This window comes from Cinclus cinclus, chromosome 6 (assembly GCF_963662255.1).
Source record: "Cinclus cinclus chromosome 6, bCinCin1.1, whole genome shotgun sequence".
Lineage (NCBI taxonomy): Eukaryota > Metazoa > Chordata > Aves > Passeriformes > Cinclidae > Cinclus > Cinclus cinclus.
The window spans coordinates 35,609,927-35,672,491 of NC_085051.1; the positions used below are offsets into that span (position 1 = coordinate 35,609,927).

The 62,565-nt window shown below is 36.9% G+C and overlaps 2 protein-coding genes across 2 annotated transcripts; one reads left to right on the forward strand and one right to left on the reverse strand.

The window, feature by feature from the left end:
• Positions 1 to 41,401: 41,401 nt before the first annotated feature.
• LOC134045561 (basic proline-rich protein-like) lies at positions 41,402 to 43,401 on the reverse strand. Its single transcript, XM_062495382.1, has 2 exons — positions 43,340 to 43,401; positions 41,402 to 42,164 (listed from the first exon to the last, which is right to left on the reverse strand). The coding sequence occupies exons 1-2, from the start codon at positions 43,399 to 43,401 to the stop codon at positions 41,402 to 41,404; spliced, it is 825 nt and encodes a 274-aa protein (XP_062351366.1).
• G2E3 (G2/M-phase specific E3 ubiquitin protein ligase) lies at positions 41,602 to 60,445 on the forward strand. Its single transcript, XM_062494961.1, has 15 exons — positions 41,602 to 41,629; positions 44,336 to 44,391; positions 45,900 to 45,997; positions 47,959 to 48,060; positions 49,644 to 49,768; positions 50,842 to 51,007; positions 51,673 to 51,779; positions 52,846 to 52,962; positions 53,771 to 53,895; positions 54,003 to 54,135; positions 55,935 to 56,245; positions 56,884 to 57,065; positions 57,228 to 57,400; positions 59,155 to 59,354; positions 59,834 to 60,445. The coding sequence occupies exons 2-15, from the start codon at positions 44,355 to 44,357 to the stop codon at positions 60,064 to 60,066; spliced, it is 2,109 nt and encodes a 702-aa protein (XP_062350945.1). The 5' UTR covers positions 41,602 to 41,629; positions 44,336 to 44,354; the 3' UTR covers positions 60,067 to 60,445.
• Positions 60,446 to 62,565: the final 2,120 nt, after the last annotated feature.

Below are 62,565 nucleotides of genomic sequence, written 5' to 3' on the forward strand. Positions count from 1 at the left end.
AGAGTCAGGTGAAATAATTTGAATAAGTCAAAGTCATTACATCTGTAAGTTCTTGGCTGTAAAAATCAAGATTGAATGTATGAATGGTAAGATTGTACCTTTGGGCTGGTTTCTGACAGTGGCAAATGAGCACTATTTTATGCTTAGTGAAATCTGTTTACACTGGATAGACTCACCTACATATAGGGAAGCAATAAAGTAATAGTCCTGACTATTATTATTATTATTACTATAGTCCTGAAAAATCTAAATTCAAGGTTTGATTTTACACTTTAAATTTGAAGTAATCGAAATATATAAATTTGAAGGAATTGTTGGAATGGAGATAATAAACGCTGAATGTAAGGAATCTTCAAGCAGGATGACATCTTCATTATCTAAATGAAGAATGTATAGGATTACATCATAATCAAGACTTTATGTGTTCAGCTGAAATGTGTGAACCTACAAGGGCAAAAATATATATATTTTTGCATTAAACTGATGGAAACTCTCAAATTTACCATCCATAATTTTTGCTTTACAAATACCTATCTGTCAAGCTCATGATTACTAAATGCAGTTCTGTCACATTAAAAAAAATGTATCTGTGACAAAGATGAGATGACTGTGAACAAGGCCAATGACACAGAGCTACAGCAGGACAGAATAAAGCAGAAGGTTTGATAATGAGAGATTACACTTTCCAGCTATTCTTGAGGACCAGAGGGAGGGAGTTATTTGTCTTGTGCTGGCAGCAATTTCCCTAAACCATGTGAGATGGCATACCTCAAGCTGTTGCAAATGTAGGCAGAACAACCACAGGCCATGGCTCTTGGTTGGATCTAGGTTTCCCAGGGTACAAAATATATTGAAAAGGCTCCTAAATAGGGGCTGAACACTTAATTTGACTGTTTAAATGTAAGTCCCTATATTTTTCAATCACTAAGTCTTGATCACATCTCTCTTGAAGCTTAATAATCAATTCTGATTTTTTTTTTTAAATTAGATTAGCTGTTCATGGTTACAGTTTTACAACTGTAACATATCAGATGTGTTAAGCAGAACTTATGCACGGTCTCCTTTTTTAAGTTTTGTAAAGCTGCAATGGACAAAGGTTATTAAGCTCCTGCTGTGTTTAAGTCTCCTGCAGGTTAGTTTTAATAAAATGTTTGTTTCTTAAAAAATGGGGCCACATTAATCCCCAGCCCTTGAAAACTTACAAGTTAGGCCAAGGTTTCCCAAAGGACATTTGAAAATACAAATATATTAGTATTTATTTAGAGATATTTTATCAGCCCATGATTCATCAGTTTTCTGTAAGGAAATTGAGGTTAATTGCAATGGTTAAAGATTGTGTTGTCCATGTTTCTGAGTTGTTAATATTCAGAGTTTTTGTCCTTTATAATATCACTGCAAGGAAAAAAAAATCATTCAAAATTTTCAGTTTTAGTGCATAAGAAACATCTTTATCAAAATACAAAACCCATCTATTCTTACACAAATTCATGTCAGGCATCTAAAAGAATCCTTTTGTCATTCTTCTACAGGACCTGATTGATTCATATTACTAGTTTAAAATATACATACAAATCAGAGCACTAAGGGTTTTTTTATATCAGATAGTGTAAACTTTATTATAAAATACTTCACTACTACATGTATTTTATTGCAATTCAAACCCAGTCAAGTGTTCTGTAAGAATAATGTGCCTTAGACTGAAGTAAGGCATTATGCTAAAAAGTACTGATTTTATCTACCTCATTCAGTGAAGATAGATAAGAATGTAAATGTATGTGTCTGCTTGTGTGTATCATGCAGACCAGTCATAAATTGTTATAAAGATTAGTCACCTAATTAGTTGCTACTATATATTATTTTTTTAAAGATCCAGATAGAAGATACATTGGCAAATGTTCAGACCATCTTTATGTTATTACATCTAATTGTAAACATCAACATGCTTAATTATCATGCAGTCCTGAACAATTATGCCATTACTTTGCAAACATACATGAAAGGTTATTCATCACTGTCATAAAATATGAGTAATATCATGAAAGACAACCATACCAAACTTCTTCCCCATCTTTGGTTTACTCATTATTTGAGAAAGTCACAATAATGTGGCTAGTAACATGGAAGACTGTCTTTTTCTGATGGAGAATGTGCAGCTGTTCTATCTGAAACATTGAGATTTATCTGTATTATTTTCCAGTTAATTTCTCATTGAAATTACTTATACAAGTTTATACATCCTTGACAATATTTAGTCATATACTTCTCACCACACTAAAGAGAAGCAAACATCCATTTCCCTTCTGAAGAGACCTTTAAAAACCTGAATTATACATGTTTCAAGGTATGGGGGAGAAAACAGTACAGGATCATTGAAGCCATAATGTGCTTTTTAGATTCTTTGAAAACAGTAGGCTAACAAAAAATGAACAGTTTCATAGTACCATTTTTACACATGCTCCTACACATAAAATACACTAATTTTTGATAATATCCAGACTTAAGGTTGTCTAATACTTTACTATTTTAGTATTCAAATCTGACTTGCATTTCAATTTCATATAATTTCAAACTCTGGACTGAAAGTGTCATTTCAGATGTTGGTTGCTGAATATTTTTCAAATATTTTCTCGTACTATAAAAGCCTTTCATAAGGAGTTCTCAGCCTATGTCTGCTTTGAAGCAAAACCTTGGTGTTGTCCAGCCAAATACGGCCATGTTTTGAACTTTTAGATACTATAGCTCATCTTGTAGTATGGAATCACATTAGATCTTAGTAAGATGTTTTTAGAATTGAGCAACATAATTTCCTGAACAATAAGTATTCTTAACTCAATAATGCATTGCTTTGTGCACTAGACATGCTTCAACTCTACCCAGCAGCCAACATGCCCATACAATCCAAGGTAATCCAATTTAAATAGTCCAGAAATGGTTTAAGTATGTCAGCTACAAACTGCATCCATTCTAATACATAAATTCTAAAACACTTAGCCTGTGCTAAAACCACAGGCTCATTAGTTCCAGGGCTTCAATCTGCCAACATAACTATACTATTTCCAGCTTAATTGCTCCAGAATTTTTTTGTTGTGAGAAAAATACCTGTGAAGCATGCTGGGAATATGTCTGTCACATCAGCTTAAAAACAACAGCCTATTACTTGCAAGCTATTTTTCCGGATAGGCTACTAAAGTTCTGTGCTGTTGATGATATGCAAGATGCAACATGGTTTCTTTACAGCTAATCTCTGCTATTTAATTTCTTGCAGTAAAAAAAATAAAACAAACAGGAACTATATGTATGGATTAATTTTCTACATTCAAAACTTAGGAAACCCAAGAATTCAGGTTGATTCAGCAATGTTAATTCAGACCTTTCACGTATGCTTTAGGTGGTAGATCCTTATATATTTCTTCTTCAAAGAAGATTTTCATATTTTGCCTAATTGAATAGACTACACTCCGCTCTGGAAACATATCAAGGATAAACTGCAATGGAGAATAAAGATCGAATGAAAACTGATTCATCCATCATGTAACTAAGAAAGTCTGTAGGACCAGAGTGTGTCTGGAAATGGCAAGTGAAGGATAATGGATTTGAATTGTGACAGTGAGAACTGAATCTACCACAAAGTTCTAATGTGATGGTAATTGAGACACTTAAATTAAAATTTTCATATGGCTGATAATGGCTGCTAAAAATGGCCACATTTTCAAGGTACCTATCTGAGTCATCCTTGGCAGATCCATGCAAGTGCCAAGTAATCACAGCTGTGACTGAAATGAATTGGATCTATGCTTGTTTTTTTTAAATACTCTGAAAATTCGGGCTGAAATGAATTCAATTAGCAAAATATTAGTGAAAACTTGATCATTTTAACCTCTTTCAACTCTTCAATTTATTGCAGAGATTCCTAAATACTGGCAGTGTTACTTCAAATGTTTTAATCATCATATGATTTTAAAACACATTTTTTGTTGTTCTGATGTAGTTTACATAGGCAGACTGGAATGTTCAGATTCAAATGACCTATAACCCACCAAAATACCTGTGCCTAGTGTCAAATTCAGAAATTACATCAATGCTTGCAATACTGTTTTCACTTGCAGAAAGCCAGTTGAGCCTCTGAATGAATTTAGCACTGTAATGTTAGACTGACTGTAAACCTTAGCTGGTTAAATGAAGTTTCAGATGGGCATAGAGATGCTATTTCTATTTCATTATCCAGGAAGTTCACTTTCTTGCTTGTTTTTATTGTTCCTACACCCACTGGAAATGTGGAGTGTCTTCACCATTTTCAGAAACTTACAGACAGCATCATGCAAGGACATATGTTGAAGACTGAGATAATCGAGCATACATCAAAGATTTCAGTTTCTGACCTCTGGGCTGCTTCCAAGCTAGCTTTCATCTGAGATGTGTTTTTATTTTTTTAATTAATTAAATTAACTGACAGTTTATTTCCTGGTGGTAACAAGATCATATTTATAAACAAGATATATTCTGTATATCTTACTTTGCAGCAACATAGTTTTAGTAGAAAAATGTGGCTCTTTCTAGATAATGAAAGAAATAAGCCTGGGAAGATCACACAATCACAGAATGGTTGAGGCTGACAGGTCATTACCCCCATGCCTTACTCAGGCAGGTTGCTCAGGACCATGTCCAGCCAGGTGTTAAGATTATTTCCAGAGATGAAATCTTCACAAACTCACCATACTAACATACTTGTATTCAAGTTAGCCTATATTTGCTTCTGGGTCTTGTTTTCCCCTTCATAAATTGCTTAAAGTCCTCCCTACTAAATGGTTATACCGTTAAAACATATTAGGGTTGAATATTCATCAGATGTTTTCATCAACGTCTAACCTACATCTAGGAAAACTACTTTATTAAAACCAGTGCAAATTAAACACAGTACCTCCCAAGTCTGATAACCAGAAGCAGATTGAAACCTTATAGAATTAAAGATACAGTGATTTTGACTGAATTTAATTTTGTATTTGGAGATTTTTATTCACTGTACAAATTTAAATTATATAGGCTTCATTTTCTACTCAGGTGCCGGGGCTGTAAAGGTGTAATGCATGCTTAAATTTAATGGATTTTATCTCCATTGAATCCCAAAGCATTAAAGTGTTTTCCATGTTGCAATGTTTCCATGTTTCACATGGTTGCTTTGTCATAGTAGAAGAGCTGGCATTTGTGGCCTGAGAAACAATGTTTTGAAGAGTTTTACTGAATAACATCTGTTCTTCCTGAAAACTGACTTTTGAGAACTTACAGTTATGACCATTTATAAATTGATAGTAGTATTCTTACTGTGCTGGGTTGCCACTTCTTTCTAAAGAAAGAAGTTAGACTTCTTTCTAAAGTCTAACATATTTTCCAGGTTATTGCTAGATAATTGTTAGGCATTCCTCTGCCATCATTGCTCTAGGTAGGTTTTCTGAATTGTTTTGTGGCTGCTTACTATCTTTTGGTAACAAAATATTGACATATGGTACTAAAGTGTGTGTTCTTTTTCTTATAAAACTGATAATTATTGGTTCTGATTAAATATTGTGAAAGATACTGTAGTAGTTCAACAGACTATCCTCTTGGGGAGAATGAAGAGGTAGAAAAGTATGTTTGTAGTTAACACAGGCAATCTTCCTGCATGCAAAATTCATCACTGCCTTTAAAACTATATGCTCAGACTCTTCAGTCAGCAAGTGGTAGTGTGGAATGCGATATGCATATGTGAGGTTTAGAGCTATAGTGAGGTTTGGGGTTTATTATAAAGCAAAGTGAGTTTTCAATCAAATGAAAGGCCTTGGTCTTGAAAGAGAATATTAAAAAAGGAAAGAGAAAAGAGTTATACTCTAAGCCTCAAAGTGTCAGATGGAAGTTTCGGTGTTGATGTGTTAGTCCTGAGTGTAAAATGATCAAACAGGAAGAAGAGAAATCATAACATGAAATGGGATAACATTTTTGAACGCAGAGCTTAATTTCTCTTGGAGACCTTAATAATGAACAAAAATGGCTCAATTATGTTGTCAAAACTCAGAGTAAGAAAAAACTGTAAAATAAATTACATACAAAATTGATGGTGTGCATGTTGACGTAAGAGGACAAGACTTGAGCTAGATGTGAATGAACGAATTTGAGACTGAAGACAGGGAAGAGGTGACACAGTGATGAAAAGTTATCCAACCTGTCCTTACTACAAGGTGTCCCAGTTTTCTATTCTAGCACTGGAAGTAAATGAAGAGTGCTCCCTTTTTTTCTTTTTCTTTTTCTTTTTTTTTTTTTTCTGAATCCTGGCCAAATTCCCTATTCCCTGTGCCAGAATGTTTCCCTGAGAACCCCTGAACACAACACCCCAGTTTTTCACTTTAAAAATATGATCAGTCTGCAAGAAGATAGAACGAATCTGCAGATTGCTACTGACTTACCAGTTAGTTTGGCATCATTTTCCACATGACCTATCTCAGGAGATACTTTAGCTCATATTTTGAGTGACGCTTCCAAATGGAAACCTCGATGTTTAATGGTTGATTTTGCAGCACCAGATAGTCTCATAATCTTGATCTGAGTAACATCTTGGTCTGATGCTTTTCATATTTGCTACCTTTGCTTCCAGCTACACCAGTGTAATTGTACTCGTATTGTTGAGTCTCAGTCTACTGACACAAAATTTATTCTGAATACTGTATCATGAAGGACAATAGAGGTTCAAAGTACACAACAAGTTTCTAGAATGAGGTTAGTCTTTTGGTCATCATCTGCTTTCATTACCTGAATGAATACTTATTATATCTATCTGACAGATAACTACTGATTTTCAGGAAAAATTATTCAAAATATTGGTCATCACAACTAGAAATCTAAAATCTCACCAAAAGTCTCTGCATGTAAATGTAGATTTGATGCTTTAAGGATAGAAGCAGATGGTCAGAAAGGGAAATAAAACCATTGATCTTTGACAGAAAATATAAAATATATTCTGACTTCCTCATCCCTCGTTACCTAGGAATGACTTGGAAATTCCTTTTGAACATAAGTCTAGTGGGAAGGAAAAAAATACAGTCTACATCCTCTTGGATCCTCAAACCTTTGCCATCCTACCAAGATGATGGTGTTTCTCACTGTTTGGGCAACAGAGGAAAAGGAAAAGAAGTTTCTTCATCTGTTTCTGTCAGACAATATATTCCACTACCATTTGAAATACAGTTTTCCTCCATAATGAGTAAGCCATAGTATCACGCTTCCTAAAACAGCCTCTGGATGGAAGTGCAATGTGTTCCAATACAGTTTGCTTTCATATGTGCAATTTGTTTGTGACTCATGAATCCCCATCAATATGCCTTCTGTAGAAGATGTTATAAATGCCATCAATCCTTTATTTGTATTTGAATCACATGCATAAGGCACCGAGACTTCATAAGATACCAAGCAGATTTTGAGAGGACAGCAGTTTTCAGCTTCAGAACAAAAAAAAAAAAAAAAAAAAAAAAAAAAAAAAAAAAAAAAAAAAAAAAAACACACGGATGTGCAATATTTCAGTGAAAAGTCAATATGCAAGAGCAACAGAAATTCCTGACAAAGCCTCCTCTCCTTGAATCCCTCCCACTGCTTCTCCGTTGTCATCCTTAAGTATCACCTCTCCTTTCCATCAGGACTGGCACTCAAGAATAACAGATGGCAGCCTCAAGATTGTAGCACCCTTTAATGTCTGCCCTTTACTGTCTGGCAAAAGTGTTGACATTTCTGCCTTGAATGAGAACTGAAAACATGTAAAAATATATTCAACATGAACAGTCAGTGTCTAAGAGGTTGTTTACACACTGCTAATGGGCTTTGACTTTAATAGAATGATCCTTAGGTCTTCAGAACCCACAGTCAGGTGTGAACTGGATATTTTCTTCTGTTATTTCCCTTCCATTAGAGAAATAACCAGTCTCGCTGCCCATGGACTCAAGAGCAGTCCCTACTATTTTCATCAGCAAATATGAATGCCCTGTTGTGGGTTTTCTTGCAAGCATCAACCAACCTACAATCTTCTAGAATTACCCCCAGGAAGCTCTGCCTCCTCCTCCAGTAAGAGTTGATAAATTGGTAGAAAGATATTAAATAGGAAGCTCAGGTGCTATTAAACATTGGAGTCTGAAGTAGTTGCATAATTTTGATTTTCACCATCACATGTTTTTGTCTTTAGCAGTGTACTGACGCTCAGAAAGTAAATTGTACAAGTGCCTCTTCCTTGCTGAAAGCGAAGTTTATTTCTTTGTTTGCTGAACTGAACACAGAAGTAATGCAGTGAATTGTTAATTTCTAGTAGTAAGCTTCAGAGAAATCTCTGGAATTCTTTTTTTCTGAAGTACTCAAAATAGGTACCCGAATCCATAAGACCAGTATTGTACATAAAACATGAAATAGTCTCAATGTGCAGCATTGAGCAGAGTTATGTCATGGTATAGGGCACTGGCTAGATGCACCCCTGGCACTTTTGAGGCAAGCACTTCAACTCCTGCAACTCATTTATAGCACTGATTTATTTCTGATGGACATTAAAAATCCCTTCTTTCCTTCTCATCATAAACTCTTAGATAGCTCTTTCTATAATGTTTTTGAGACAGCATTTCATGTTTTATATATTTGCAGAGTTTTGTTTTTTGTTATTATTTGTCTTTTAATTGTTCCCTGTTGTTATGAGGCAGAATATTCCAATTAACAAAATATATGGTTCTTTAATCTTCAAATATGTGGAGCAATTCAAGTGAAACAGGTGACAAAATACAGGACCATTTACGAACAAATCACTTAGATTAATGTATACTGCTTAAAGATTTAGCACAGAAGGACTACATATGTCTGGGAAATGAGTAGTACTTTCTACTTGCAAACCCTGTATTTTGACAGGCCATATTGTCTTGAGATAGAATGTCAGAAAAAGAATGAATAATTTAATTAGAAATAAATGAGACAAATTGTATAATGGACACTACATGGATTTCCTTCTTGAAAGCTGAAGTCTACCCATGCTTCACATGACTGGACAACCATTCACAATAAATCAGAAGCAGGTTTCTTCCTGCTAGTTTTTAAACCAAATAAATAAAACATTCAGATTGCTGGCAGCTGCAGGGAGATGTTAAGGAAGCACAAAGCTTTTAACATCCTTAATGAAGTTTGTAAGGTGATTTTAAAATTAAACCTATTATCCAGCTGATTTGAAAAACATTTAAAAGTTCTTTAAATTAAAAAAATGAAAAGAATAGGTTTTAATTATATAAAAATATCACAATATTTACATTTTTTATACAAGCCTTTTTCTGAAATAATACTCCATACAATTTGCTATCTGAAAAAATTTAATACCTCTGCACTTCATTAGATATCTCCCTTTTCTTTCTCGGCAACATGAAAAGCTGTGGCACAGGATTATTTTTAGATAGAGTGAACAGCGTGAGAAAATGTCTTATTTTGGGAAAAAAATACATATATTAAGAATTAAATGTGAATGGTCTCTTTTGATCAAAAGAGTTGGAATAAGCATGTCGGGCACAAATGCCGGATGTCGAGGCATGCTGTTCCTGAATTTCCTCACTGTTCTTTCATATTTCAAACGCTGTTTTATTTCATCTTCACATTAGAACATACTGAGTGATAGGGTTAGAGAGACCTGGTGGTTTTAAATTTGCACGTCCAAGTCCTGTTTATTGGTATTTTGCTGACATCTAGTGGTGACAAAGCTGACAAAGTCAGATTTCTGTCCTGCGCTGTTGCAGCAGGATCATTGCGTTATGAAGAAAAAATGCTTGTAACTGTGGGTTTAAAGGTGGCATTTCATAAGATGGAAAAAGAAAACTCTCAGCAACCATTCTCTTCTTTCACTGCCTAGTAATAGGGAATGGTGAACTTCTGGTACTTTTAAATACAAAGGAACTGTTACTCTTACAGATTATTCTAGAATTTCAAAGTCAGCTTCCACTAGCATTGTCAAAAGCAGTAGCAAAATAGAAAACTAGGACCGGGGTTAGATGATGCCGTGGTGAAATCTTGATAGCCAGCCTGTTCTTCAGTCTCCACCCACTGCCAACAAGTTAAAAATATTGTGTGCAAATTGGAAGTGTTTGCCTGCAATAAATAAATACCTGGTGCTGACAGAGTGGCATGGTGGTTTGGGATGTGTCTAAATCAAAGAGAACAAATCTCAGCTGCCTTAGTTGTGCATACCAAACCAGTTGCATATATTAGATGGCTGCCTTTGTTGGAATTCACATCCATATCTGCAAAATCAGTCTCAGGCCCAATGTATGCAATAAAATAAAAAAAGGAATCAAGCTGTGAGAATTCTCTTTTCTCTCCCTCAGAGAATTAGTGTTGAATAGACATACTTTGGTTGAACAGCACTATTTTCTACAACACAAACGTTTTATTTTTAATAAATATTTATGAGGAGTTGGCAGGGGAGAAAGAGGTTATATTTTGATGATTAGAAAAAACAGTGATTCAATAAATGACATTAAGCTACTGGCTTTTCTGCTTTTGTTTCAAAACTATGAATATGTAGTGAGAGAGCTTGTGAGTGTGTATGTGTGTGTGTGTGGTTGAAAGAGAGTGTGTGAGACAGGTGGCAGCAGGGTTGCTATAGCAATTACTTGTCACTAATGATAGGAGGGTAATTACTGCAGCAAATTCCCACATAGCTATTCAGCACACAAGTTAGACTATTTCCCATCCTAAAATATTCTTTCTGTATGTGCAAGATTACCTTTTTCACCAGATGGCTACCAGCTACATTTCTAAAATTTACAACAGTGTAAAACCAGAAGTTCATTAATTATGGTCTGAATGGAATCAGAATTCAGCCACCACCACCAATTTTGAAAGATGAGGTGTGTTTTGGGGCATACTTTGCTCTAGATGCAATACAAAATTTTCTTTGCCAGAATGCGTTTTGTAAGTTCAATGTCAAAAACATATTGAGGTCACCTTCAATGCTGCATTCAAGAAATCAAGATTGGTATGTGATTGAGGCTGACTCATCATTTAATTGCACAAGATGTAAATCAGGTTTTTCTGCAGTGAACTAATAAAATTAAACTATTAATAACTGTACAAACAACTACAATTCAGGGCATGTTTGAAGGAAAATAGACTCAGGCATTGAGAAAATCATTGAGATAGTTTCTTTGCAGCATCTTCATCAGTATATTTTTCCTCTCTTTCCATTATCTGTAGTTTAAGAGTGGCCTATCATCTCCTGCAAATAAGAAAACAATCTACATTTCATCTTTAGGCTGCTTCATTCTGCAGTGTTTGAAACATTTCTAAATTAATAAACCAGAATCAACTTCTTTCCTAATATATATATAATAAAAAAATTTATTTTGTGTAATCAGCAGTAATAAAATGGTCTCAAAGGTGTCTATCTGATTTACACAAAAACATGATGTTATCTCAGCTACGGTATTCCTTAATGATTCTCTTCTCTTTCTAGATTCTCTTTATCCTTTTTATTGCCTTTGAAATGAAAGTATGAATTATGGACATTACCTCTTAATTAACTGATAGCAAATATGTAGAATTTCAAGCTACTTTAGAGGGTTCCTTTTTTTGCCCCTTGGCTGGCTGGACTGTGATGATTTGAGAAAATGCGTAGTATTTTCTCACTTTCCAAGAAGTAATGAATTTCAGAACTAGGAGCTGAAAAGACAGCATTTGGGCTTCCTAGGAGGATTAGATAGTCCACTATGCCATAATTAACAACTGTTTGATACTTTCTTAAAGTGTATTTCTTTCTGATTCACTTGTTATGAAAAACTGTGCATCTCTGGTTATTCACATTAAAAACAGCGCAAGTCTGCTTACCTGGGCTTTGCCCATTTTCCATCCTTCAGACAAAGTATTGATATTTTGTATGTCCAACAGTTTGTTTTATTAATATAGGAAAAAGATAACTTTCATTTGGTGTATTAATATTGCAAGAAGAAACCCTTATAAAATGCAACTGTTTTAAGATAGTATTTAGTACAATTGAGTTATTTCAATTCCTGTATAAAAGTAGGTGAATATGCTAAAAGTTAAAATCCATTTGTACAGTATGTAAAATAATACTTGCTGTTACAACATGAATAATTGTAGAAATAGGTTTTGTTTAAAAAAGGACTATCACAACTTTGTTTCTTTTGTTTTTGCCACAGGTGAAGGTTGATTTATAATCTGCTTCTGATGTGTAAATCAGTAAATCTTATGAATCATTTTATTCTCAAAGACAGCACTTGAATTCCAACAATTTAATGAAAAGCACTTCCCATTTTTCTCACTAAAAATATATAGCTCGGTGCCAATTAAAATTCAGTGCACAGTGTATCCACTAACCCTGATAATCAGTAAAAACATGTCAGAGCAAAATGGTTTGTGCAACTGAATAGAAATTTCATTGAGCAGTTAAACTACAATAAGAAGAAATTCTGGAATACCTTGCTGCTTTACAGCAGTTGAAATCTGATTCAAGAAATAAAGACATGAACTATATAAAATCCTGGCAAAAGTGGCAGAGAGGACAACACATATTTTAGCTTGTACCAATACTTACTTTGGCTCAGAACAGAAACAGAAAATATTGATCAGACTGCTACATGTTAGATCAGTGTACAAGAATGACAATTTCTTCCCCAAAACCGTTTTTATTGTTTTGGCTCTTTGACTCTTCCTGGCTTGAATTCAAGTCCCAAATGGACTTCTGATCAGCAGGGTAGCTGATTTCAGAGTACAGAGAGACAGAGAAATGTGTAAAGTTTGTGAAGTACTCCACAAGCTCCAGCTTGCAAACCTCACAGAGATTGCAGCCCATCCAGCTCACAAGCTCTCACCTAATACAACAGGCTGTAAGTTGTGAAGAAATGTGTTTAAGTATAAATAGTCTCTACTGGCTTCAGGAAGTAAAACTATTCCCTTAGTTTAGTCAAGTATTTCTTGCTGGGGAGACTGAGAGGTCAATGTCCTAGGCTCACCAGTGATTTCCCACTGTAAAATGGAAGTTAGCAATAATTGTGTGTATAATATTGTCTATTAGGTGGTGCATAAGGGCTTGCATTGTATGTACATACTGTAATTGTATAGAAAACATTACAGAGTGAGCCTGCTTTTAGCTTGATGCCTCATACAGTGGTAATTAAGGAGAACAGTCTTTTGATTTGCTACTATTTGCAGTTCTGCAGGAAAACTAGGCTTAGGCTATCTTGTGCTGTGTATTGTTGCCATATTTAATCTTCTGATTCTCTAGGAACAATTATATGCGACACCTATGGGGAATTTAATTCCTCTGCTCCTGCCTCTATGGCAATTGTAATTATGGTGCAGTACTATTTGGAGGAGGGGGGAAGGGGGAAAAATAAAGTGTTTTTTAGAATATGAATAATACCAAGGTTAGATTTATACAACAACATAGCTCCAAGAATTAGCTTCCAGAATTAACCCTTTTTTTTCTTTTCATGAGAGGCCAGACAAAATAAAAGCATTGGTTATTGCAAATATTCTCGTGTAAAGCTTTCCATTCAAGCCTATCAAATGTGTGTATCCTCCCAATATATGTGGGAGTTATCACAGCTTCTTTTTTCCCCCTCCCTCTCCAGCTGAGGAAACTAAGGAACAAAAATGTCCTGCCTGATTTGTCTTTATGAAAAATCCAAAGGAGAGCAAATTAGTATGTGAGAAATTTTGAATTTCTAGCATTTCCAACCTACTTTTCCTTTTATTGGATGCAGCTTTGAAGGAAACATAATGGGCAGAACACACAGCTTTTTAAGCTATAAGACCTTAAAAAAGTCCGTGAAATGAAACATAATAAATTAATAAATGTTGCTTTGCATTATTCTGTGGATAAATCTTGTTGAGCAGAACTGAAGACGTCGTTGTCTGAATCACACTGTATGATCCCAACCAAAGGAAGTCATAGACAGGGTAACATTCTGAAGGAAATTTTAAAAAGAATCCAAAGAGCAAAAGTGTGTAAGAACTTCTTTTGTTCCTTATAAAAAAATAAAAAAAAATCTCTGCTTCATTTGCACTAAGGCCTTTTGATTTCTTTTATCGTTGTGATGATTTTCAGAACTGATCTTGATGGCGATTCAGTTCAAAAATTAAACTGTCATCAAGAAGTCCTCCAGTGTCTTCACAGGTTAACACACTTGGAGAAGTGGTGTACAGATTAAATCACGACAAATGCTCCACCGAATAGAGCCCATTCCAGCTGAAGAACTCATTTAATAATAATGCAGAAGCTTATTTGTCGTAAATAAACACTAATCATGCAAAATGAAATGCACTCATAATTCTCCATGAGCTATTTCTTCATATTCAGCACTTGCAATAGTCCCCTTTAAATGAAACACAGCATGGCCAAACATGACCTATAGATAGCAAAAAGCTATCCCATGCCTTTGGTATAATTATACTGTACAAGAAATATAGGTTTACGGTAACTATTAGCTTTTTCTCTTTGCAGTCTATCCAACACAAGTTTAGTCATGCTAGAGAAAGTATAATGCTATAATTTCCTGTATGAATCTTGGTAGACAATGTGCTGCAGAAGTGAAGGTGCACAGTACATACCCTTGCGGGTCTGCTGCTCTGATTAACCTGAGAAATTTCCATTAAAAATAAAGTAGCTAAATGTGTTTTCTTCAGATAATTATCAACTTCTTTTGATACTGACATCAACAGAACTGACAAAATCTCTTTGAACACCAAGATTACCCTTCTGTGCATTCTTTCTTCTTAAAAGAAAAAATACGTACAAATTGAATTACAAAATACCTTAAAAATAGACATTTTAAGCTTTTCCCCATTTTCCTCTTAAAAAACCAAAGGAGCTGATGGAAGATCTTTTCTAGGCCAGAGGGAATAAATCCCATACAAGAGCCAGTTCCATTTTTTTCCACATAATTATTTTCTTTTTTTTTTTCTCAGTTATGAAAACAGCTAGCCTTTTCACTGAATAGTACTTCCATGTGTGAACTATCCATATCCATTCTCCCCACTGTGTATGATGTAAAAGACTTCTGGGCTGGAACAAGACGGGTCAAGATTTCCACTCAGAAAACAATCTGTGTGTTCACAGCTAATGTGATGATCTCCTTGAGAAGTCAGCACATGGGAACTGTCATTTGAAGACCTGCATTTTGCCACCATCTGGCCAAACAACACTGAATAAGTCACTTGCAGTCTTTGTTCTTTGAACTTCTCATTTATTAAGCTATTATCAGCCAATATTTGCACAAATGTTTTGTGCTTCTGTTGCACATTTTAAGTCATTTTTGTCTTTTATTATGCCTTAAAAACATCTTTGGCCTTGTTTTCTTCCAATTACCTATCTAACCCTCAATCTAGCCTGAACTGCATTCCTTGTTTTGTAATACGAATGGTGCAGGCATAGTACAAAAGAGAGGAGAATCCAAACAGGGAATCTGAATGCACTTTTAAACATACTTTTCCACTGCAGATATTTACAAATGAAATCCTGTGATGCAGCATTTAATTCCCACGAGAAGCGTTGTTCTCATTATATCTTCTGTCCGTATACAAGCTTCTGCTGTGGTACTTGTATTGCCATTTTCAGCAGGGACTCAGAAGAGAGAAAGGATAGGAACTCAGACAGAATTACTAAACTGAAACACAAAGATAATGAACTCTAATGCAACAGGACAGCAAATTAAAAGACTGAGAAGTTGTTAGCCCATGCAGAAATAGGAAGAAAAAGAGCTTTATTCCATACTTTTGAAGCGTTCTTCAAAGCTGAGAGAGCCTACTAAACGAAGCAGTCCAGTTAATCTGCCTAGAGCTCCTCAGTTTGGCTCTCTTTACAAAAGAAATCCAAGCAGACATTTTTAAGAGCAATTATTTTTTTATGAAAAGGAAATAACTAAGACCTAGAAAGGCACATTAGGGACTAGAAGACACACCAATCAGGAAATGGTTCAAGATGCCCATTCAACTCAATTTGTTTTAAAGTATTTCAAGCCCCCTGAATACAGCAAATTCTACAAATAACCAAGTGGCTGGGAGACATAGTGCATACTGCCAAACAGATTTAAATGCAAAACCAAGACTCCTGTTTCCCAAAGCTGAGGAGGGTGATTATAAAATTGTCTAGTCTTAAGGCAAAATCAGTCTCTCTCTGTGTCTCAGTTTGTTTCTCTGTATTTCTCTACCAGAGTTTTAATGTTCCCCTTCTGTGCAAATATATCCACAAAAGAACAAAGTTATATCAAAAATTGGTAGTTCCAAAAATGGCATGGGTTTGGCAAAATTGTGCCCTGGTTCACAACATTATCAGACAGAAGTAGTCAAGCATTATAAAACACTTCCTGCCCTTTACTTTGGGATCAAAGTGTAAAATACTTTAAAATTATGCATTAAATAACACATTAAATTTTAGAATTTTATTTACTTTTCATTTTGAAAACCTTGTGAAAATATATATAATACATTTATTTTTTTTAGAAACATAAAGTCCATGAATTTGTCCTTTTATTTTAAAAAAATCCTCAGATTCCTCCTCTATCCAAATAATTTTAGCATACAGAAACATACAGAAATGCACCATGTATCAAAAGACCATGAAAAAAGCTGGAGGATCACAATATATTCGATCCACTGGCTGCACTTCAGTTTTATTGTTCCAGAAGTTTATGGGTACTGTCACATGAAAGGATACAAATCTATTATAATACTGACTTCTCAAGTAACTGGCATTCTGAAAATGTTCTGATACTTACCTGTGATTGGGGGAATTTTCTTTTTATTCTGGAAAAAAAAAAATAAGTTCTCTAAATCTCTTAGTCTGGATAGGAACTTAAGAAGTAAAAGAAATGAAGGCAATGTTTCCAGATTTTTGTAGGGGTAAAAAAAGCACTATCACTCAGGAAATCTAATACTCAGCTGTGTCTGCAGGTTAGAGAAAGCTAAGATATAATCTTTCTGCAGAATGACAGTCCTTTGCAAGGCTTGCAAGACAGAATAATACAGAATATTTCTAACAAGAGTATTGATTGCAAAAGCACATTTCACTTCCTCTTACCCACATTTCTGATTTTAAAGGCCTACACAATTATGGTGAAGTATATGAAGCTTAAAACCCAGTAAAAGCTGCATAAGGAATCCCTGATGTCTGACCAAAGGCAAACTATTTGAGAAATTTCATGAGCAACCGCAACTATTTGAAAGATAAACTAAAACCATCTATTGGGAGTTAACATGTGAAATAATGTCTTTTAACTAAAAAATACTAAATGGGCATTAAAGCAGAATATGGCTATAGTTAAATGGCAAACATAAGGTTTGTTTCTAAGACACAGGGAAACAATTCCAGAGATTCTCAGCAAAGAAGCACTGAGTGACACACAATAAAAGCAGTCAGCTTTCACGTTTCAGCACCAGATGCACAACATAATGTAAGGAACAGCAGGAATGTATTAATAAGCATGTAAATACAAGACAAAGCTGTTGTGATGACTGTGGTTGTGCAGAAAAAGGTTCTTTATTGGATTTCATAAAAATGTACAAAAGTTATTTTTCAGATCATGTATTTGTGATATTGGAAGAAATTAATATCAAAGAAGGGTCAGGAATTATGATAATCTAGTGGAAAAAGGTATGAATTGTGCTTTTTTATATGTCAGTGCATGTTGCAAATTCACAGTGGTACTTTTCTAGAATACTGTCTATCCTTCTGATTGTGAGACAAAAGTCTATGAATGTAAAACCCAAAGTGGGTTCTCATTATCTGAAGAAAAAGTGTGAAAGAAAAACATCTTAACTAACTTAATGACATCCAAAATTAGGATATGTAGAATATCTATAATACTGAAAACCTTGTGAAACACCGGTATTACATGTAAGATTTCATAACCATTCAGACTAAGTGAAAGCTGACCATGACTGAATTCTCAGTCGTGTGACTGGAGTATCAGTGTTTCACAACAAAGTAAACTATTCAAGAAGTGTTATGGAGTAAGAGCTCCTAGCAAGTGAACACTTACCTTTACACAGAATAGCTGCAACCAAAGATAAGGGAATAAACTTTCCACCCCAACAAGTAGAACACAATTACCAGATATAGGTGTGAAAACAGAACTATAGCAGGAAGGATAATTACATGTAGAATATAAGTGGTGACTTTAATCTTTGAAAGTAATGGTGAAGTGATTCATCCCATGGCCATGACTGCTATTCTTCCAGAGCAGTATGGTTGCACTCATTCCTGAGGATCAGTCCAGCAAAAAGCACCAAAGCTAAAGAAAACTAAAGCTAATAATATTTACAGTTATATCAGAATAGTCAAAGTACTGCAGCCTATGTTCCTTCACTGAGAAATTGTTTGTCTAATCACTAATAGCAAAAGTCATGGCACACACAGCAAAGAAATGCTACAGTAGAAGCCTAGATGAATTAATTGTTTGGATTCAACATTTAAATCCCATGAAAAAATGTACAATGAAACACAGAATCACTTTGGCCACAAATTCGCCTGTCCCCTGAGTAGATATCGAAGCGATTTTTTTGGGTATTTGTTGCAATTTTTATTTGGCATTATGTTTAGGTTTCACTTGTAGTAAATGGCAAGTAGAATGAAGTCTCAATTTAAATGTTCAATTAGTTTTATTTAAGCATTAAAATAATTTCCTGGAATATACTTTCATTTGAGCCAGATTTAAATACATTTGCCACTATCTTTTCCTATCCTTCAAATACTGCTCCAAGAAAAATGTTTATAAAACCTCATTTTGTTCTGCTAACCCTGCAAACTAAATATGTTTCATTTATTTTTAAATTAAGTGAAAATTAGCCAGGTGTGATAGATAAGTTTTCTATACACAGGTCTAAATATTGACAAAAGGAGACGTGTCACTGGAAAAATCATCAGTCTAGCAATTATCACGTTAGCATGTTAAGTAGAAAAAAGATGTGAAACTTCCAAATGTGTCAATACAGATTATTTCATTTCCACCAGCTATCAGCTATACTGTGAACATCAGTGCCTTAGTGTCTATTCAGCAACAAGTCAGTTTTTGCAAGCAAATATCTTAATGTGACATGAAGAATTGTCAAATCTCTGGCAAAATTATGCACATCCCCTTCAGGAATTGCCAAGAAAATATTAGACATTTCTAGAAGGACAGACAGTACAGGGATAGAGCCAGAGGCCAGGAACTGGAACAACCAGTCAGCAAGACCTGTCTTTCTCAGAGTCATGGCAATGATCTTCAGGCCCAAATGTGACTGGACAGGGAACAGAGGAGAAGGAGCTGGTCACCAGCCTTTTCTACTGCTCCTGTCCATCAAAAAACCTTTCAAGAAGTTAAATTAAGGGGCATTGATTAATGAGCAGCAGGTAAAGCAAGGAAGATAGAATAATGATCCTTTGTAACTGAACAGAGTCCATGTAAAACACATCTTTTTCTTTACAGTGTAAATAATTAATTTCAAAAGCCCTGAATAGACTAGTGCCTAAACCAGTGTTCAAGTTTTAAGTCTTTCTCTTGTCATTAATAGCACTGATAATTTCATAGCCGCTTATGAGAGCCACAACTCATGGAACTGATTATTTTGGACAGAGGACTTGGAGACTCAATCCTGTGAGAAAAAACAGCATGAGAAAAGGACACTTAAGATGAATAACACTTTCTTGCAAGGACCCTGCAATGTTGCAAGATGTTGTATCTTGAGAAAAAATCCTCTCTCAATGATTTTTGATTGGTCTTGGAGAGATCCCATCTGACTGGAAGCTGGCAAATGTTACTGCAATTTTCAAGAAGAGCAAGAAGGAAGAGCCCAGAAACTACAGGCCTATCAGTCTCATTTCAGTGCCTTGTAAAGTTATGGAAAAATGATTCTGTAGCCATTGAAAACCACCCAAAAGACAAAACAGTCACTGGTCACAGCCAATACAGCTTCATGAGAAGAAGATCTTGCTCATCAAACCTGATTTCTTTTTATGACAAGACAACCCACCTTTCTGATCAGGGGAAGCCAGCTGAAGTAATCCATTTGGATTTCAGTAAAGCTTTCAGTACTGTCTCTCACAGGATTCTTCTGGACAAAACGTCCAGCCCACAGGTGGATAAACACATCATGGGATGGGTGAGCAACTGGCTCACAGGTCAGGCACAAAGGGGGACAGTAACTGGGGTGACATCAGGCTGGAAACCTGCCACTAGTGGGGTTCCACAGGGCTCCATCCTCAGCCCTGTGGTCTCCAATATCTTCATGAATGACTTGGATGGAGGACTGCAAGGGCTACAGAGTGAGTTTGATGCTGATACAAAACTGGGAGGGGCTGTTGACACCCTCGAAGGCAGGGAGGCTCTGCAGAGAGACCTGGACAAATGAAAGGGCTGGGCAACCACCAACCACATGAAGTACAACAAAGGAAAGTGCAGGATTCTGCACCTGGGATGGGGCAATCCTGGATGTGTGTATAGATAGGGGAATGAGATGCTGGAGAGCAGTGCCATGGAAAGGGCATGGGAGTCCTGTTGAATGGCCAGCTCTATCTGAGCCAGCAGTGCCTTGGCAGCCAGGAGGGCCAACCCTGTCCTGGGGTGCATCAGGCACAGCATCACCAGCAGGGCAAGGGAGGGGATTGTCCTGCTCTGCTCTGAGCTGGGGCAGCCTCACCTCCAGTGCTGGGGGCAGTTTTGGGTGCCACAATACAAAAAAAAAAGACATTTAAGCTGTTAGAGAGCGTCCAAAGGAGGGCAGTGAAGATGCTGAAGGGCCTGGAGGGGAAGCTGTGTGAGGAGTGGCTGAGGTCCACTGAGGTCCTCCAGGTCTGTTCAGCCTGGAGGAGACTGAGGGGAGACCTCACTGCAGTGACAACTTCATTGGGAAGGGAAGGGAGGGGCAGGCACTGATCTCTGCTCTGTGGTGACAGGGACAGGACCCAAGGGAATGGCCTGACGCTTTGTCAGGGAAGGTTTAGGTTGGATACTAGAAAAACATTCTTACTCCAGAGGGTGGTTGGGCACAGGAATGGGCTCCCAGGGCAGTGGTCACAGCACCAGCCTGGCAGAGTTCACTGAGTGCGTGAACAGTGCTCTCAGGCACAGGGTGTCACTCTTGGTGCTGTCCTGTGCAGGGATAAGAGCTGGATCTGATGATCCTTGTGTGATCCTTCCAACTCTGCTTATTCTGCAATTCTGGGTTCTCATACAATATAAGAATTTTTAATACAATTTTTAAAATTACATTTAGAATGCCAGTGTTACATTGATGTGTGCTAAAACCATCAGATACTCTTGGTAATGATTAATCCAATAAGTATTAACATAAGGTAAGATGAATGGGCAATGCTTCAAATACAGTCTGGGGACATCTATGGAGAGAACACAACCAACTTCAGTGACATTGGGTCAGAGCATTACTGAATGACTCCAAGCCACAAATTCAGTTTGTACAGGTTAGTTTTGTGAAGAGCTACAGTACATCAGTATTATTTTCTGGCTGAATTATGTCCCACCTTTGCAAACTCTTGGGGAGACCTTCTAGAATGCATGTGGTCAAGATAGAATTTGTGATGCAATTTAATCACAGAAATCCAGTTACTGAACTGCTGATCTTGCTTTTAACAGTATTCATTGTATCAAGGTCTAGTAGACCTTTCTAGGTGAAGAACAACAGTAAATTTTATTTGTACTGCTTTCTCGTTAGAAGCATTCTTATCCGACATTTTAAGCCTCTTTTGCACTAGAAGTGCATTATGCAGGCTGCTGGTGTGATAATCCAGGCATTATTCAAAGTTTAAAACTATTTTTCCAAGGAAATAAATCTGCATTTGCTAAGTTTTAATAAGCACTATCATTTTATGGAGATCTACTACCTTCCCATCTATTTCCTTCAAAAATTGACTAATCTTTGACTTCTAAGCAATTCTCAAATGCATAGAACAGTGACAGATTATTTTCATACGAATATCATATTTTTAATTTAAAATGCCTTTATGAACAAATAGGTTTTTCCTAATTTAAATTGCCAACAGTTTGTATGGTATTGAGTTTAAGATATTGCAATCATCCCATTCTCTTTTCTAATGTCCTCAGGAGTCCATGACTGGAAATCTCCTGTAGAATTGATTTCAAGATAAAATTTCAGCAACCAACAAGATATTTTAGTATTTCCTTTTAATCTTTTTTACTCTCCCTTGGTGCTCAGCATCAAGCAAGATTTGGCCCCAGGTTGTGGAGATTTTAGGCAATAGCTTCCCCATGCTTAAATTTTAAAAGTAGTTGCCATAGCAACTGCCAGACACAGCATATGGTGTGTCTGTTACCTCCAAGATAACAGAGCAAGTTCTAAAGAATTTTCTTTACAATATGTTATGAACCTTTGTACTTTTTACAATTTTTCAGAGTGCAGTATAAGGTACTGTTGTTCCCTGACATTCTCTTCAAGCTGAATGCTCATTTTGTAATTCTCTCTTTCATATTAGGGAAATATTTCCCTCTCTAATTTGTATTTTTATTCACTCAATATTCAGCAAGCCAGGAAAGAATAAGGTGAGGAAAATGAGACATTTTTAAAGGTTTATCTAAAGATTCTACTTAGTTTTCTACACTGTTCCCTTTCCTTCACAGTGACAATCCAAAAGAAAAAATACAGAAAAAGACAGAAATCTGGTTTACAATTCTCTGTTGTATAGGTGCTAGGCATGCAGACATTTTGCAGAACTCTATACAGCCTTCAACACTTTGACTCCCATATCTGTCCAGCTTCTCATCTCAAATGAAGAATTAATATCTGTGCAAAGTGGCCTGAAACAAGAGGAACTCAGAAACACACCTGTCACCTCTTGGTTGGTAGGTAGTACATAACCCTTGCACAGCAAAGACTTATGTCCAGACCCCCTTTCCAACATGGCTTTCCCTTCTTGTGTAGCTCCTAAAAAGAAAAACCACTAGAACAGCTTGTGGGTGGAATGACACTACCTACCTTCCCCCACACACCCAGAAGATGCCTCTGTCCAGCAGAACTCACAGAAGTTCAGCCTTTCATTGCTTCCCTTGCTTTGCAGAATCACATGCAGATTAGAGGAATAAGGGTAAGAGGCCTTTATTCCTTTTTCTGCACCTCTGTGGTTGTATAGGCTGAGACAGGATTAAAAGAATAGTTACTAGGATACATAATAATGTTCTGCTCTATAATTTTCTGTCCCCCGAGTCCTTCATTCTGACAACTTTCTGCAATTCAGGCACCTTCTGCAAAAATCTTATAAAAAATTAAAAAATAAAACTGCACCAAAACAGGATGTAAGAGTGCACATTTAATTCTCCCCCTGAGGAGTAGCTAAGAAGGGGAATGAACTATTCATTATACACTTAGCTTAATGCACAACTACAAGATAGTGACACTACTCTGATGAAGATACAAGATAGTGTAAGAACAGAGTAAAATATTTTAAAGGGAACTTTGCATGCTTGTGGAGTATTTTTCCCTTTATTTACTCTTCTTTTACCACGGTTACTTCTCAAGGAAGGGGTAGTCATTCAGTAATTAGAACTGTATCTTGTTACCTTCAAGAAATACTTGGTCAAAGAAATACTTGTCAATTTGGATGGTTTGTTGCAGCAATTATTAGTGTAGATATATTTTTTTAAATCCTCTTTTGGTGCCTCGTCAAGGGGAGAAAAAGACTAAAGAGCATAGCAGCAGGTACTATTTCTGGACATTAGCTTTCAGTGTAGCTTTCAGCAAAGGCTGAATGATTCTACTGTGGAAAAAAAAAAGACATTTTTGCTGCTAAAAAGAGACTAGTGGCAGCATTTTTGTTCCTAGTAATAGCAGTTGAAATTAACTAATAACCATAGTTACAGGAAAAGCAATGGTAGGAACTTGAGGTTTTAGCTGCTAAATGGCATGACATAGTAACAGAAAAGGAAGGTCGTGTGTTTCACCTCATCTTGGTTATGCATTATCAATTTATAAGTCTGGGGCATTTAGGAGAAGAAAAATACTCCTGGTGTCCTAAAGGATGGTGAGAAAATATGATAAATATGTTTAATTATTTTAAAATATTTTATTTATTATATATAATGTAAAAATCATTATTATATTAAAATTCTATAATGTAGGAAGACATAGCGGCACCCACTATGCCCCACTTATATTTGTGCTGTAGGCAATATCAGAGTACATAGTTAGAATATCAGTTAAAGTCACTTCAATACCCATGAATGCCATGTTTCCCTTGAATTTCAGTTTCATAGGTTCTTATGGCTTACTTTCCTTTGCCAGCTTATGGATGGCATTGTTTGTTGCATTGGACATACCCTTGATATTAAGGTCTCCACAAGTTCCTGAGGGAACTGCTGATGTCTCATTCACTTCTTCTGAAACCATTTCCTTCCAGTTAATGCTGAATTTTTCTAGTTCTGCTCTTAGAAACCAGCTGTCTCCACAGGCACTGGTGGTGTGTACCAGCCAGCCACCAGTGCTGGTGCTATTCTATTACAAAGAATAAGCAAAGGGAATATCTTAATGGTCTTCTTGCGGTCTTCGACTGCTTACGAGGAGGGTCTGGATGAACAGAGCCAAACTCCTTCTATGGGGCACAATTACAGAGTTGGTGAGCATGAATTGCAACATGGGAAATTTAATCTAGATCATAGGAAAAATGCTTTCATCGTAGTCAAACAGTGGAACAGGTTTCCCAGAGAAGTTGTGGCATTCGCCACCACTCAAAACTCAATCAGGCAAGGTACCGAGTAACCTTGTTAAGTTGATCCTGCTTTGAGTGGAGCCAGATGACCTCAAAAATTCTCTTCCAACCTAAATTATGTGGTGATTCTGTGATTCTATTCAGTTCAGGAAACCTCAGCAGGCAGTGTTTACCACTGAAAAAACTACTCTAATTGAAAATCTAAGTGTGCCTGACAGTTATAAGTGAAAGGGTGTGATTTATCCAAAGTAGTTTGCACCACGGAAGGAGAGGTTGGTATTTTTCACTTTTGGATGACTTTTTTCTCTATTACTATAGAGTATGTTGAATTTAGTGAAGTTATTCCCAGTGAATAGCAAATAGCAGAGAATCAACTCCTAAACATGAATGCACCTAAAATATCTGATAAGTTTCCTTTCAGCATGGTTTATTCTACTTCAAGAAACATGGAATCCAATAAGAGAAATGCAAAGCCCCTCTGTAATTAAGTGTAAGTGAAGTATACTGCTACAGTGTATTAGTGACTCCATATAAACATATTTTCCTCCTGAATGGTTATAAACAGGCACACCACAACCTCATTTTTAGCTTTTTTTCTACATTATAAATTCATTTTTCTCTTTGCAAAATGTCACTTTCTTTCCAGCAGGTTAATCCCAGGAGGTCTGGTAACTACAATTACTCCATTTAAATATTCCACAGATCTGTCAAGACTGAAAAGAATTCTGTAGTGTCAGTTTAAATATAAATATATATAATTCTACTTAATAATCATCACTTCAAGTCTGTTATGAAAACTGCATTACTCATTTGGAATGTGTGTGATGTTGTGTATGCATGCAGCATTTGTTGCAGAATTTTCATTGATTTAATTGTTTAAAAACCAACCATACTAATGGCAACATATCATGCAGAAAACAATATTGCTTTTAACAAGGTTAACGGGTCTATAAGTGTTTTTTTTCTAATTACTTAGGGAGAAAGCACCAGATTTTTCTAGCTTTTCATATAGAGTATATACTATTGTAAAGGCAAATTCCAGCAAAACCTATTTGGTGCTTTTAATTTCTATAACATTTACATCTGAAGAAAATACTTTCATTTACCAGTTACCAGATTTTTTTTCTTGATGGGGGGTAGAGAGGTTTGGAGATGTTGACAATTTTCTGCTGCCTTATAAATAGCCTGGAACACTACACATTTAAAAGCAAACCTCCTAAATGGCTTCAAAACAAAAACGGCTATGTTGATCTAAAATAGAAAGCAGTATATTTTCTTTAAGTCCAATGTGTTCATTGGATCTTTATTTACTTATCCTGCTAGAATAGCCCTTGCAATACAGGTAGAAGTGTAGCTCTTTTTACAACGAAAGTTTCAGTGTAGCAGAATGAATATGCCTTTATGCCCAGCAAACTAATACCAATAAATAGCATTTTGAAGCTTTTAATCACCATGACAACCCACCTCAGATTCTTCAATAAAATGCCATAAACACACTGATTTATGCACACCTACCATGTGTTTATAAATATCACCAGTGTTGTGCATCTTAAAAACGTATAATGCCATTGATGTCTTTCTCTTGGAAAACTCATCAATCAGCACTCCAGCTAAAACTTCATTTGTATCCTTCTATTTATATGAAGTGTTGAGTAAACAGTTTAGTTAAATAAAAAGACAGAGATACATACAGAATATGTTGCAAATATGTAAGAACATTCTTCAAGTTTGACAATCATTGGGAAAAATACCGGATATATAAATAAAGTGGAGGAATTATACCCTTCAAATATCTACGAAACAGAATCAGAATTCACAAGGCAGAACTCTTCAAAGTACTCTTTCTCTCTTAGAAAGGAAATAGTTGACTTAAATATTATAAGCAGACTATTCACTAAGCTGTGTGAGTAAGGATCTAATTATTGATATGAGTCACATTCTGATGTAAATGCTGCTTATGCTAATGCTGGAAAAATCACGACAAATGTTCAAAAAAGTGCCCCAAGACCAAAATTCAATTCAAGCCACTCTGGATAATGGGACATTACAGATATCTACCTACATAAAGAAAACAGATACTCACTGCCATTTACCCAGCACTCACGAAATTCACCAGTTACTGTCCATTATCTTCCATGATTTTAGGACTGGTGCCCTGGACCAGCCATGCTGCCACAGCTGCAGCATACCTCCTGGGAGGAGCTCAGTATTACCAAAGAAACCAAAGAACAATGTATGCTCAGGCCTGCCACACTTGTCTATGCACGGCCTGAATGGCTCACCATATAGCTGCCACCACACCTCCCACAGCCTGTGCCCCCTGCCCCAGCCCTCTGGAGCCTCTGCTTACCACAGGATCTTTTATTCCAATTTGTATGTCAGTCACAGCAGATGACATGAAGCACCTGTGAATCTCTGTGCCAGTCTGGAAGCACAGCTGATAAACTCAGTTGAAACATCGCTGAAATAACACCAGGTATTTTCTGGGACAGACGTGAACAAAAATTCTTAGCATTCTCCTCTTCTCTGATCCTTTCTACCATCCCTGCACTGAACTCTACTACGAAACAATACCGTGCATCCATTTATAGAGGAACAAAGGCCACTTCAGCATACCTGCATTTGCATGGTATTTCACAGGACCTGAAGGGCTTAGAATGGACTCAGGGCATCTTGAAGACCTACAGCATACATGTGAATGGCTTGGTCCCTAGAAGAGTTTCAGAAAGCATCATGGATGCAGGCTGGTTGTTTCCCATATTTCGTTAAAAGACACGTAACAGAACCATGCTTCAGAAAATGTGGGCGAGCAGGAAGGGCAGTAGGGGCTCTTTGCAGTCTTGGTGCAATGCATGCTGCACTATCTGGCTACTCTGCAGGCATCCTCCAGCAGTAACATATCAGATATGTTAACTCCACCCTGTTCACTTCAGATTAGCTGTGAGCTCTGTAGTAACAGTGCCAGTTTTAGTATCAGCACAAAATTCTGCTTTTGCTCTGCATGTCCATCCAAAAATAAAACCTTCCTGAAACCAATGTATCAATATTAATATCAGTAATACCAACCTCAATATTGTATCAATACTAACAACGCTGTCTGTCCCAAAAACCTCCAGTTTTGACACTGCTCTTCCTATGACTATCATAGTGAAGACACGTCGTGCATTCGAAGATGGCATTGCATTATACTATAAAACAAAGGTAACTTTCTTAAAGTTTCATGGATAAGTGCCAAGTTAGGTTTATTTTCAGATTTCAGTACATGAAGTCTGCAGTCCATTTCGCTGCAAGCCAACAAAATGAGTCTATCAAAATGTATTCCTCAAAATTTGTTGCTCTGCTCTGTAACTTCTTCAAATAATACTTTCCCTGCTCAAGAAACTGCAAAATAAGACAGAAACTCATCTGCCTTTTAATTAGACATTTATGCTCAATCTAAAACTGGCAAAGGGACAGAATGTCTGAAAAGCCAGGATCTAATATTTTCCCTAAAGACTTACAATATTTCCTCATACTACAAATGTTCCAGGGTGACAGGGTTATATCTAAGAGTTTACATGACAAAATGAAATGTTACTACAAAAAGATATCATAAAATTCTTCCTCTTCTAGCCTTTGCTCACTTATGGCAAGTTGCATCACTTCAAAGTTTTCACTATCCTCCCTCCCTTAAAAGGACAATATAAGTTACCAAAAGACAATATATAGTATATATAATCACCTTTCATGTATGTTGAATGCCATATGCAGTGTCAAAATACTGATGCTGAGTAGTACTATCTGACTAGATTGAGCATCTGAATTTCATACATAAGAGTTTCCCTGAAATGCTTTATTCCGTAAACCAGTGCTGATGGTGCCAAAAGGACTCAACTACATTATTTAGGTACTCATTACTCAAACACATCAAAAGGTAGAAGTTATCTTCACCTGTAGACAGTGCAAGGTTGGAGAGCTAGAGCATTAATCTTTGAGAACAAAAAGCCATATAGATTAATCTTCTCTTTTTCTCACCATTTCTTTAATGCATTGTTAAAATAAAATTAAAAAGACAGCGAGCTGGACTTCTCATGGCACCTGAATATGGCTGAGAGTAGATTGAGAAAGTCCCAAGTTCAGAGACACTAACTCTTATTAATCATAGTTATTTTTTACTTTGTACCACTTCATACCACATTGGTAACAGCTTCATTTTAGATTAAAAAATTCACTGCTCCCTGTGTTTCTGAAGGAAGTCTAACATAGGGACCAGATTTTTTATATGGATTCAGCAGAGCTTTTGAGCTGTCAAGACTCAATCCAGGCTGTTAGAAGATTTAGCCAGGCAACTCACAGAAAAAATAAGCACTTTCTTCCTACTGAATGAGTTTAAGTTTTAAACCAATACAGCACTTCTTTAAAAAATGTTTTATCTGTTTATTTTATACCTACTGCATCACACAGTTGGTTTTCAAGCCCAAAATACCACGTTTGGACTCTAATGATATTTACAGGGCCTAAAATTAAATAAACAAAAGATACCTTACCATCTCTCAGTGTCTTGTCCCTGTAAAAATTACATACTTCACTTCTAACAGAAATGTATCTTCTCTTCTGTTTAGTTTATTAGCAACAGAGAAGAAGTTTTAGGTATCTTTTTATGTCTTGTAGCACTAGTCTCTAAACTATATGCAAGTACTTTCAATGAAAAGAGAAAAACTATAGTGGGAATAGCTTTATTGTCATATTTTTACTAGTGGGTGTGCGAAGTGATTTAACTTACAGGTACTGATTATTTAATTGTATTGATATGGAGCATAGAGCCTACCATGACTAGTGAATCATTCAGACTGACAAGAGGAGGTGTAAAAACTCTTATTGCTTCTATTCTGCCTCATCCTTCCAGCTTTACAAAAGAAAAAGCTTTATTCACAAGTGGGGGTTAGTAAGCCATTAAAGTTCTTGATAACAGCTATGAATGCGTAAAACAAACACGTCAAATCCATACAATTCTGTAATTGATTGGATAATGATTATTCCAAGGGATGACTATATCATCAGATGCACAATATAGCTGACTCTGGGCCCACATATGCTTTAAAACTAATCATTGTAAACTGTACAAAATTAAGCTTATACGGTGTGTTCCATTTAAATTGTTAGTGTGCGACCTTTATTCAAGACAGTTTTATAAACTCATTTACTGGTTTAGATGTGAAAAGATACCACAAACTATTAAAGTCTTTGCTACATCGTATGAAAGAAATTGTACTTCGTATTTTTAAGCCTATAGCCTTGCAGCAGTAGTTGATTAAAACAACAAGGGAATTTAGTCTGAAAAATAATTGTGTTCTCAACAATACTTAACCAAAAATTAACCTGTCAGCTGTGCCTTGGTAGCCAGAAGGGCCAACCCTGTCCTGGGATGCATCAGGCACAGCATCACCAGCAGGGCAAGGGAGGGGATTGTCCTGCTCTGCTCTGAGCTGGGGCAGCCTCACCTCCAGTGCTGGGGGCAGTTTTGGGTGCCACAAAATAAAAAAAAGACATTTAAGCTGGTAGAGAGCGTCCAAAGGAGGGCAGTGAAGATGCTGAAGGGCCTGGAGGGGAAGCTGTGTGAGGAGTGGCTGAGGTCCCTTGGTCTGCTCAGCCTGGAGAAAGAGACACTGAGGAGAGACCTCACTGCAGTCACAACTTCCTCATGATGGGGAGAGAAGGGGCAGGCACTGATCTCTGCTCTGCGGTGACAGGGACAGGACCCAAGGGACTGGCCTGACGCTCTGTCAGGGGAAGCTTAGGTTGAATATTAGGAAAAGGGTCTTCATCCAGAAGGAGGCTGGGTACAGGAATGGGCTCCCCAGGGCAGTGGTCACAGCACCAGCCTGGCAGAGCTCAGGAAGAGTTTGAACATGGTCTTGGGGCTGTCCTGTGCAGGGCCACGAGCTGGACCTAATGATCCTTGTAGGTCCATTTCCACTCAGGAGATTCTATGACTCTATGGAAATTAATTAGCAGAATTCAGATAAATTCCCAGTCCTGCTTTCAGAAACATGAATATAAAAACAACCTATAGATAGGTTTGAATATGACTATCTATGACAGGTTTTAGAAATATAACAAAGCACAGGTTGGGAATCAAAAAAGTCTGTTTTTCTTTTCTTCTTCATCAGTTCTCTGCTTTTCACTAAATTCAAGATGCTGAAAAGCAAGTAAGTAAGGGATTCAGATAAATAATTTCTTTTTAGTATCACCTTATGATGAGAATATTTTTTTAAATGTAAATTATCTACTTTCTTTAAATGCTTCCAATTTTGATTTTTCACAGCCAGCAATAGATTTTAAAATCATACTTTTCTCATTGTTTTTCCTATAGTATTTAGATAACACATACCCTTCTGTTTGTGTGGGATTTTTGCTATGTATTATACATATCCACAATTTTTATCTTCTCTTTTTGGTATCAATAATTTTTCCTTTATTAGTATGAATTAATATTCTTGGAAGTTGGGTAAAAGTAATACACTGAAGGCATTAAATAATTTGCCTAGTAACAGAAACATTAACTGTAATATGAAACTTCTATTTGTATTATTTTTCCTTGCTATTATTTGAAGAAACAAAATAAGGAAAGAGTTGTATTAGATAAGAGTTAATTCTGGTAAAAGAGTTCTGAACTAGTAATCATGTTTACTAAGATGTGAAAGACTTCCTATTAAGTACTGTTGTGTATTTGTTTTGCAAGAAATTAAGTTGTTTCTTCAACAAAGTACTAAAAATCTGCCTGTTACTAGTAGTCCAATATTGAAAGGAAATCTTATGTCCTATTTTCATTTTGTACAAAAGACAACTACAATGAGTCTGGCTGCAGGATAAAATCATCAGAAAATTGAGAGTTGAGAATGGTTGTGTATCCTGCACAATTTCATAGATAACACATTAGTAATGTCCCACTGGAAGAAAGCTGGAACATCTGGACAACACTTTAGTGAAAAGAAATTCTCTTTTACAGCATAAAAGTGAATGACATTTCTGCTAGCTATCTTCAGATAAGGAAGCTAGACTGTACTAAGTAATGCAACATGAGAAAAACATTGCAATAATCTTGGTCTAAGGTGAGTTTGCAGGTGCAAACAGAATAATTTTTGTGCTTGTAAATTTAGTACAGCTTACTCTTAACAACTGGCTTTTCTTGATTGTTGATGACATCCAAGCAGCTTTTCAGAACAATGCATAATAGTCATTTTAGTTAAACATGAACTAAAAATTATGTCTGGCAATTCACCCTACTTATCAATTTCTAATTAATAAAAAGAATGAAACCACTGGAATTGAACTTATCCTGTGACATGCCAGGATTGAGAAGAATCATAATAACAACTTAGACGCAATAGGGAAAGTGAGCATTGATACAGGATGTTGTAAGTCTGATAAAGAATTCTATTAAGATATTGTTATTCAGCATCAAATTGTAAGAAATCTTTTTACATTAAGTGAAAAATCATAGAATTGTAAAGTTCAAAGAACAGATAATGCAATTATAACAGGATACAGGTGAGCTACTTAAATTATCATATTCCACTTAACTCAGTGATCATAATAATTTTGCAACTCTGTTATACTGAGCTGTGAAGAATAATTTAGAAAATCATTGACTCCATCTAGTGGTAATTTTCTGTAATTTTTCACTTGCAACTGCTTCAGTAGAAAAATAAATTCCAAACTTTCATTTTCATTTGTTACAAGTCAAAAAACAACAATAGAAAACAACAATGAAGAAAATCAGCCCACATCCCTTTGCAAGAACAGTGCTCAAAATATTCTGCAAAGAAAAATCACATCATTTTCCATACACTGTATTTTAGGAAGCTGCGATGGAGAGAAATGAGACAATTTAGGCCAGTGGCAGAATATGGACGAGAGTCTTAGCTTCCCAGCCACAAGGCTGTCCCTCAGAGAACCAGGATAACTGAGGCAATGTTTCTCATTGGATATCTTTGCCTCAGATTACCAGTAGACTACTGGTGGCTGACACTACAAATAAAATGAAATTGAATTAAATGAAATGGTATTTTTCCTTTCCATAACTTAGAGGAAGGAGGCATATCACTGCAGCCACCACCTTAGCCATTACAAGTAACCATGTGTGCAGGCTGCTGAGACAATATAAAGAATCAGACCACAGAATATGCTCTGTTTACTCAGCCCCCATAATGTACAATTGGATCAAAGTAGAAGCGTGGCATGAAGAAATTTACACTGCAACTCCGTGATGATATACATTATTCCGTAAAATAAAATTTAAAAACCAACAAAACTACACACATACCAAACCCATAACAAACAAGCAAACAAAACCATAAAACAAGTCAAGTCTCCAGGACAATAACTTCAATTTTTCTAAAGCACTTTTCACTGTAATTTTTCAAAAATTTTTCCAAAGCATTTAACCCAGATGAAGTAATTTTGGATAATCTCGTTTATATAGCTACTAAAATGTAAGTCTGATAGAAAAGTCTGAGATGTGGAAAGCCACGTTTATCCAGGGTCTTTGAAAGCAAAATTAAGTCCATAGTGATCAGAATCTAAGGAACTATAGAGAAAAGTAATTTTAACTGTGAAGTTTTGGGGCTTTGGGGGAATGTGGACATCAAAAACATTAAATTTTATTCCTGTTTTTACAACAATATTTGTAAATTCAAGCAATATAGTGGACCTCAGAAAGGATTCATGTCCAGAGTTTCCATGACGGGGCAACAAAAATGTCACTGTTCTAGTTTATGTAAAGTCAAATACATGACAAATTTTCCAATTAATAATTTGGAAAGCTATCAACAAATTTTGAACTGGTCCACAGCTATGAGGAAAATACCAACTACTGTCAGGACTAAACCTAATTCCATAAGCAGGATGATTGGAGTTCAACTCTAGCTTGAGCTGATTAACACTATCTTGTCAGTCACAGTCTGCACAGCCAAAAGAGCTATGACGCTGAGCAAAGGATTAACACTAGAGTGAAATGGGCTTCCAGAGCTAAAATTTGAATGTCAAAAGCATTCACTGGTGAAATTAGTCACAGATTATTTTGAGGAAGTAAACTTGGCAAACACAGTGCTCTCCTAAAAGCAGTATAAACAGTACATGTCAATAAAAGCAGCTTACTTCCCCGCCGCTGGTTTTAGTCAACCACAGTTGATTCACAGAATTTCTACAGCTAAACCCCATCCCACTCACACCTATCTTTTCTTTGACAAGAGTACTAGTGAAAAATCACTGGATTGAAGAAATTCTTAGCTACTAACACTTGTTTTCCCAAGCCATTACCTTCAGTGTTCAGTACACTGCTTCCAGGACAAAGTAGAAGTATTCTACATGCTGTCCTTTTGAGCAACTATGGATAAACACACCATCTTTAAATAATTCCCTAGACAATTGAGAGTGACTACATAGCTAGTCAGTTTAAAAATGCTGGAATTTCAGATGTGATTACCAAAACAAAAATTTAGAGGAAAAGTTCTTCTTTTCAAATTTTCAAGTAATGGAGATACTGGGTGACTTCAGATCTTGATAAGAGCTAATTGCAGCCTAGTAAGTGATCTGTCAGTTAGGATATATTACATCCTCTACAGCACCTGATTATTAGTTTGGTATTCATAAATAAGATCTAGATCAACAAAATTAATGCAGTGCTTCAAACAAATAAAGTAACTTCATTGTAAGTGATGCAGCAAACAGAGTTGTAAGTAATATAATTAATGTAGCAGTCACAGGTACTGGCACTTTTCTATTTCCCTTTTAAGTTATAGAGATGATCCCCACTGCATTGTTCTAATACTGTGGTATTATAGCAGCATATTACAACCTTCTTGTCCTATTACAATCATACCTTAGAGAAAAGAAAAAGGTCTAAACAGACTTTTTAATGGGAATAATTTTCCATTCCTCTAGTTTAAAAACTATCCATTTTGTAATAATATTCTTTATTTGTAACTGTTTGTACTTTTAAAAAGAATAAAGGCAGTTTTCCCTTGATAGTCATTCAGTAAAAGAATGTATTCCAGGAATTAAGTAATCACCTGCTATTTTTAATCTTTTGTCTAGCCAGTTTTCGGATCCTGGGCAATTTGCAGAATGTGAGAAGTCTGGATAATCATGGATTGTGGTAGTGAATTTCAGCTCTAAATTTCTGCAATTTTGTGAGGTTTTTTTTTTTTTTTTAAGTGAGATTATACATTTATGAGACATCTCAATCTAAATTACTTCTGTTCTCCACAACAGGTCTTCCTGAAGAGGAAGAATTCGCAGACGATAGTAAAACAAACACAGAACACTTATCTAAGTGCACCGCAGCCTAAGTCAGGTGCAGAATATGTCATCATCATTTAAAGCATCAAGATTTCAGGTTGTCTAGCCATTTCAGAGCTGAGAATTTAACCTCATCTCAGCACTTGAGAAGAAGCAATAGAGACGTTTATTTGGTATATCTGGTATTTTCCCTACATTTATCCATGAACTTCATAAGAGCAGTGCATAGGTCTTTTCCCCCACAAACTCTTAACTGCGGCAAACAAAATGTAGGTATGACCTTCCTGATACCTTCCTGCTTTCTACTTGTGGGTGACCCCTGGCTGCATGTCAGGTACCCACCAAAGCTGCTTTCTCACTGTACTCCCCTTTGCAACAGGACAGGGGAAGGAAAAAACTACAATAAAATTTTCATGAGTTGAGATCAGGATAGGGCAAGATCACTCAGCAAACACCATCACAGGCAAAATAGACTTGACTTGGGGATATTAATTTATTACAAATCAGAAGCAGAGAAGGATAGATAATGAGAACAAAACAAATCTTAAAAACACCTTCTCCCTGCCCTCCCTCCTTCCTCAGGGTTCTGTCTCCTCCCCTCCTCACACTCCCTGCCATGGCCCAGGAAAATAGGGAATAGGGGTTTCAGTCAGTTCCTGCCACTGCTCAAAGAGAGGAGTCCTTCCCTTGCTCTAGCATGCTCCCACAGGAAACAGTTCTCCACAAACTTCTCCACTGTGAGTCCTTCCCACAGGCTACAGGTCTTAATGAACTGCTCCAATGTGGGTACCTTCCCACAGGGTGTACTCCTTCAAGAACAGCCTGCTCCAGCATGGATGCCCCATAGGGTCACAAGTCCTAATAGGAAACCTGCTCCAGCATGGGCTCCTCTTGATGCTGACATCTCAAGAGTCACAAAAAAGTTAACAATTTGCCAAGACAGTTACAGGGAATGAGAAATGGTTATGAAACAGGGTCCTGCCTGACTCTTGCAAAAGGTGGAATATGTAAAAAATTTTCTTAAGAAAGGATGTTTTTTGATGTTTGATCTTTGAATCAACAAGACTCAATCTGCGAAACAGATAGCAGCCAAGGAGCAAGCTCTAAGTAATGTCCACGTGTTAGAAAGGCCCTTCCTTATTCCTATTGTTAAGGTGTAGGGCTTGACATGTTCTAATGATGACCTGAAGTGAGGTTAAAAAACTTAGGAAGGGTAAACCACAAAGAATACACAATTTATGGGCCGCAAGGACATTTGGCAGAACATCCCAGATTAAGAAGAAACTAATAAAACCAACTCAACAATTGTGATAGATCAGCTGCAGCTGAGTAAAATGTAATTCTGGCAGGGGGAAATATTCAGCCACCAACTCACAGACCACCAGCCCAGGAAACCCACTGACTCAAGAGAAAGACTGAGTATTCAGACTAATTGGCATGAGAAGCAAAAGAGTTATTAACCAATAGAAGATAGAATAATAATTAATAAGAGAAGCAGGCAATTTATAGCAAATAAACATTAATGCCTTTGTTTGGCAAAATATAAATAGTAAAAAGTTTTGATAGTTGATGTGCTTGATTTGTGGAAACCTCTGCCTTGCACCCTGCACAGAATAAACAATGTCTCCTTTCTAACCCAGGCTGTGCCTGTGTTTGGAGAGCTCCTAGAACTGGCAATGCTCCCTCCACAGATCTGCAGATCCCTGCCGGCCTGCTGAAGTGTGGGCTTCCAAAGGATTTACAGTCTTCTCTTGGGCATCCACCTGCTCCAGTGTGGGTCCCCTCCACGGACTGAAGGAGCATCTCTGCATTCCTGTGGACCCCATGGACCGCAGGAGCACAGCCTGACTCACCGTAGTCTTCAACATGGGCTGCAGGGGAATCTCAGCTCTGGCAGCTGGAGCACCTCCTCTCCCACCTTCTCCACTGACCTCAGTGTCTGCAGAGTTGCTCCTCTCGCATTTTCTCACTCTGCTTTTCTCTGGCCGCAGAGATGTGTTACATCTGCACAGTAACTTTTTTCCTTCTTAGATATGTTATCACAGAGGCATTACTACCATGGCTGGTGGACTCCGCCTTGGCCAGCAGCAGATCCATCCTGGAGCCACCTGGCATTGGCTCTGCAGGACATGGGGGAAACTTCTGACAGATTCTAACAGAAGCCACCCTTGTAGCCACCCCCAGCCCCCAACACGTGACCACACAAACCCCATACATACTTAAGTAAAATACATCAGCAGAGCAACCACTGAGACCATCACCATTTTTCTTCTGCTTTTGTCAGACTCCAGTACTGAGCTCTTGTGGTAAAATTCCTGTACTAGCATTTAATTATTTTTAAAAGAGATTAATTGTTACAAATCAACAAAGTTGCAAACAGACTCTGGATCTTGGAGCTCAGATCTACATTAATATGTAATTCAAAGGTATTTGTGCTGTGCAGGACAGTTGCACCTTCAGGGTACACCGGTGGTTTCATGTGGGAGTGGACCTGTATTTCCATCTTGTCTGGGTCTGATGAAAACAAAATGTTTGCAGGGTGCACTGAAGGATGATTCACCCTTGCCTGAGAAGGCGAAATTAGCATCTTGATTGTCACCGTTAAACATTAAGGTCCTAAAAAACATGTATTTTAAAAAATCCAACAACTCATTTTTGTAAAGACAGATTCCTTTTCAGATTTGCCCTTGTATCTGTAAAAAATTGTGAATGATATTCAGGGCATCGTTATGAAAGGAAAAGAAAATATGATTGACTGGATATTAGTGAAAGGAATTCAGAGTCGACTCTGAATAATGGTCAGCCCTCAATGACAATTCAAGGGTATGTTTCCAAATGCTTCCATGCTTTCCAAAATCTGGGTCTCTTTTTGATATTTTCATTGAAGAGCAGCATAAGCCCTAGCCTATTAGGAAAGAAAAACTAGTACTAATCACCTCTTCAGTAAGGCTGTCCATAAGATTTTGGCAGAAGCAGCTGAGGGGAGAACAGACAGAAACCTTCCAATTAAAAAAAAATCAAACAACAAAAAAAACCACTATGCCATCTAACATGCACTTTTAAATGATTTCAAGGTTTGAATTTTGTCTGATTTCTGTGTCCGCTGACTGCTCCCTCATCTGAGTCTTTTTGGATTGCTTTAGGTAAACTGTTTCACTCAGCTCTTGTTTAATTATTAGTGGACAAATAAGGTGCCTACAGTCTGTCCAACTGAAGAACTTTGGTTCAGCAGATTTCAGCTAAGTTTGCTCACTTCTGCTTATTTATAAAACCTATAAGATTTCCACAATAAATTAAACAGAAAATACCAGCCCTTAAAGGAACAACCCCTGTCCACCTTTAAAATAAATATTTAATTAAATGCTCAAAGAAAATGTTTTCTGTTCTATTTTACCTTTTTAAGTAAGATTCTTGCCTGAGGTGGACTAGGAATTTCACAAGCAAGTCTGCTTATCTCAAAAATTATGTTAAATATTTGTATGCTCAAACAAACATCTCAAGAAACATTAACCTATTTTAAAGGTTTAAGAAATACTGGAAGGCATCAACATTCAGAGAACTAAGTGGCAGTAGAATTTCAAAACATTTTCCCAACTAACTATTTTCCCTAAAGCTACTTACTGTGCAAAAAATGGATGCAATTTTCTTTTGGAATATTTTATAAGTCTCTGAATCAAAAGTATTTCATCAGCATCACCCACAATCTACTCTACAAAATGCTTTCTGCAAAAATTAGCTGATATTTAAATACAGCTTTCAAATATAAAACACAACACGAACTATTTAAGTAAAACAGCACATTCACATCTACAGTCCAGATTCTGATCATTTGGACTGGGACAAACGGAAGTTTTTTCTAACACAGGATGAAAAAGGAAAAGCTAAGTTGTTTTTTTGTTTTTTTGTTTTTTTTTTTTTACTGAACCTAAAAATATCAACAAACTATCAATTAAAAATCAGATAAATATAAACTATAGCTGGTCATCACATGTAGAAAGATAATTTTAAAGTGCTTTATCAGCTTCAGGAAGGATAACTGATATGGTGTGTGCCGTCATTTTTCACTCAATAAATGCAGTTGTTTCCCCCACCCTGGTTCTCAAAAGTGTCCAGATACACAGAACAGACCTATTTATACTTTTAGCTCGGGGAGGGAAAACTGTAAGCAATTTTGCCTATGTCCATCTGAAAAGCTGAGGAATGGAACAGTTCTGTTGCATTTATATGGGAACATCAAGCTCCCCACCCGGGATGAACAGAGCACTGCAGGTAGCCCATGATCGCTGCGGGGTGAAGCCCCTCTGTCTCACAGCAGGAGAAATATCATCCCAAGCACTGCTGTTCACACGCCTGCCTTTTATCAGAGCAACCCGGGACCAGGAGACCTGAAACTGCTGTTTTGTGAGGAAATTCCTGCTGCCAAGAGCTTGTATGTGTCAGTTTAAAGGACACCAAGAACAGTCAGAGGTGATTACAGATCAAACATTCAAACAGGAAACAGAAAATATAATAGGGGAGAACTAGGAAAACAAAATATTTGTGTTTTGTGGTAAATAGTAAGCTAGTGCTTTTTAAAGGGTTATGTGAAAACAAAAGAATAAGACAGTACATTATTTAAAAAAAATACATACAAATTTTAAGGTAACCTTGACATCTTTTAAAAACAATTAAAGAATAAGGAAAAAAAATAAGTTATTATGTTAATTGTATTATATAACCATGTAAATCAAGTATAATATGCTGCCATCATGGTTACATCCTAAAAACTTTATAAGCTATGACATGAATAGTAATCATCTCCATATGTAGTTTGGAGTTTTAGACAGCTTACTATACTTCAGATGTTTAGAGGATGCACTGCTTCGTCAAAATTTTACATAAATACAGAGAAATGTTTGAGGCTGTCTCATTAAATTAAAAAAAAAAGGTCATAAAACCCAGGAGAACACACAGATACATTCAAATGTTAATTCTTCCTTTAGAGCTCTTTCTCTCTTATGGGTAGGACTACCTGAATGACTGATAACAACTGAATGAAAACAAAAAATGTTCAATTTATATTCCTGACTGATAATAAGGACAATCATAATAATTATAACAATAATAATTTTCATAACTCTAACAGAACTTAACAGCTGAACCAAAATGAAATATTATGTATTTGAAGTCATACAGCATACATAACTGTACACAGCAAATATATTCTGCAATATATACCATAAATAGTGTTATATATTATAAAAGATGGAGGTAGTACAATAACACCCTTTATTCGGTAGACCATTACTTGAGACAGATATATCCAGAATGTGGCAGACAGGGATCAGACTCTCAAAAGACAACATTAAGGCATATCATTTCCATTGGCAGTGTGACAATTCCTTTTATATATTAGAATAGTCAGCAAGCCAGACAGTGTACAGACAAGAATGATACTCTACACTTCTTGAAATGTGCATTTGAAGACGTCCTTCATTTCTTTTCAGAAGTACAGACTGGAAGGATTAGCAGCTGTTTAACATGCAAGACTTGGGCAATACACTGAAGTAGGTAAACCCCAGGTACACAAACCCAGGAAGTAAGAGAGACCATGACAAAGACAAGCCTTCTGACAGCCCATTGAAGGAAACATTCCGTCCCGCGGAGATTAAACTGGAACTTTCTAACTGAGGGGGAAAGATGATCACATTTTCATCAGGAAAGAACGAAGTCATTGCGGGGTATTTTAGGGTATTTATGTGATTGCGCAAAATGCCTTACAGGATGTTTGGGGAAACGGGTGTGATGAAGGTACATTATAGCGAACGAGAACGGGAAACTAGAGAGGCAGTGGGTCAATGGGGCCAGTTGTATGAAAACAAGTGCCAAAACAACTCCAGATTCCAGATAATCTCTCTGTTCCGTCCCCGTGTGCCCCTAGAGAACTTCCAGCTAGGGCAAGTGATCTGGGATCTAGCTTGGGGATCTGCAGAGACTCCGGGCTCAACAGCCAAGTTACCGGGGGAATAAAGGTCTGGAGCAGGTATTGGAGAGAGCAGCCTGGGGAGGACGGGGCTGAGCGAGAGAGGCGCTCTCGACGGCGCGCAGTGCGCGGGTTTGAGCCGACAGCCGCTCAGCATTCCCACCGCATGGACCGCGGGACTGCCGCGCTCCAGCTCCGCGGGACACGGAAGGAGCACTCGCCAAACCCCAAAGCCGCTGGAACGAGCTCCCTTGTGACACAGTACACCACCAGCGGCATTCCAATAGGAAAACATCAGTAGAAACATCAACTACGGTGCTTCACTGAGAAACTCCATTTTATTGCATCTATGAGGAAAAAAGGGTCAGCAAGGCCTTACACTGTGGCAGCTTTGCTCCCTTGAGAATAAGCTGAAGAAGACAGATTTTTTTTTTTTTGGGGGGGGGAGATATTTCTTAAAAAAACCCGCAACTTTTTGTTCCCTTCGGTAAACCCTGCAGAAGAGGCTCGCGGGGCGGCTGCCGACTGCGGCGGGGCCGCAGGGTCGCCGGGCGGGGCGGGCCGGGCCGGGCCGCGCTTCCGGCAGGGAGCGGATGTTGGGGTTTGAATCGGCCGTCGGTTGGCGCGCGGCGCGGCCTGGCTCGACCCGGCCCGGCCCTGCCCTGCCCTGCCCTCTGCGAGCGGTGAGTGCCGCCCTCGGGGGTCCGCGGCGGGAGGAGGCGAGTGCAGCCCGGCCCGCGGCCAGGTGGGGCGCGCCAGGGGCTGTGTGTGCTGCTGGGACAGAGGTGGGAGTCCCTTCCTTCGCCGTGCGGGGAGCGACAGCCTCCCAGCCCGTGCTTTGGGGAGCCGCCGCTGCATGGCTCCCGCCGTTCGGGGCGGCAGGAGCTCCGGGAGTGTCTAACCAAACATGCTCCTTCTGGCCTTCGCGTTAGCGGGAGACGGGCGGCGTCCCGGCGAGACGCCGAGCGCGCACGGGAGGGGAGCGGGCGGGGGTCGCGCACAGAACCTGCCGTGGCCCTTGTGCCGGGCGGGGGTGGCGGCGGAGCCCTGCAAGGAACGGGGGGAGCGCGGCCCCTGGACCCCCATCCTCGGCTCCTCGGGCCGTGCCGGGAGCGCTCCCGCCGCCCGGGGCTGAGTCCCGAGGGACTTTTTTCGGGACATGTCTTTCTCGGGACACGGAACCGGGAGTGACCGCGGGGTGCCCTGGAGGTCCCACCGCTTGGAAATTCGGGACACACAGGGTGCACGGGAGAGGTCCTTTGTTCCTGTGCTGGGGAAAACGTGTGCCTGGTATCGTGCTTCTTGGCTTTGTTTATTCTTTTCCAACCTCTAGTTAAAAGACTCTTGAAATGCCTTATGTTATGGAGCGATTAATAATTACAGAATTTAGCAAAATCTAAACACCCACACTGAGGACTTTTCTATCCTGTTTAGGCAAAGTCGATACCTTTTATTTATACCGGTTTTCTAGACACTGGGCGATAATGTGGTCGTTCCTGTCTCGCAAACAGACTGATGCGCAATTGCTTTGTTCTTGTGAAAAGCCTCAGAGTACTTATGCAGGGAGCCTGTGGTGGTTGATCCGCGTATCTTTTAACTTGTAAATTCGAACTTTGGGTTCACTTACCTGAAAGAATTTGAGAAGTAGAGGGAATTGGGGGTGGGCGTAGTGTAACGATTTCTTTTTGCTTTCTATTTTGCTGGATTCTAGGAAAGGTGGGAAGGTGATTTTCTTGTTTCTAGCCACATATGTGTTTTGTCCACCTGTAGGGCTTTTTACAAAAAAAAAATCTCGGCTTGTGTGGCCGTGTGTAGGTAGTTTCTTCGTTGTATTACCGCAGGAGCTTGAGATCGGTGAAACTGAACAGTGACCTTCCTGAGGGAATACTAAACAAAGGGAATGTGTGTGAGCTCTGTGCTTCTCTTTTGCTCCCTCTGTGCCTGATTACGTATAGTTATTCCTTTTTAATTTGGAAAAAGGGAAGTGTGTCTCTGGGGAAATAGTAGTCGCTTATTTAATTTGGCTGTCAGGGTGGCGTGTCTTTAGGAACCTTATCATCTAATTTAGTGGTGGTGCCTTTCGGTTTGTTTTCCTTTGAGATCGTTTTGTGGACAAGCTGCTTTGTGTAATTACTCCGGTTCTTAATGGCATAGAGCAGTTGCCTTGTGCCTGAGACTTCTGGCTCCTTTTCTTTCTCAGTGTGCCTCCCCTTAATCTTCAGTGAAATTGCTACAGTGCTTTATTTGCAGTAGTTTGAATTAGCCTGAAGTTTGTTCCTGAAGCTGATATCTGGTAGTCACCAAAACTGTTAGTATGGGACTGCAGATAGCTCACAGTCTGTCGGCCTTCTGGTTTGAACCTTGGGTTTGTTACCACCTGCTTCCCTGTTCACTTCAGCATTCGAGAGGGAATTGTCCGTGCCTGCCTGAGATCTAGCCTAGAGATGCAGGCCATCACTCTTGATTCTTGGCTTGCAGAAATTAGGTAATGTTTTCTTCAGCTTCCTAAGGGAAGGCAGGTCAAAGATCTACAGATGTGTTCCTAGAAAGGTTCTGAGAAAGAATGACTATCTTGGTGCTGTGGTGAAGGAACTACGAATTATTTGGTTTGGTATTTTTTTTCCAAGGTGGGCTAGGATAGGATGTGTGGTGTGGCACACAGTAAAGGGCAGCTCACGTGATGTTTGAAATAATGCAAGTCAGATCTAAATAAATTACTTTCTACTTCAAAATGTAAAATACATTGTCCAACATGGTATAAATTCCCTTATATGCGTGTCCCAGTTTTGGATTCCTCAGCTTTTTAGCATTTTTTTCCTCTTGCTTTTTTGTGGATAAGGATTTCTCTGATTTGGCCAGGTTCCTGCATTTTCTCCAAACAGTAGAAACTATATTCATAGACACATCACTACACAGTTTTGTTTTGTTTGGTTTTATTTTTGTTTCCAACTTCTTTGTATTAGTACAGTCTTTATTTGAGCAGAAGTCAGAGTTTTTTCTTAGGTTATCTATAGACCATTATTTCCATTGCTTAAAATAAGTAAGAACTCTTCTGTACAATGAAGTTTGTAGATAACTTGCCGTTGTGTTGGACTTTATTTTCTCTTCTGAAAAATCAAATATATTGTTTGTTAGTTTGGGGAAATGGGTAGAAGTTGCTGTATCTCTCACTAGTCTATGAATTCTTTTTCTGGACAATTGCATCCTGTTTTCTGAACCCCTCTCTCACACAATAACAGTTGAATTATAATATTCTTTTATCATAATCCCTCTTTTAGTTCATTGAGTTTATGCGCTTTTTTTTTGCAGTTTTAAATAAAACATAAGAGGTGTAGAATGTTCATTAATGCACTGGATGTATTTAATACCTTGTTTCTTTTGCATGACAGATAGCCAGAAGAACTCAGGATGAGTAAAATGAATAGTTTTGATGTTCAAAGCACATGTAAGTAAAGTTTTTATCAAATAATTTCAGAAATACTTAATCTGCATATATGATGCTAGTTGTAACTTGTTTTATTGGAGCTCAAAGAGCAGGTGAGTTTCCAGTAAACAAATTACTGTGTTCAGTTTGAGCCTCTTCAGTATGAGAAAGACACGGAGCTCCTGAGAGGGTTCAGCAGAGGCCACAGAGTTGATTTGGGGTCTGGAGCATCTCTCTCATGTGGTGTTACTGGAGATACTCTCATGTGGGAGCTGGACCTGTTCAGTGTGGAGAAGAGAAGACTGAGAGGGAATCTCATTAGCCCATATAAATATCTCAGAGGCAGGTGCCACCTCACGAGGATGGTGCCAGACTTCAGTGGTGCCCAGCAACAGGATGAGGAGCAATGGTCATGAACTAAAACACAAGAAGTTCCTCCTCAACTTGAGGAAGAGCTTCTTTACATTGAAGGTTGACAGAGCACTGGAACAAGCTGCCCAGAGAGGTCATGGGCTTTCCCTCTCTGGAGACACCCAAAACCCACCTGCACAAGGTCCTGTATCACCTGTTCTAGGTGGCCCTGCCTTGCAGGGGGTTGAACCAGGTGATCTCCAGAAGTCAATTCCAACCCTAACCATTCTGTGAAATTGTGTTGGAACCACCACTCATCTCTGGAAATGAAATCACTTACAAACTTGCTCAGGTTTGTTTGTTGTAATTAGACTATTTTTAAAAAGTATTTTCTACAGATGTTTTAAGAAAGTAATCTTGTGGATTTAGCAGTCAAATCACAGAGCTGTGTTTGAGATGTTCCATTCAGGATTTCTGAGGCTGAAGCAGTAACCCTCTTCTTGTTACTACTGGGACTGGTCTTAATCTTAGAATATTGTAAATGTGTTTTATACATCTACTGGGCATTAAAGGGAAGCTGTTAAAAGTTCATGGAACTATGACAGTAGGCTAGAAACTTCAGTAAGTGGGAAATCCTCGAGGTTTTAGATGAACTGAGTATTCTCTGAAATTGTTAAGTGTTTTTAAAAGCTGTGATAGCAAATGGCTTGGCACCATTCACTTGCTTCACCAAGGTTATCACATAGGTAGACAAAGAAATGGTTGATTCATGGATTCTAATATGAGGGTGACTTTATGTATAGCACTAAAAACAACTAGATGACATTTCACATGCTCCTGGACATTGATGACTGTTTGATAATTCTCATTGGGTGTTCTGGGCAGAATATTTCAATTGGGAGCACAGTCTGCATGTGAATTTAGCTTGGCTGATAGACCACTCCTGAATCCAGCAGGCTGGTGAAGTATTTTCTTTGTAGTAACTAGAGGAGGAACAAATACAGATTCTTCTCTATTGTAAAATTCACCATTAATGTAAGGGGATATCTACTGTCTTTTATCCAGTAATCTACTTGAAGTTGCATGTGATTAAAAGAGGTGAAGGCTACTGCTCTATAGCTCATCCATAGTAAGTCCAGTACACTCACTGTGATTATAAACATGATTCTGTATTTTAGTCTGTGTTCTCTGTGGACGGACAGATGACTGCCCTGAAAAGTATGGAGAAAAAAGGACCTATGTGAAATACAATCTCACTGTTCATTATTACTGTTTGGTAAGTGTATGGTATTGATCTTGGAGTTTCCTGTTTTGTCTGAAAAAAAAGGTGCAACAAGTATTTAATACTAATAACCTGTCCTGTTGATGTAACAATTCTGTTGTTGTAAAGCTTGAAATGTGAGCTTTAACTCAGAGCCTTGAAGGCTTGTACTTGTCAGGTGCAGCAGATGAAATAAGTAAATCCCAACAAACCTTTATTCAAAGCTAAATTCTGTTCATGGTCCATTTAAAGGAATTCTCCCAACCTATCATAGCAAATAGCAATGAAGGTACATGTTAAGACAAAAAGAACAGTTTGCACCTACATATTCCCTTCTATAAGAATAGTATAGTTTCAAAATTTGAAATGTGAAAGTTGCGCCCAGTGTGGAAAAAGTACAGAAAAGGTTTTTTTCTCATTTCTCTATAGATCTTACTGGCTGTGAGCTATTCTCTGACATTACACAGAACATTGGAACACGTAAATCCTAATTTTCTGTTCAGTTATATGTGCCCTGCTGGTCATATTAGTACAGTTTCACTAACTAGTAGAAGCTTATAATTTAAACAGAGCTGTGGATATAACCTGCAGCTTTTGTTATCACCCTCAACATTTTCCAAGATTGATATTCTTGAAGCTATACTTCCTCTCAGCTTCCTCTTAAACTCTAAATTTTTGAAGGTTTTTAGAATAATATTACTGCTTGACAAAAAAAGTCTGTTGTTTGTTAATAAATACAATTTGAATTGTTTTCCCCAATTCTAAAATGAGTGTCAAGTATCAGAACTAATATAAGGGGTATGTGTTCTCAACAAGCTCTTTAAAGTGTGTTGTTTGTAGGCGTTTTAATAGTTTAGATAACTGAATCCTTTAAAAACTAAGAGTGGAGGTTTTCTGGTTGCATGAAGGTAGAAATACTTGTCTTTAAATACAATTCAAGCAGCTGTAAGAAAATAGAGGCCATTATGCCATGTTAGTAAGTTATATAAGGCCACATCAAATGATAAGAAAAAGTCCTATCCTGATAAGCAGCTAGGAAAAGGCGTGCATTCAATACTGAGCGTTAGAACTTATAAGGTATTTTAACTGTAGGAAGATCATCACAGCATCTTTTACATTTTTTGTCTCTACTTCTTTTAAAAATGAGCAAAGCCCTGTGATTTTACTTAAATATAGTGTATGTTATATAAGAGAAGAGTTCTACTAAGAGGCACATTAGTGATGGTTTAATTATTCTTTGCCAAATGTTTCACAGTTGGAAAAAATATATTTAATTGGTTTGGGTATATAATCTTACATTTATTTGAGTAAAATATTGATAAAACTAGTTTAAATGGTGCTGTGTTGAAATTATAAAACAAGATTGTAAAGAATATACATGGCATCAAGTTGTAACACTCTTCAGTTATTTGAAGATTGTAATGTAGCTGCCTAACTTTAAATTATCATCAGTCTCTTCTGATTTGCCTAGTTACTTGATTCTGTGTTTATTTAAATCTCCTCTAATACGAATTACTTTTCCTCTTAGATGACACTTCAGTACAGTTACTTCCTACTGTGCTTCATTATCTCCAGAGCACAATTGTCGTTCATATTAACTAAGCTAATTTAATTTTACTTCCTCTGAAGATTTATATGCTGAAAGTAATTGTTTGAAAATTATCTGAATAGTCTGTTTACTTCAAGAAGGAAGGCAAAATACACTATCTCAGGCCTTACAGTATTATGCAATACTTTGATGTTATGAAATACTGATTTTCATTTTACTGGTTATTGTCATGTCAGAGAAAAATGTTTTTTATATCAGGTTTTTAACCACTAAAATGTTTCCATGTGAGCTTTTTTAGTCTGAGTTTATCTCTTACTTGACAAGCACAGTGTATGCATGTAATTTTAAATATTTAGGTTATGTGGATGTTTTAAAATACATAATAAAATAATAAATAAATAATAAATAAAATAATATCTTTTTGTAGTTGATGTCAAGTGGCATTTGGCAGAGAGGTGAAGAAGATGAAGGTGTAGATGGCTTTTTAATCACAGATATTAAAAAAGAAGTAAATAGAGCTGCAAAACTGGTAAGAATGATGTCTTTGATATTTACAAGAGGAAAAAGGTAACTCTTAAGTGCTCTTAATACTGCCCATGGGGCTAGTTTTCTTCCTCCAATGGTCAATGTCCTGAGCCCATTCAAGCACCCCAATTTTACATTTAGGTAACAAGTATATTGGATTTTTGGGAGCTGCAAGGAAAAAGAAAAACCCTGCCAAAATTGTAATGATTCACCCCTAAAGGGAAGGAAGCACCTAAGATTTGTAAATGCTCATAGTGGGCTCATAAAGATACGTAATGCTTGTAAATTGGGCAAAAGGAGTGACAAAAGTCAGAGGGTCCACTAGAGATCAGAAAGTTTCATTAGTTAGGCATGGACACTGGCCTGGGCTTTGTGGGAGTACTGCCTTTTTGGGAATAGGTTTCTCCACTCCAAAAGGTAGATTTCTTGCCTTCTATGTAAATTAGTTATTATGAGCAATCTGTTCTTTCAGGCCTGTCTGGAAATGGGTTGGAGGGCTTTGGGGGTCTAAATCCTGTCCTATAGTTCATGCCTGCTTCCTGGCACACATTCCTGTGCTTGCACTGTGCTGTGCTGTGGTTCTTTCTTACAGCACATTAAATCTTTGCTCGGCCCTCTGCTCCAGTCAACTTGTTCTTTCTCACGGGTGTGTTAGTACATTGGCCCTTGGTTATCACCAGCAGTTCTTGTGTGTTACTGCCAGCAGTCCCTGGCTGGTTCCAGAGCCAAATGGTTATCAGTGTTTGAGACATGCACATTATTCCCTTGTCTTCTGGAAATTGAGAGCTCCAAGGGTCTCACTTTGGACCACTGTTTTAAGGGTCACAAAGAGAGTGGGTTTTAGTTACAGTAACTTTCCATCCTGGCTGCAATTTGAGTTTATAACTTTCTCTGAAGTTTCAGTAACAATACTATTCCACTTGGGTTGTTACTCAGGCAAGAAAAATAAGTTTCCAAAGCTGTTTGTTATAAAACAAGATTCTCATTAGATACCTGTTAGTTCGTGGGAGCAGACAGTGTTTCTGATGGGCCTCCAGAGAGGCTTAGTCCAGTGCAGTTTGTTCAGGCCGAAGCGTAGTGAACATTTCTGAGATCACAGTGTGGTCTGGGTGCTCCATTACAATCCATCTCACAACTCAAGTCAGCTTCCTTGGGCCTCTGCAGTTTACAACTATTTTTATTCCTTGGGTAAGTTGCAGATAAATAAGGGTGAATTAAACTTTCATAAAACTTCATGACATTGTGCTGAGCTTGAAGCTGACAGTAAATAATTTATGGATGCCTATATAAAAATATATATGTGTATGCCTATTATATCTATATAAACTATAGGTACTGCTAAAAAAACTTGTGTTTTATCTTACATACCTATTGTCTGGTGACATGTAAGGTAATGCATAAATTCTGTGAAATAACTGCATACGTTTACTCATTGTAACCGAGCTGAACCGCATTAGTCTTGTCAGTTTTAATCTATTAGCTACTGTTCTTTCTTACACTTTCTGTAACTTTTATATTGGTTTAATTCCTGTATTTTACTTGTGTTTAAAATGTTAATACTCTATTTCCAAAATGAATTATTTCTAGAAATGTAATATCTGTAAGAAAAAGGGAGCTTCAATTGGATGTGTAGCTCCTAAATGCAAACGAAGTTACCATTTTCCTTGTGGGTTACAAAGGGAATGCATTTTCCAGTTTATGGAAGACTTCAGGTGAGTTTTGGGGCTTTGTTGTTTTTCCATTTTCAATTTATTATATTTATACAGGAGGTGACTTGGGTTTCTTTCATGGCTTGTTATTGGATAAGCTGATAGTTGCAAGTGGCATCAGATTATCTAGGAAATAAATACCCGATTTGTTAAAGACATGAAAGCGAAACCATTATATTGCATACCTAATATTTATAAACTCAATTCTCAACACTTTTTGATACATGACTTTATGCTTATACAAGTATTTAAGTCGTTTATAAAATTGAGCAGTAAATTCTGAACTCTGAAATAAACTGCATAACAGTCGATTTGGGTTTTTGGTTTGCCTGTCTCCTGTGCCTTTGTTGAAATGGCAGAGCTTTGGCTACCTGTATCTTTCAGCAGTGAAAACAGTGCCTGCCCTTTTGTTGTGTTTCCAAGTTTATTGGAGATGAACTGCAGGGGAAATGGGCTTAATATCAAGTGTCTAAAAAATATTTTGTTTTCTTTTACTGTCATCTATCTAGCATCTTGGCTGTAGTCAAAATACTCTTCAGTGCATTATCTTTGTGAGCTGAGTTTGTAGGGTTGATGGATTGAAGTCTGGCAGGCACGTAATAAAAAACAACTCACGACTTCAAGTGCTTGTAAAGACAAGGCATTTTCAGAAAGGTTTTTTCTAGACCTGCATTCCTGAATGTCATGGTATAGAATATCCCTTAGGTCAGTTGGGGTTAGCCATACCAGCTGTCTCACCTCCCAGTTCCTTGTGCACCCCTAGCCTGCTCACTGGTGGGGAGGGCTGAGAAACAGAAAAAGTCTGGACTCTGTTCAAGATCTGTTCGGCAATAGCTAAAACATCACTGTGTTATCAACACTGGTTTCTTCACAAATCCAAAACATCACCATACAAGCTACTACTAAGAAATTTAACTCTAGCCTAGCTAAAATCAATATGTCCACATTTTTAGCTTGTTGCTTAGCACTTACTCATGAAAAATGGATTAATTAATTAATTTTACTGTCTTCAGATTTGATGAAGAAGGTTCTTAAAATGTTATTTTGTTAAGGGAACCATAAATTACTATTTTTAGATCTTACTGTTGGGAGCATAGACCAATCCAAGAGTTTATGGATAAAGAACCTAGAGGAGCTTCACAGTGCACAATATGCCTGGATTTGGTTGAACATCTTCCAGTGTACACTGTATTGAAAAGTCCTTGCTGTAAAAATGCTTGGTTTCATCGGGAATGCTTGCAGGTAATACAGGTTCTCCCTTTCATTCTTTTTGCAACCATGGAGATCACATTTCCGTTTAAAAATACTGGAACAACTAAGTGTAGGTAGTAGGTATGAAGTATACTAGGCTTAAAGAACAGTGCTAAAATTGTGTTATGGACATCAAACGATTTTGAGTTATAAATAGTATTAAGTTTTCTCCCCCTGTGACCCCTCCATGTTTCTGTATGTATGATAGATACTTTGTCTTTACTACTTTTAGGAACTGAAGTTCAACCTAAACAGTTGCTTTATTGCAAGTCATGATGTGCAGAATCTCAGTGCTAAAAATGCAATTTATCCATCATCAGTTCTCTTTGGCTAAATGCAGGACTAGAAATCAAGTTACAACATTCTTTTTTTAAACTTACGCTAGATCTGGAGAGGTTGACTGAACAGGATGGCACTTTTGTTTATGAGCCTTATTCTAGCATATGAGCTCTTTCCTTTAAAGGAAGAGAAAATCCTTGCCATTTGCTTTAATGTCAAGTCACATTATGATTGATACCAGCTTTAACACCCATGTCAGGACAGTATCCATGAATGTAATGCATCTCAATATTAAGATATAATTTATTGGTATCTTAAGGATAGTAGTAATTCAATAATTGGTCTGGTTTCTTTGTTGTGTTTTTTTCTTGGCACAGTATCAAGCTTTGAGTGCTGGGATATTTTTCTTTAGGTGCACAGTATGTAATAACAAGGACAAATTTCAAAAAGAAATGTTGAGAATGGGCATACACATTCCAGAAAGGTAAGTAACTTTGTTAATGATTACTCTTGTATGAAAACGGTGATAGGCTGTTCTAAACATTTATTTTATTCTGCAGAACTTCAGCTATTAATATGTGAAACACTGGTTCAGCCTTCAGCTGTAGAATTGTTCAGTTTGGTAAGGAGTAGCCCATTTCCTTTTAGATATGCATAAAAATTGGTCAAGTTAAAATTCTTTATCTCAAACATAAAAGAGGAAGCTCTGAAAAGTCAGTTTTAATGCTATGATTCAACTTTTAAACTCTAAACCAAATTAGAAGATAAAAGCACTTCTCAAATACAATAATTTTTCCTTAACATAGAGATGGCTAAGAAGTGTATTTTCTCTGCCCAAGTTTAATTATCTGAATTTCTGTCAAGACAGAATTGTAATTGACTGATTACTTAGCCATACAGCTTCTAGCTTCTGCCAAGGGATTGCAAAGGTTATGTTAGTACAATAACTGCTTCCAAAATTCCAAGCTGTTTTTCCTGTTTCTGTCATCTGATGAGGCTCAAAATATGGCAGAAAGAGATCAGAATTATGTTTATTTGTTAGAATAGTATTCCTTAATAACTATAAGTCTCTTCAGAGGGCACCGTTAATTCCCTCTTGAGACAAAAGCTTTAAATTCTGGAGAGGAAGAAGAGTCAAAATAGTTGATGAACTTTGCTGTACTGGCCTAGAACATTCCGAGTTACCATTCATGAAACCAGTTTCAGCAGTGACTTGAATAGGCTGCCTAAAGAAATATCATTGTTTTCTGTGAGAGAGGAAAAAAGGAACAGAGACAGAGCAAATATGCACTGAGGTCATGTGAAAAATAATAAATACTTGAAGTCCAAGTAACTTCACACAAGAAAAAGTATCTCTGTGTGTTTTATAGTATTATTTTAGTTACTAGACTTTTCTTCCCCCTCTCACTTACCTAGAATCCCAGTCTGTTACCTAGAACATGACATGATTGAAATATATTCGTATGTTTATTGTATTTTTCAAAATACAGAGTAATCCATTGAAACAATCAAAAATAGTTCTGGTATCCAATCTTCTGCCTTGTTTACAGGGATGCGTCTTGGGAACTTGAAGAAAATGCATATCAAGACTTACTGCTTTGTTATCAACACTGTGATGTTAAAAGATGTCTCTGCAAGAAAGGAAGAGATTATAATGAACCTGATAGGTATAGTACTTTAGCAGGAAAGTATAGCTTAGGGTGGAATTGGTTTTTTGACATGTATTTCATTGTTGCTATTTATTATTTTTATTTACTTAAATATTTTGATGTTTGTCAGCATCAAGTTTGAATGTCAAGCCAGCACACTGTCCAGATAGCGTGTTTGTTTTATTCAATATAATCCTATTTCAGTACTAATTTCTCTAACTTGATCTGGTTATAAAAGCCACAAAAACCAGATTTAAGGGGTTGTCAGTTACCTTGTCTTCATTTTTTACAGGCTGAAGTAGAATTTGCATCAACATAGCATGTGCCTCAATGAATGTTGTGTATGTATCATTAGGAGTTTAATTCAGTAATTTAATAAATGTTAAAATACTTAGTCTTTACAAGAAATTATTGTTAAAGTAGTAGACTTAGGTCAGTTTGAATGTTTCCCTCAAGAGCTCTCTGTTAAAAGAGTTATCATTTTGGAAAACATGGCTGTGGTGGATACCCATAAAACACAGAGGATTTTGCTGACTGGCAGGATGAGAAGAAAATAGTGCCTGCAATCTATTGACTTCAGGACAGGGGACTACTTATAGTCTCATTCAATGGAAGGTCCTGGAACATTGGAGTAGCTTTTTTCCCTTGTTGCAGCCAGTTATGGGTATATCTTGCATGAAGAAAGTCTCCTTGATTAGACCAGACTGATAAAATTATGTATGCTTTGTTGGTTTAGTGTCTGGATTGCCCTTACTATTGAATAGTCTTTGTTTTAACTAGCCTCATTCTTCTGTCTAATTCTAAATACCAAAGTTTTTCATTTTAGTAAATGGGAAATAAAGCGTTGCCAGTACTGCGGTTCTCGTGGGACTCACTTGGCCTGTTCATCTATGAGATCATGGGAAGAAAACTGGGAGTGCATGGAATGCAGAAGTATCTTTTCAACATCAGGTATAATTATGGGTGTGATAGTGATGTCTTAAATGATAACTTTAAACTTACATAAGCATACTTTGCTACTAGCACATTCATTAAATTAATATCGTGTAATCATACAGGGAAGTATAGCAAACAGAAAAAGCGTGCTTTGGCTACCTCTGAAAAGACAAATGGAACAACTTGTTTGCTGGAAGAGCCATCTCCAAAGTCCCCTCGGCAGTCACCTGGATCTCCATGCAGCTTTCTAATCCAGTGTGTAACTTTCTGTTTTCTTGCAGAAACTGTTTATTGCAAAAAATAAAACTTAAACGTGAGAAATGATAGCTTATTCTGTAGGAGAAACTTACATTGATTGGCAAATCAAATGAAATTTGAATAAAGTTTAGTGATTGTAGTTTTGTGAGAAAGCCACGAACTCTGGAAATTTGCTATGGTTATTTGGGTTTGGTGGCATGTGAACTGCTTTTTAGCTTCATAAAGATAGATCCTTGTTAAAGGAGTTTTAACAATTTAGTGATAACAAGAGTATACAAATGGCAAAGCTTTTAAATTTGCTTGTTGGTATTTTTTTCATTTTAATAATGTTCTAGAATTCTGACTTAAAGATGATTCATGATAATGTTTTCCTCTGCTGTAATAAAAACTTTTCAAGTCTGAAGAAATGAATATATTTTTAGTTTTTATTTGCTATGTCAGTCAGGACTTATCATCTGATGATACTGCTGCCTTGAAATAGGAAGTGTTCATGCATTCTTCAGTTGTATCTCTTCTTAAAGTGCTGTTTTGGCTTGTAGATCACCAAAGATAATGTGCCAGAACTCGTCACCTTGCTCACACAGAGAACTTCCAGCATCCAACAGAATGACAATGTCCTTATCTCCAGTGATGTCAAACAGGAACAGGTCCCTGAGGCACAAGTATTTCTTCTGTTTTTCTTATTATGAAGAGTAATCTAGCACTTGGCTTTATACTGTACTTCCTGCAGAAGGTGTGGGGGGGTGTCTCTGTGTGTGTGCTTGTGTATATACAGTATCCATATATATATTTGTGTGACTGTATACTGTATGCATATATATTTGTGTGTGTATATATGTATATGGTTAACAATAAGATGAGTATACACTTAAAGCCTGAAGTCATAGCTTGGGAAAGGCTTCTGCTATTAATAAATGCTAGAGGAGTGTGAGGAGAAAAGAATGAAACCTACTCAGAAATTTTTTGTTAGGTAGTGAGGGGATCAAAACTCAAAAATGCGTATTTGTACTTACTAATGCATGGTTAAACATCCTGTAGAAAATAGGGAATAAAAAGAATGCTAATTGCTTTCTTATAATTAGACGTGTCCTAAATTTTTAATATTTTTGTATCTGTACCATATGAATAGTTCATGATTGTAGTAAAGTCAGTACTAAAACAACAGTTTTAATATAGAATATTCAGTTTTTAAGGGCATAAAATTCATTATCCTCTTGTGAGTAGTTAATTTATGGATTCTACCTGATCTGCTAAAAATTCTGATGAGGGAACAAGTTATTTCTAGTAGATATGGTATTTGAGATAATTTTGGTTCGAAGCTAGAAAACAAAGAAAACATCTTGCATTTTTAAATTAGAGATTTCTTCCTACTCAAATCTTTTTTTTATCGTAGTTGCAAAGTTTGTTCTAATTTGATTGCAAAACATCTTTAATGTAAAATGATAAACTCTTCAATTTCTCACTTGTTTCATTTTGTTTAAATGTCAGCTCATTGGGTGAGAATTGTTTGGCATTGTGTTGGAGTTATTGAATTGCAAAAATCTGTTTTATGCCAGGGTAATTATTTCTGCCTCCTTTTTTCGGTTCTTAGCGGTATCTTAAAACTTGCCACTACAGTGTTAAATTTTTTTAAATCTATACTAAATGTTTTACTGATATAATTCAGGCAAAGCCTGTATGTGCCACAGTGTTTAAAGAAGTGTTCTTCTGAATAGACTATTAAAATGTTTTTTGTGTAGCTGTTGCTAATTCTGAATTATAGATTTAATCTGAAAATACATTCAATTTTCTCATAGGCGCTTAAGAGAGCAAAGAAGGGAAGTTTGTAATATACTGAAGGAGTTAAAGGTACAAGTTAAAACAAAACCAACAAGACTTAACATCAATGCAGAAGATATTTGGAGTAGTGCTTTAAAAGGATTTAGACAGCGCATCTTCAGTCCCACGAACACTATTGAAGTAAATTTCTCAAACTACAAAAATAGATCAAAGAAAAATACTTCTGCTGCATCAAAACACCATTTCTTCCAGTTGTTAATGCTTCACGTTCAGAATTCATCATTGTTTGAGGGCTCCTCTGGAAAGAATTTGTCACTTGATTTTCAAGGTAATTAGTTGCTTTGTTCAAAAACATATTGAGAAATACATAGCTTTAAATATTTTTCAGTCTTCAGCCAGTATGAGTGTCAGTTCACGTGTATAGTCCTGAAGGATAAAAATTGGGAGTTGATTTGTTTTTTTTATTTCTTCAATTCTGAAGGAGGATGGTATGTGGATTTGTAATTTTAAAAATTGGGTTGGTTGCAGAAGTTGATGAAAGCCATGGAAAAACAGCATATAAGTAGACTTGGAACTTTTTAATTAGTGTATTTGTTCTCTTTTAAATGAAATTTTTCCTGATTCACTTTCTCTGCTAATTATTTTCCTTTCCTCAAATTTCTAGAATGCTGTTTCTCATAGTGTGCTTCCCAAAGATCCCAAGTTAGTTTCTTTGAGTTCTTATGCTTCAGAATTAAATATGTATTGGGTGTAAAGTGGAAGAGGACGTTACATCTCCTCAGCCTTGATAGTGGCTGAAAAGTTACTCCCATGGTACTCCTATGTAAAAACAGGGCCTTACAGTTTGAACTATCAGAAGATAGCAAAAGTCATTAAGAAAAAACGGCACTATGACATTTTATATTAAAAAATAAGGATCAGAAATCATTTCTATGCGTATAAATAAACATATTTTTCTATCTGCAGCTCTAGAAGAAAATCTTTATTTTGAAGCTGGTAAAATGATTGCAGTTTCTCTGGTCCATGGTGGTCCATCTCCTGGTTTCTTTTCCAAAACACTGTTTGGTTGTCTTGTCTATGGTCCAGAGAATGTGAAGCCATCTTTAGAAGATGTTGCTGATGATGATGTAGCACAAACCATAAAAAAGGTAATATGCAATAAGTTTCATTTTATTTCTTGCTCAAGACTATATTTGGAGATAAAGAAGGACGTACTGGATATAAATTTTGTTGAAATTAAAAAGCTTATTTTTCACATATATGTATACACACATGTAGTAAACAAATGCCTAACTTACCTTTTTATGCAGATAAAATATGCAAATAGTCTGTCCAGCCTACAGTCTACACTACAGGACTGCTGTGAATTCCTCGCTTCTGCTGGATGTTTAAGACCTGTAACAGCTTTGTGTGATAAGAACATGCTGGTGAATGACATATTGATCTGTCATGTAATCAAGAGAGTTACTTTACCCTTAGAAAGGTTTGTTTTGCTTGAGTTTTTGAACTTCTTGGTTCTTTTCCTCACTGCAACTCTAAATAATATGTTGCCAAAACTAACTTTCACATGATCTTACTTACTCTCCATTTAAACCACTGAAATGTGGTTTAAAGTGTACTGTAATTTTCAGTTACGTAGCAACTGTTAACCAGATAGTTAAATCAAAAGACTGAAATTATGTCTCTGCATATCTGCTCTGACTTTTCCTGGGTCACATTCAACCCTATGAAGAAGGCAGATTCAAAGTTTTTTAAACTACAGCCTCACAAGGAACTTCGTACTATAAAATTTTTCTAGCCTGTGTTCAATTGTAATTCAGAATTGCTTGAGTTTAGAATCTTTACATTTTAGAAGTGTTTAAAATTCAAGTGAATTTTCTAGCGTTTCAGGGAAGGAGTTTGTGTGTTCCATTAGGAGTGCAATACTGTCAACAATTGTCAGTTGGCCTGCTTAGAACATAAGCATTGCATTGATGTTTCTGTGAAGCAGTGATGACCTCATTAGCTGGAAAAGTTACAGCTCTTGACTCTTCTTTGATTGGTCTCTAGCCTTATTTCCTATTCACATTTTTCCTCTGCTTGGTGAAAATGTATTGGATGCGAATTTTTGCAACAAGCATAGCCTGATTTAAACTTCACATGTAGTGTTATCTTTGACAAATTTGATCAATTCAATCTCCAAAAGCTATGAAAACTGATTCTTAATGTTAGGGAGTTTTTTTTAATGGTCAGCATCCTTCATAGTCCTTCAGTCAAGGCCCTCTGGCATGTCTGAACAATCTATATCGTATTTTAAAAATTAGTGAGTTAAAAAGTAAACTACAATAAGTTGTGCATTTGTTTATGAGGTAGTGGGGGTTTATGCATTTTGGGAGATGGGTGAGTGAGTAGAAAGTGAGTAGAAAGGACTGAATAACTGGAGAGTTGGTTATTTTAGCTGTTAAATGTTCTATGCCACTGGGCACCACTGAAGAGTCTGTCTCTGACTGCCTTACATATTCCCTTCAGATACTTCTACATGTTGAGATTCCACCTGAACCTATTCTTCTCTAGGCTGAAGAGTCCCAGTTCTCTCAGCCTCTTGTCATAGGGTTATGCTCTAGTCCCTTAATCATTTTAGTCACCCTTTGCCAGGCTCTCCCAGTCCATATCGCTTGTGCTGGGGAGCCTGGCACTGGACACAGCGCTTCAAGTGTGGCCTTTCTGCTGCTAAGAGAGGAAAAAGATCACTTCCCTTGAGCTGCTGGCAACACAGTTCCTAGTACAGCCCAGGATGCTGCTGTCTGCATTTGCCACAGGCACAAATAATAGCATGTAAGCATGTGCAGACTTGCAAAAAGCCAAGCAAAGGCTATATTTTAAGATGACTCATTTTGTCCATGGATAAGGAATTTAAGCTGTTTTCCAAAGACCTATTTGTAAGGGAAAAAAATGCTATGTTTTCATACTAAAGTTAGAAGTATACCTTGTACATACAGTCAAGTACCAGGAAATAAGATTAATTTTTATGTATCACTGGTATTTCTTTCATCTCCGCAAAAAGCTCTACAGAAGCATTTAGATTGTTAAAATGAGAGTTAAACACATTTCCCGAGATAAAATGGGAGTACTATGTAACCTTCTTGACAAGATTTAGAGACTGGAGACGGGAAAGATTTATTATATCACATCACCTTGCAGCTTTATAAAATGCAGAGTTCTGATGCACATCACTCTTTTTTTTTCCTCCCCTCCTAGTTTTAGGCAGGGTTTGAAAACCCTTGGTGTTCTAGAGAAAATGCAAATGCACCCAGATGTGTTCTCTAGCATATTTTGCCACAAACCCGAAAGACTTTCAGCGAAAACTGTTTGCGATCTCTTTACAATCCATTCTTCATCAGATGTAAATAAAGTTGAAGGTGCTAATTTTTGGACGGGATATTTGCAAGATGTGGAAAGTAAGTAGTTTCATGGTTTTTAATTGAAAAATCCTCCCCTTCCATGTCCAGGTTATTTAGTTGCTGGTATACATACAGAATTTGATTTTTAGAGTTCAGTGGTGTAAATAAATCAAGGTTTTGTAGTCACTGTTCCTTCTTCCCCCTCTTTCTTACTAATTAGAATTTCTGAAACTGTTCCAAAACTTTAGAGAAGTAAATACTGGAAAGATTCTAGATTGTCTGAAGTCTTAAAGACCACTGTTTTCCATCTTTTTCTTCCAGAAGAGATTTTTGTATTCACTTGAGATTTTTCAGAACTAATTGAAGTGGGTTTTTCTTGCTAAACTTTTTCTTAGGTAGCCATATAACTGCATATTTATTCTGCATATCGATTTGATTTCATGTGGGGTTTTTTTCCCCTCTTAGCACTTAACATGCAGGGTAATGGCTTACGTGTAATAGACAATCAATGATAAAACTTAATCCTGTTTTTTTAGGTGGTGAGTCCGTAGTGACATTGGAGGATATCCTTCTCTTTGTAACAGGCTCCTGTTACATCCCATCCATTGGTTTTGATCCTGAACCTACTATTAAATTTTTGCGTATAAGGTATCCCATTGGAAACAGACTTCTTAATTGCTTAGAGCTTCCTATAACAAAGACATATCAGCAGTTCAAAAATAAAATGGAGTTCACCATCAGAAACACACTAAGAGTTGAAAGGGAATAAGTATTTTTGCTGTTAAACTGAATCTTGGAAACATGAGTTTTCTACAAGAACATCTGCTTTCAGATCACTACTGTATTTTTGGACAACATGATTTTAGTATTTTTCCAACTTTTCCCCCAAAATTATGCAAAAAGGTTGCACTGTTATGAGATGAAAAACAATTTTGAAATTAAAAAACCTTTATCTCCTGAATAATTTTCCTTTTGAAGTTGACTTTAAAGAGTTCTTTATCTCTTGCAGAAGTAGTTTAAATGTCTGCTTTTGTTATAGACAGGTATGAAGTGTTGTCACACTCTGTAACAGGTAAGTATGTGGATTGTATCGAATACTTGGGTAACTTACTTATCAGGAACAAACCAGGTAAATTTTAAAAATGATTGCTGTAGAGCATTGTCTTGCATAAAACTGTGATGCAGTTCTTCAGTTCTATGTATATATTTTTCAGTAATTGTTTTGTATTGATTCATTTACATTCTGATGGTTCATAGAAACCTAGGAAACTTAAAACACTGTAGTTTTCATGATCACTGGGGCTAGTGCATTGAAGGTCTGGAGAAAACAGGTAAAAATACAGCATAAGGACAAAATCTAGTTGAACTTGTGTCTCTGTTTTTAAAGAAAATCTTTGACATTTGCATGTTTCTGCAGTCTACTGTCATGCATTAATTTTTAATTACTCATAGAGCCAAAATAGTAAAAACCAGAAGGAAATCTTGAACACACAATAACTGGTCTTTCAAAGTGAAAAATCGGAGCTAGACTTAATGTTGTTGAGTATGAAAGAATAAAAGTTTGTTGCTCATTAGAACATGTAAACTTGTTTTCCATTAAAGTATTTTCATACAGCCATGCACTAAAGCTCTCCGTTTTACTAAAGGCAAGTCTACCATCAAGGTTGCCTGGGCCTGACACTTCTCTAGCTTTTATTCTAAACTCTTCCTGTTCAGTCATAGGTGCATTCTGAGCAGTGTATGAAATACACAAATTACCGCAGCACTAACATACAAGTATCGGGCCATTAAAGCTGTAAAAGATAAGTAGTGGAATTCCTATACAGCAAGACTTTATTGTTATTAGTGCTAAAACTATGACATTGAAAGGACATATAAATAAGTTCTTTTTAAAGCTATGCTGCTCTGTTTTGAAATTATGCTATTTCCCTCTGTTAGCTTTTACCACCTGTACTATATGTCCTGAACGTAAGTTGTGCTACAAATGTAAGGTAAATGCATATGTATAGGTATGCACATTCTTCAAAATACTGGAAAGTAATCATACCTTTTTTTATTAATATAGCTTGGTTTGAACTGAAAATATAAGCAGGATTGCTTCACATTTGAATTCCTTGGCAAGGAAGTGCATCCACAGTAATTATAAATGGATAGGTGCCTCTGAAAAAATAATAGAAAGTCTAAGGACATCATTGCAAGTCTTAGATCAGACATTTCTCATTACTAATGCCTAAAACAATCTAATTGCATCACTCTTGTCATTATAAATTTAAGAAGAACAGAAATTAAAACAGGATTAGCAGTGGTTTTTCATGTTGGCCAAAAGCATATTCAAGTCTCATTTAAAATAAACACATGATCTCTTGGAGAATGTAATTTGACTTGTTTATATACTAAGCATTTTCTCATTGTTTTCTCCAATAATATTCTTTGTTTCCGATCTTGGCATAATTTTTGATTCTCATTCTGCCAATAAATTCTTTCTATTCTTAGCCTTTACGATGTTCTATTACCATTATAGAGAAAGTGATTTGGTACAAATTTATTTACATAATAAGGATTCATATTGTAGGTTTGTATTTTTCAAATACGATGAGTTTCCTGCAGATATAATATTATACTTTTTTTTTAAAGTGTAGTATTTGTTTTCTTGCCTAGTTAAAGATAAACGTGTTCTATAACGTTATTCTTCCAAATGAAAAGTACAGATTTTACAAAAGTAGCAAGCAGAGTGTGAGTAATTTTAAAGGACAAGGACTGTTGGTACCTGCAGTGGCAAGAGAAATTGTTCAGAAACTGAAATTAAATAAACTGCATTTTAAAACCTTCAATGGAGAAAGAAATAAAATAATGTGAATATAAGGCTTCAAAAAATACCTGAGATTACAAAAATAGAGTTCACACATATTATTACTTATTACTTTTAAGTTCAGCAGTTGAAAGGCTTTTATATGAAGGCAGAACTAACCTGTATGTCAGGTGTAAAAAATGTTAACTTTAAAATTGTCTGCTATACAGTGCTATATCCAAACAATGAATTTGTAAAATCACCTATTACAGTATGTAATATTGCTTGAAAGGGTTTTTCTTGCACGGCATTTGTTCCCATTTTCTAATAGTGATGTGTACCCATTCAGGACGTGTCTTTTCCTTTTCTGTTGGTTTGATCAGCTCTGTCTAGATACTCCAATATAATACTTCATATATTCAAGTTGAATTCCTGAATGCTGCTATGGAAAGAAATTTCCTAATTTTCAGCATTTATTCA

Coding starts and splice junctions, on each gene's coding strand:
- LOC134045561 (XM_062495382.1), bottom strand. CDS start 43,401: ATGGCCTGCATCTCTAGGCTAGATCTCAGGCAGGCACGGACAATTCCC. Junction 42,165..43,339: donor ATTCCCTCTCGAATGCTGAA/GTGAACAGGGAA, acceptor CGAATTTCCAAG/CGGTGGGACCTCCAGGGCAC.
- G2E3 (XM_062494961.1), top strand. CDS start 44,355: ATGAGTAAAATGAATAGTTTTGATGTTCAAAGCACAT. Junction 56,246..56,883: donor TTTGTCACTTGATTTTCAAG/GTAATTAGTTGC, acceptor TTCTATCTGCAG/CTCTAGAAGAAAATCTTTAT. Junction 57,401..59,154: donor GTTACTTTACCCTTAGAAAG/GTTTGTTTTGCT, acceptor CTCCCCTCCTAG/TTTTAGGCAGGGTTTGAAAA.